Source organism: Podarcis tiliguerta (genome assembly GCF_965153285.1).
Source record: "Podarcis tiliguerta genome assembly, chromosome: 1".
Classification (NCBI taxonomy): Eukaryota; Metazoa; Chordata; class Lepidosauria; order Squamata; family Lacertidae; genus Podarcis; species Podarcis tiliguerta.
This window is the reverse complement of record NC_139534.1, coordinates 77,876,579-77,937,526: the sequence shown is the minus strand read 5'-3', so window position 1 is coordinate 77,937,526 and position 60,948 is coordinate 77,876,579. Positions and strand designations below refer to the sequence as shown.

At 45.0% G+C, this 60,948-nt stretch overlaps 1 protein-coding gene across 1 annotated transcript; it reads left to right on the top strand.

Annotated features, from left to right (window-relative positions):
• The first annotated feature begins 16,842 nt into the window (after nucleotides 1–16,842).
• On the top strand, nucleotides 16,843–30,435 carry FGF3 (fibroblast growth factor 3). The gene is made up of 3 exons (XM_083443963.1): nucleotides 16,843–17,130; nucleotides 26,544–26,647; nucleotides 29,616–30,435. The coding sequence occupies exons 1-3, from the start codon at nucleotides 16,851–16,853 to the stop codon at nucleotides 29,946–29,948; spliced, it is 717 nt and encodes a 238-aa protein (XP_083300089.1). The 5' UTR covers nucleotides 16,843–16,850; the 3' UTR covers nucleotides 29,949–30,435.
• The last annotated feature ends 30,513 nt before the right edge of the window (nucleotides 30,436–60,948 follow it).

Genomic DNA, 60,948 nt, shown 5'->3' with positions numbered 1-60,948 from the left:
GAACACTAGTATCACCACATTCAACTGGACCTGGTAGCAGTGGCAGAGCTTCATGCTCCACCACTGGGGGCAGGGAGCAGGCAGGGGCATGGCTGGCATGCGTCCCAGGGGCAGGACATGCGTCCCAGGTCTGTGGCATGTCCTGGGGCTATGACGTGCTGCCTGCAGGGGTGTGGCGCCCAGCTCGGGGGGCAGCTGCGATGGCACCCCACCAGGATCGTGGTGCCAGGGGTGTGCGCTCCCCCCTGCCCCTCTCTTCCTCTGCCAGTGCCTGGTAGCAGCCAGTGAAGGGCTTCTGAAATGGGAGCGATGTGCTCTTCTCTGGTAGCTACTCTCAACAGCCAAGTTGCCAGGCTCTGCGTCAGCTGCAACTTCCAAACCATTTTAAAGGGCAGTTTCATGCGGAGGCCAATGCAGTAATCTGTACTGGAGGTCATAAGAGCATAGGTCACTGAAGTCAGACTATCTCACTCCAAGGAACGGTCATAGCTGGACAACCCGCCATCCCTAAGCATACCAAACCACCTGTGTGTTAGGTGCCATTTTTGCACCAAGGAGCATCCCCAGGCTATGAAACGGCTCCTTCAATGGGAGTGGCCACTGGTCCCATCACCTCCTGGCAAATAGAAGGGGAAGAAATGGAGGCAGTGAGAGATTTTACTTTCTTGGGCTCCATGATCACTGCAGATGGTGACAGCAGCCACGAAATTAAAAGACGCCTGCTTCTTGGGAGAAAAACAATGACAAACCTAGACAACATCTTAAAAAGCAGAGACATCACCTTGCCAACAAAGGTCCATATGGTTAAAGCTATGGTTTTCCAATAGTGGTGTAGTATGGAAGTGAGAGCTGGACCATAAAGAAGGCTGATCGCTGAAGAATTGATGCTTTTGAATTATGGTGCTGGAGGAGACTCTTGAGAGTCCCATGGACTGCAAGAAGATCAAACCTATCCATTCTTAAGGAAGTCAGCCCTGAGTGCTCACTGGAAGGACAGATCGTGAAGGTGAGGCTCCAATACTTTGGCCACCTCATGAGAAGAGAAGACTCCCTGGAAAAGACCCTGATGTTGGGAAAGATGGAGGGCACAAGGAGAAGGAGACGACAGAGGACGAGATGGTTGGATAGTGTTCTCGAAGCTACCAGCATGAGTTTGACCAAACTGCGGGAGGCAGTGGAAGACAGGAGTGCCTGGCGTGCTCTGGTCCATGGGGTCACGAAGAGTCGGCCACGACTAAACAGCTAAACAACAAACAACAACAAACCCCGTCCACGACAAGTCAAGTGCCAAAGTTCTTTGTATACACATGTCCTGGATATGCAGGATGCGATCAGAAAGGGATGCCATGCATCCTTCTTTCCAGTCTCCCCTTCCCAGATGGACCTTGGTCCTGCGCTCACCTCAGTGCACTGATGATTGCTTTCAACAAGAGATTTGCGCTTAGTTTTTACTTCCCACATACACACCACACTCTGGAGCACAAATCACTAGCAGGGAAGAGGAGGATAGCTGGGTGCATATATATGCAGGAGTACAAATGGGATTTCCATGGATGTGTAGAGCCAGGAACTAGCAGGGAGGAAAACGGGCTGCAATGAAAACTATGTTGAGCATGCCCGTCCTTTTGAAAAGGACATCTGCTAATATTCCTAAAAGAATCCAATGAACATGGTACCAACATAAACCACCTTGTGTGCAGAAGTTATGGATGAGAAATGATGAGCAGCAGAAACATTTTGCAGACATCCACACTCACCAGGTATGATGCCATTAATTACTTGCATTTCCAGAGTACCTTTGATTGATCATTTGAAGGAACCCTTCACATAAGGGTTGGGCCACATTTTCCAGAAAGATCATACCTCCCTATATGAACCTGCCTGGGTGCTAAGATCTTCAGGGAAGCTCCTTCTCTTGGTCCATGATTACATGAAAGAGGGCTTTTTCTGTCATCTGGGTAGATTACAAAAGTGTATAAAAACATAACTAAATTGCATCATGAGCATTTATTTATTTATTTGCAGAAAATTATGTACTGCTAACCTTAAAAAAAAATATATGATGGTGGTGGTGCACAGCATAAATTAATAACATTTCATTCATAAAACAAGTACAAAATGCATCACAAATTAAATAGCTCGTATCAAGCATCAAAATCAAGATAGTGCAAAAATGAAAATGCCAAAATAAAATAAGAAACCAGCATATAAACAGATTAAAACCTGCATTCAAAGCCAGCACAGCAACAGCATAATACCACAAATCTATGTGAAAATTGTGGTGAAAAAGATAAGTGAAAACAGAAGAGAACTTTATTTAAAAAAATAATAATTAGCAGTTCAAAATTGCTGTGCAAATAATGCAAGCTTCCCAGATCCAGAAATTTATGCTGCAATCCTATACCCTTTTACCTAGGAGGAAGCACCACTGAAGTCAATGGGACACCACTGAGCAGACATGTCTAGGGCTGCACTGTTTATTTCAGTTTCTGTTTCAGCTAAAAACAAACCAGCAGCTCAGACATTTTCCTGTCAATCTGGGTTGGATGGACTTCAATTTCATCAGCTGTATTTAGTGAGCACAGTTGACCAAGGAATTGTTTTCTTCGTGATGTTATGAGTTGGGGGGAAGATAATAATAATAATAATAATAATAATAATAACAACAATAATAATAATTATTATTTTTATTTATACCCCGCCCTCCCCAGCCAAGGCCGGGCTCAGAGCGGCTTACAAGCAATAATAAAAACAAGATGAATGATTACAACTTAAAAACAAAAGTAAAATACAACATGAAAATAATGTAACATTAAAATATTAAAATGTAGCCTCATCGCAGGAGGAGAAGGAAAAGAAAAAAGAAAGAGAGGGAGGGAGGGAATCAAATTGGCTCCAAGCCAAAGGCCAGGCGGAACAACTCTGTCTTACAGGCCCTGCGGAAAGAAATCAGATCCTGCAGGGCCCTGGTCTCATGAGGCAGAGCGTTCCACCAGGCCGGAGCCAGAGCTGAAAAGGCCCTGGCTCTGGTTGAAGCCAATCTAACTTCCTTAGGGCCTGGGACCACCAGGGTGTTGTTATTTATGGACCTTGAGGCTCTCCGCGGGGCATACCAGGAGAGGCAGTCCCGTAGGTATGAGGGTCCTAGGCCGTGAAGGGCTTTAAAGGTCAAAAGCAGCACCTTAAATCTGACCCTGTACTCCACCGGGAGCCAGTGCAGCTTGAAAAGCACTGGGTGAATATGCTCCCATGGCAGAGACCCCGTGAGGAGCCTCGCTGCAGCATTCTGTACCCGCTGGAGTTTCTGGGACAGCTTCAAGGGCAGCCCCGTGTAGATCGAATTACAGTAGTCAAGCCTGGAGATGACCGTCGCATGGATCACTGTGGCCAGGTCGGGGAGGGAAAGGTAAGGGACCAACTGCTTGATGCGGCGAAGGTGGAAAAATGTCGCCTTGGCTGTTGCTGTAACTTGCGCCTCCATGGAAAGGGAGGCGTCAAGGATTACACCCAAACTCTTAACGGAAGGCAATGGCACTAACTGGGCCCCCGCAAGAGAAGGGAGTTGGTCCCTCATCCCCATGCCATCCCGACCTAGCCATAGGACCTCTGTCTTCGAAGGATTTAGTTTCAATCGGCTCCCACGAAACCATCTAGCCACAGCTTCCAAGCACCTGGTCAGTGTGTTCGGGGCCGAGTCGGTGTGGCCATCCCCCCTAAATCCTTAAATTTAATAAATGTTATAATTTAGCTAATATTTGCAGTATTAAGGGAAGATGCCAGGAGCTATAGCGATTTCCTGTTCAGGAGATCAACTGATAGAGGTGCCATTAAGAAACAAACAGAGAGCAGAGTAATGGGCCATTGAACTGCATATGTGATCCACTGCAGTGTTATATTGACAAAACAAATTTAGCATAGCAAGTGCTAATGCAATATGCTTGGTTTGGCTTTTCCTAGAGCAGGGATGGGGAACATCAGGTCCAGGGTTCAAATGTGGTGCGCCACACCTCTCTATCAGGCCCTCAGGACTCTTGCCAGGCCACATACCCTTCCAGCCCCACCCCACCCCACCTGCTGTGCATCCTCCTTGAGTGCTTTTGCCTGACTGGAATGTGTCCAAAGGTAATGGTCACATTGATTGTTCTGTCTACTTTTGCCTCAGACCCTGCCCACTTCTTTCCAGGCCCCTGGAAAGTTGCCTGAAAAGAATGTGGCCCTCGAGCTGAATACCACGGCAAGTAGACAGCACCAATAGCAGATACACTATAGCCCTTGTAAAAGTGTGGGCTGACCTGCCAAAATTATAGCACGGGTGATGTGTGAGGGATGTGAAACACAGAGCAGTCAAATACAACATTCCTAGAGAGGGATGTTTGTCCTGTTTCCTGTTTCCTGTTTCCTGTTTCCTCCTGGGCTGGGACAAACTTCCTCTACATGTGACCAGAGGTGGGTGTGACCTTACCTGTGCAGGTAACAAAATAGCACAGAGCAGGCAGCCATCTCTCTCTCTGACTCCATTCCTCGAAGAAGCAACATCTCCTTAGCCTGAGATGCTCTTTTGGCTTCCATCTCTCTTGGCAGCCAAGAGAGGACAAAGGAACTATCTCCTTATGGGATAGATTCCACGTGTATATATTTTGTAACTTAAGTCTGCCTTCTGGGATCCATCTGTGAACAGTATGTGTAGGTAAACTATTTTATACCTTTTATACAAGACTGTGTTGTATCTATTCTTTTTAGGAGGGAATAAAGGGGAATTAGCAGGAAACTTATTTTAGAGGCTTAAGCAAGCCTGGAAACAACTTATCCGCTGTGTAAGTTTAAAAAAGGGAATGTTACTCTGCTAAATTATAAAACTTGCTAACGCAAGTTGAGAAGGATATTATTAAACAATATATCCTCTCCTGCCTCCCTGAACATTCCCACAAAGTGATCTGTGCCATGTGTTCAACAAGGACTTCCATTTGCAAATTAACCACGTGGTACAGTATCTTTTCCTATGTATATGTATAAAATGAATCTTCAGTGGTCATTAAAATGTGTCCCTCCCACCCAAACACACTTTTGGAAGAACTGGGGGGGCGGGGAGAATTAAAGAAAATATTTTAAAGATGTTTTTATACTGGTGAGGGAAGGGAGCACTGTGGCCCTCCAGATGTTAGATTCTTAATTCCAACCACCAGAGCAGATGGTGAGGGATGCTAGGAGTTGTAGTCAAGCAACTTCTGGAGAACCGTATTTGGCAGGTGTGGAGTGTCCTGTTTCGCCACTTGAAGTGAAATGGCAAGGGCTGCCCCACTATGGTGTGTAGCCAGTGCCACATTGCCGGCTCCTCAGCATCCCTTACCTAGGTTGTGTAGTGGCGGCACAAAGCAGCAGCAGCAGGTTCCAGCGAGATTTTGTAAGGTCTCACGAGACTTTGGCAAGATCTCATGAGATCTCACTGGAAATTGACACCAAAGCCGGTGGTGGAGACAGCAGGACAGGCAGGGTGCCCACGGGCATTCCACTTTGGGGGCTTCCGCTGCCTGAGGCAGCGGCCTCATGCATGGGCTGGTCTCATTGCTTAATGCAACCCAGTTCCACACGGGTCTCACTACAAGTCAACAACAGCTTCAAATTCCCTCTCAGTTACAGAAAGACTCAATATAAAGATAGTTATTCCATTTGACACATATGCATCAAAATTTTCTAATGTATTTGAGGTTCGTTTTATTTTGTGGCAACCATATGAAGCAGCTTAATCTAACAGCACAGAATGCCAGGCTAAAGTCCAGCTGCTGAACTTCATGGCTAAGCAGGCTTTTGACTCTGTGTAAACCCAACATTCTAGCGCCATTGCACCACAGTGGACCTCTGTATATTGTGTTATAGAATTGGAGGACATGGAGCTCAACTATTTTGAGGACTGGACTTCATTGTTGGGGTAGTCGCAGAAATCAACAACTAGAATTCTCCAGTTCTGGTGGCCTCACATTTGATTTCAGCACTTAGTGAAGCATTGCGGGCAGCAGAAGTAGGATTGGTTTCACTGGTTGTGTAAAAAGTAGATCTATTAAAGGATTAATGCCCTGATCCTAAACACAGTTACAAAGTTCAGTGAACCTTACTTCCATGTACACATGCTGTGAATCACAGCTTAGAACAGGATACATCCTGTTCTTTGCAAATGAACTTCCATGGGAAAAGAAATTGCAGTCTAACATTGTTTTTCCTGAAACGGTAAATAGAATCCTGAGATTTTCTTTTGTTGCCCACCCTGCTCCAAAAGACAGAGAAACTGGGAAAGCAATATGTCAATGACTAAGGTTGGGTCTTGGAAAAGATTCAGCTGGGACACTAAATACACCAATGATTATTTACAATGGGATTAATTTCATTCACATTGGAGAATACCTATTATGTTTCCATGGTTTATGCCCAAGCAGCCACCTAATTAGAAGGAATTTATTTTCCACAAAGCTTGCAGACACATTGAGAACCATAATATTTTAATATGTTGTTGTTGTTGTTGTTGTTGCCAGTCATCTTCTATTTCCACTTCCTCACTGCTCCACTTTCTTCCTATTTGCCACCATAAGATGCTATTCATATATCAAACTCCTGCACTGCTTCCTGGCACTCTGGGTCAACGAAAGGGTTAAAAATTCTCTATCTCTATCTTGATCTTTGTTGAAATGGTGTGTATGGGAATGAAATGGTTGCCAATTTGTTTGTAATGCATTCTGACTGTACGGGAGTTCTTTTTTCTCCTGACAGGCAGGTGAGATCAAAGTGGCACAGGACAAAAGGGGCTCAGCAGTGATTTGTCAGGGGACGAAAGGCAGTCTTGTCTGGGAAAGTGGCTGTAGCCCAGAACGAGCCTTCAGATCACTAACACACTAAAGAAATCATGGCATGAGAAAAAGTACAGCAGAAAAGGTTCAAAGGTCAGTTTTATTTGGTTTAGATTGTTGGTGCCTCCTTTTAAACCACAGACCAAGTTGGGGGGGCAGGGGGCGGGTGGGTGGAAAGAACAGGCTAATAACCGTTGTTATTGTCCGGGTGGTGGGGGAACCCTCTTTTGTACACACTGAACAGTCTGAGATTGTCTGTAATTAAAATGCTGTTCTTCAAGCCAAGGTCTGCTTCTCTAAGTCTCTGCTCCCTTATAAGTAATTCTTAACCACAAGTATAGCCGACTCTCTAGTGGGATTGCTTATGCAAGTTAGGGTTAATTTTCAGGACTAAGGGTTTGTTGACTTGGACATCAGCCTTGCTTCTGTGTGTGGGTGTGTTTAATGGAAAATCCATTACCACTATTGGTTTGCTGTGGTTTATGAAAAAGTTGCAGGTCTTTCTCAACTCATCTGCAATGCCTTGTTTTGGAGATGACAAAGCACGCCAGATTTGAATCAAATATAAGAAAACCATGGAGGAAACGTATTCTTAGAGGAATTTGGGTGATCAAGCTAATTTTGTCAGGTGCTGACGGAGACTTCCCACAAAATGCAAATAGCAGCTTCAGAGAGGACAGTTTGGTAGGACTGTGGCAGGGACAGAAAGTGTTCAACCCTGCTTTGTCAATCACCACAGTCTCCAAGTTGCAACTGCTATTTGCATACCTAAAAAATCTGGATATTAATTGCATTCACACAACAAGCACCATATCTGGTCTGCTCTTCCAGATACCCCCGATCTCCATCGGTGGGAGAGATCTGCTGTTGGCAAGGAAGACTATGTGCCTACACAAGCTTATTCATTTAGCCCAGCTTTTTTACTCTGGTTTGTCATTCTTCGGGTTACCAATTGCCCCCAAAAGTGGTTGGCTCACCCTTGCTGAAGGTCTCCAAACAGAGGTTGTACACTCATCCATTGGGGTTGCTGTAGCTCTGGATTTCTAGTATCAAGCAGGGGGATAAGGTTCCCTCTTACTCTATGATTCAGTGTCTGCACTGGGCAGCCATGCAGGTGGACAGGGTAGCCATGCCCAACAGGGACATGAGACATGATGCTGGTAACCTATACTAGATGGCTCTGGCCAGTTAGCACTGTAGTGATAAAAACATAAGAGCCTTGCTGGATCAGGCCAATGGCCCATCTAGTCCAACATCCTGTTCTCACAGTGGCCAACCAGATGTTTATGAGATGCTCAAAAGCAGGACCTGTGATTCACAGCAACTGGCATTCAGAGGCATGTTGTCTTAAACAGTGCTGGTAGAGCATAGCCATCACAGCTAGGAGCTGTAGTGGTCGTCACTAGGTTCCTCCTCACCTAGCAGCCCCTATACTTTCATTGTTGACTTGCAATGTGTCACTGTGGGTGCCAGACCTCTCCATACCTGTCACCAATCCACAACCACACTGGGGGAGACTGCTTCTTATTCCCTTATCCCTATATCAGTTTGGTAAGAAAGGGGAAATTCTTGCAGAAGTTGTTCTATGTGGCCCTGTTCTTGGCAAGAATCTGAGGAATATCCAATGCAAGAATTTGCCTTTTCTCTCTCAAAAGAATTCCAGGACTGAATCTTTGCAAACTCTTAACAAACACAATCCCTGAAAGTATTCTCCGATTCCACCCCCTGTGTCCGCTAAAGGACATGATTGTGTTTCGAGGTAGAGATAAGAGAATGACGAAATTCTTACGTCTGGCCTAGAAACATTTAAGATGGTACAAGTATCTCACCATAACCAAGAGGAACTCCGATTCATCTTTCTGTTACTGTGTTATCTTTGGTAAAATATCTCTGGATGGATTCAAATGTCTGGCTTTGCTAGCATGAAGGGAGTTTTTGAAGTCTTATAGCAGAGATCTTTAAAAGACAAAGGTTATAAGAAGAGTCCTATTCATGATGGAACTGTGAACAGACAAAAGCTTGTTTGAATGCAGGGTTCTGACACCAGATTCCTGGAACAAGAGCTTCTACCAATCCTCCATCGTGGAATCATGTTGGATGGAACTCATAAAGTCCAGTCCATTGGGTCCATTTCAGTTTGCAGGATTTCCCCACAGGGATCTCCAGAAACACCTCCCTGCCAACTTCATTTTCTTGAGCCTACCAGTGCAGGAAGCAAGCAGCACCGTGAAGACTGGAGCAGAAAAGTCCCAGGCTTCAGTCCTTTTCTGCAAGCTTCAGTGAGGGCACGTCAAAATATCTGGAAAGGCTGATGGTGATGGGAAAGTTAGTCACCCTGCTTCACAGTATCCTTGAAATGAGAATAGTGGAAGAACATCCTGGATTGTCTTATACAATGGGAAATGTAGTGTTCTAATGGTGATGTTAAAACATGCAAAGCATGTTGATGTATAATTAAAACAAGAGGCCTAAATGATTCAGAACAGGTCCAGTTCACAGGAAGATTTATTTTTGACCACGAGCTCTCAAAGCTGAAGTTGACCAGGGTTAAAATTCCTGCTGAACTCCTGGTTAGCTGAAATACTACAAAATAATGGACAGCGCACATCATCCTTATCCGAAGATCATTCCTGCCTGAGTATTAAGGTCTTCTTTTATTCTCAGCACAAATGCAATGGTGTTTCTGCTCTCTCACCACTCTCTGCACACTCCGCTGCTCCACATCTGCCCTGGAGGGTTGGAGAAAACCCCAGAACAGACCTGGGGGAGGAGAGGACAATAGGTTCCTTTGAGTTCATGGAAGGTGTTCCATGCATGTAGTAACTTAGCTTGATGCCACCCATTGGCTGAGTGTACATCATACATTTAAAGCACACTGAAAGCCACCCCCAAAAACCAAGAACCCCCTCAAAGAGCTACAAATCTCAGCACCCTTAAGAAACTACAGTTTCCAAAATGCTTTATAGGTGAAATGTGCTTTAAATGTATGGAAAGTACACTGCCTCTGTTTCTTCTTTTAAGAAATGATGTTTTAATGTTTTGCTGTATCTGTAGTATATTATTATTTATTGTATTCTCTATCTTTCTATCTTGCTTTTTAAACTTACCTACCTTGAAGTTTTCGAGAGGGCAAGGCATAAATACCTTAAATAGCAAACAAGTTAATAAAGTGACCAGATAAATAAGAGCAGAGCATTACACTACTGCTATATTCCCCAGATGGTCCAGAAGGATTTGATTTTCAATAGTAGCAAAAGCCACTGAAAGGTTAACAAGGGTCATATCCATGCAGCCCCCCACCCCAGTTCTTCTCTAGATGTTGACCAAGACAGCTAAAGCAGTATTGCGACCAAATCCTGACTCAAAACTGATTGCAATGTGTGTTATCCAGAAGAGCCTGGATTTCCAGGTCATATTGCCTCCCCAAAGAAGCAGAAAATTATATTAGTATTCATTTGACGAATCCAGAGAGGACTTCTTGAAGCACTGACCTATCAAGGCATCCTTCAGATCAGACAACATGTAAAGATGCTTTTCTTTAAGCTTTTTGTTTTTTTACCATTAATGTGTTTTAATGATCAAGTCAGCAGAGGTTCACGGTTCCTGTCTGCATTGTCAGGTAAGGGAGTCTGAAACCAATTAGCTAACATTATTTTGTACTTAGTCCTTCAAAGTCCCTTTTTCCTTACAGAACTAAATAAAAAAAGTTCAGTGATTGCAGCAGGTATGACGGGAAACATTTCAAAGATTCCTTTATTTTTCCCCATTTTTAAAAAAGGGGTAAGTTTAAAAATCAGAATCTGACCTTGAAACAAGTGGATTGAACCTATATAATATTTACATTGGTCTGATTTGTGATGGGGCTGTGGATATTTGGGGTTTCCCCCTTTAAGGTTGAGCAATATATTTTCAATATCACACTTACAGTGGGCGATATTATGACATTATCTGGATATGGAAAGGATGTCATTCCAATTAAAGATATTGCTGTTTTTGTTTAGTCGTTTAGTCGTGTCCGACTCTTCGTGACCCCATGGACCAGAGCACGCCAGGCACTCCTGCCTTCCACTGCATCCCGCAGTTTGGTCAAACTCATGCTGGTAGCTTCGAGAACACTATCCAACCATCTCATCCTGTGTCGTCCGCTTCTCCTTGTGCCCTCCATATTTCCCAACATCAGGGTCTTTTCCAGGGAGTCTTCTCTTCTCGTGAGGTGGCCAAAGTATTGGAGCCTCAGCTTCAGGATCTGTCCTTCCAGTGAGCACTCAGGGCTGATTTCCTTAAGAATGGATAGGTTTGATCTTCTTGCTGTCCATGGGACTCTCATGAGTCTCCTCCAGCACCATAATTCAAAAGCATCAATTCTTCAGCGATCAGCCTTCTTTATGGTCCAGCTTTCACTTCCATACATCACTACTGGGAAAACCATAGCTTTTACTATACGGACCTTTGTTGGCAAGGTGATGTCTCTACTTTTTAAGATGCTGTCTAGGTTTGTCACTGCTTTTCTCCCAAGAAGCAGGCGTCTTTTAATTTTGTGGCTGCTGTCACCATCTGCAGCGATCATGGAGCCCAAGAAAGTAAAATCTCTCACTGCCTCCATTTCTTCCCCTTCTATTTGCCAGGAGGTGATGGGACCAGTGGCCATGATCTTGGTTTTTTTGATGTTGAGCTTCAGACCATACAGACCATTAAAGATATAGAGATCACCTAATTAAGGTGGTAGGATTATTGGAAGGTATTGGGGAAAGCGAATCTCTCAAACATAAGTGGTTGTGAATGAAACTGACTGGGACTTCTTTAAGTTAATGGTATCACTTGACAACATTTTGGAATGGGAGATTTTGCACCAAATATATTGTAGCATTATTTTGCTATAAAAGATCTGTCAGTGGTTTAGTATTATTTGAGCAGACTTGAGCAGTGATAGCAAATGATAACAAAAACATGAAACTACATTTTGATTCATCCTATATGATATTTTTATTTTTAGATACTTATACATTAGTTACTAGTTTAAATTGCCCCAACATATGTGTTTGGGAACGGTGATAATAATCTGCGACTTGGTGTGTATTATATAGAGCGCTGGGCGTTTTATTCTGTTCAGCTTCTGTACTCAGAAAAAGGACTCTCCTTCTAAGCAGCCTTGTTAACTCTAGGTATGCATCAAAAGCAGGGCAAAGCGAGGCTGTGTGGTCTTGGGAAGTCATTTCAACCAGATTAGATTGTTCGCAGGGTGCAGAACTGCCCCACTGGGGAAGCGACAAAGGAAGCTGAAAGCGGCTGGGTCCCCGCCCTCCCTTCCAATCCCGCCCTCCCCTTCCCAAGCCAGGTGCAGCCTCACGGGGGCGGGAGGGGGAATATTTCCAGGCAGGGAAATGTAACTTGCTGGGCTGCCCCGTCTCCCCAAGAGCGCATCTCGGACCTGCCTCGGCGCCCCTTCCTCCCTTCCCACGGTCCGTGTTTGAGTTAGTAATGGGTGTTTAATTGGGGGAGGGAGAGCAATTGCCCTCTCCCTGAGGAGGGGGCCCGCCTCTTCGCCTCGGCATTTATTGCCCTACAAATTGTTACTTCCTCCTCGTCTTCGACTTCACAGCGCCGCTTGTAAATCACTCACGTCGAGGCGCTCCAGAGGAGAAGCGCAGCAGCGGGGGCGCGCACGGACCGCTCAGCAGGCGCAGAGGAGCGTCGGATTCAGGCGCAGGCTGCCGGATAGGTTCGGGGGCAAATTCTGAAGTGCTGGCGCTCTTCAGGACAACCTCCGTGGCCACACCCCCTCCTAATAATTTTTGGGCAATGCCTAGACAGCCAGTTTATCTCCCTCTCGCACCCCCAACTCCCGCTTTGTTTCACATCCAGCCTGACTAAGAACTCTGGTGGAGTCGAACGCTTGCTCACTATTTGACGACAGGTTGGTCCTAATAAAGGGCCTTTGGACCTTTCCCAAATAAAACTGGCAGATGGACCCTTAGCCATGCAGACTGATGTAACCCCTCGCTTCCACCACTGATATTATTTTCTGGTTTTCTCTCTGAAAGAGGACAGTAGGGGAGATAAATGGCTTGCCAGTCTCTGCTTCGCGGCAGTCCTGGAGAGAGGATGGAGAGATGAACGAGGTCCTCAGTCCAGGCAGGAGGCAAATATGGAGAGGAGAGCGTAAAAACACACACCCAAAAAACCAAAAAACCACAACCTTCCACGCCACCCATGAGCTCCAAAGGTGGGGTGCGCTTGTCTCTTTTCTTCCCGGTTTACGAACCAATACCTCACCCCTCCCATGCGTTTTCGACTATGCAGATCGCATTTCTTTCAAAGCTCGTATCCGGTTCAAGACTCCTAGATCTGAAACGGAATGATGCCGGGTCCCTTGAAATAACGGGCCTCAATGAAGACTTTAGGCTAGGCGCTAGTGCTGCGTGGTTTCGACGGAAAGTGCGCAGCCTGATCCTAAGGAGGCTGACTCAGAAGCAACTTGAATAAAATATTGTGGGGGTCCAAGTAAGCCCTGCCCCGCATAATCGATTACATGGTAATGCCCCTCAAGTGTGTGTGTGGGGGGGGTCCCCTCAAATATTTTATTGGAGGGCGGGCAAGGCCCCTCGGCCCCTAGGAGTTGACTCCTATGCTCAGAAATAAGTGGGTCGAACTAGGATCTGGGAGGTCAGGGTTTAAACCGGTCTCTCGGCCTAGCCTAGCTCTCAGGGTTGTCGTGAGAAGAAAACGGAGAGAGGCGGGCGAAGAACCCTGTACAGCACCTTGCACCTTGGGGAAAGAAACGCAATAAATAAATGAGCGTTGCTCCTCATCTTCAAGAAGGACAGGCTCAACATGATTTTCTTGGTTAAGGCGCTTTGGGGCTGCAGCGATTTGGGAGCATTCTTCTTCTTTAAAAAAAACAGATTTCCAGAAAGAATCGCTGACCACATCCGACTCTCAGCCCTCGCTTCGAATCCGACCACATCAAAGTGGTGCCCCCGCCCCAAAATGTCCACCGGACAAAACGACCACGTCCCCGAGTGGGACGGCGCGTTGTGGCGCAGGCGGGCTGCCTGGCTTCGGGCAAGGGCTCTGCAGGGAGAGGGGGGGAGGCAGCCCAGGCTCCCGCTGTGGAAATTTCACTGGGGGCCACATTCGTTGTTTGGGAGGAAGAAGGGCCGGTTCAGCCCGTCTGCATCCCTTGCCCTAAAAAGGAAGGTCCCCCCCCCCCCGCCCACGAAAGAGCGCTGGCTGACTGTTGCGGAGGGGGAGCCTGCCGCTGCTCGGCGCCCGGGGCCGAAAGGGGGCGGAGAACGTCTGAGGTGCTCAGCTTGAAAGCGGCCGCGGTAATACGAGCGAGATGGAAGGCAGGAGCTCGCTGCTCTGCCGCCAACGCCGCGCTTTTTATTGCCTATTCTGCTTTTAAGGCAGGCAAGGGCGCATCAGGATGAGGAGAAGGAGGTCAGGGAGGGAGGGGGTCTGCGCACACACGGTCCGGGCGTCCATCCAGACAACTTCTTCCACAACCCTCCCTAATCCCCAAAACCAGCCCTGAAATGTGCTTGGCGAGGGCGAATTCGTGCCCAGCGCCTTGCTCCTGCCTTTCCAAGCCATCGCCCCGCCCCTCCCGCTCTGCTAAGCAGGTATTCCGCTTCACCCGTTATATGCACTGTCTCACTTGGAAGGGGGGAGATTTCAGCCACAATCCCGGATTCTCACCGGCATTTATAATTATGATTTATAACCCAACACCATGGTTAAGCACCGTTGATTTCAGTGCGCTTGACTTTAAGTCTCGTTTTAAATCCATGGGGGAATTGGTTTGTTGTTTAATGCCTTAATTTGTTTGTTTTAAATGCCTTAACAGTGGTATCCCCCCTAAAAAGGTGAACTAAAGCTTCAATACTGTGCTGTTTAAAACGCGCACGCGTTATGGGTGGTATCCAACATTCATACGCAGAGCAGACCCAATGGAAGCAGTGGACTGAAGTCAGGCTGGGCACGACTTATAATTGGAATAATAATAATAATAATAATAATAATAATAATAATAATCCCCTGTCTGATCGATTTCTACTTGTGAGGTAGAAATCGTGGGAAAAGGAGAGATGGTTGAAAAATGTGTGGCTAAGAGTCTTTAATATTATATTTTATTTCACATGAATGATTGGGTGTCTTTTAGGTTTTTAGAGGGGAAGTTCACCAGGCTGCATCCTAAGCACATTCCTGAGTAGGCTCAGGTTACCCAGGTGAAACTGACTAGATTAGTTTACTCACCTACGACCAATCCTTCAGGGAAGTAGGAGTTTCCCGTTACCCCCAGTGCGTCATCTCTTGAAATCTATACAATCTGTAGCATTTAATTTTTTTTGTATTATAAACTGCACTGGGTTGACTAATATCACTGTAGCCCGATGTTATGCATGTTTACTCGGGAGTAACTGCAGTACGTAGGACTGCTGCCTTACCCACATTTTGGACATCGCTCCAGTTGTAGGTTCTTTGAGCAGATCAGGACATTTCACCGGGCTACTTCTGTCCTCAGCATCGTTTTTACCACTCGCCATTGAACAAGCAGGCGACTGTATTTAGCAGGTTACACCACAGCCATTGGGGTTTCATTTTCTTTATTTATAGAAGCTTTTACAAAGCGATTTAAAACAAACGAACGCAAAAGGAACCTCTCTTTACGGTAAGGGCGGACAGACGCAACATACGTAACTTACCACATAGAGACAAGCACATCTGAGTTTTTATTTATTTATGCATACATAAATAAATTTAATCCGGTCAATTGTATGACAGCCATGCGACGTTCCCATACCTAGTGGAAACCAGGAAGCTGGCCGAAATTTGGCTAATTGATTGATGCACCAAAAAGTGTTTCCTTTCATCATTCCAGACAAAAGGAAATTGTTTAAATCACCAAAGGCTGTCTGTGAAATCTTTGAATGCTGCTGGTGGTTGGTGGTTTCTCTCTCCCCCCCCCCCCCCCCGATTCTTCAGCTGCTGTCCAAACCTCTTTTCTCATTCTTCCTTTTCGTTTTAAACGTGTATTTGGACGCCAAGTCGTCCGTCCTTGTCACGCATTGTGAGCCTGTGGGGATCAAGAAAAGCCGGTGCCCGACACCAGGAGCGCGTTTCTGTCAAGGTAGACATTTTCTGAAGCAAAATCACTTTTTCAGTTAGGAGTTGAAGGGTTTTTTTTTGGGGGGGGGGGAGAGAGATAGGAAACCATCAGCCCCATCCCTCGTGTGGGTGGCTGGGTGGGTGTGAGGGGGCGATGTGGTGCTCTGCAAAAGGCCACCCGGGAGCGTGCGTGCGCGTGTAGATGCGCGCGCCCTCGCGGCTGGACGCGGTGCTGCGAGCCTGTGCGCTCTCATCCTGGATGCGGTCTGGAAGCTCACCCGGGACTTGTCTCTTTTCCTCGCTTGCGCTATTATCAGATCAGTCTCCTGTGGCCGGGAGCGCCTTTCCTACGTACGAGCCGTCGATTAATGCGATGTCCCCCTAGCCTCTCTCCTGGCATTTCGGGCCCCCCGTTTCCCTTCCTACCTCCTCTTCCCTCCCCTCCTTTTCCTCCCCCGCCTCCCTCTCTCTCTCCCTCCCTCCCTCTCTCTCTGTCATTCTGGAGCCCTGAAGACTGCCCTGATCGCAGCACCGCCACTTAATCCAAACAGCTGGGCCTCTCCAGTTTGCTTTCCTCGACGACGTCTATTTACTTAAAGAGATCTAAAACCAATTAAGAAGGGGGAGAGGAGGAAGAGGGAGGGAGGGAGGAAGACGAGGAAACCGACCTGGATTGAAACAAACAAGCAAGCAAACAAACAAGCGAGCCAAGGAGCCCCCCTCCCGCCCGACGAGAACCACAACCTAGCGGCCGCCTCGTCCATGCGTCCCGATTGGCCCCGGCGCGCCGGTGGCCACCTAGGAGAGCTGCCTCGGCCGCTGCAGCCCGGCGCTCTTCCCTGATGGGCCCGTCGGGGCTGTGCTGTGCCCGGAGCTGAGCGCCGCTGTGGCCCCCGCCATGCCACAATGGTGACCGCCTGGCTCGTCCTGCTAAGCGCCTTGCAGGCGGCGCGGGGCTCCCCCGGACCGGCGGCGGCCGACGGGGCCCCCGTGGGGCCCCCGTGCGCCCGGGGAGGGCCGTCGTGCGACCCGCGCTGGCGCAGAGACGCGGGCGGGCGCGGCGGCGTCTACGAGCATCTCGGCGGAGCGCCGCGGCGCAGGAAGCTCTACTGCGCCACCAAGTACCACCTCCAGATCCACGCCAACGGCAGGATCAACGGCACCTTGGAGAAGAACAGCGTCTTCAGTGAGTACCGCTTGGCCCCCTGCCCGACACACACCCGCTAGCCGAGCTCCCCGAGACCCGACGTGGAAGCCAGCTCCCCCCCCCCCCGCAAATCTGGCTCCCAAATCGAGGCGCGTTCAGCCCCGACGTCCGGGCCTCGCCGCCGCCTCTCGGCGATTCGACGGCTCCTCCTCGGCCACGGGTCCGGGTGACGGGACACCTGGAGAAACCCGCCCGATGAACCCCATGAGCCGTCGAGAGTTAAAGGCTGCCGCTTAGAGGCATGCAAAAGGGATCAGGCGTGTGCGCTGAGAGGTTACCCACGAGAAATTTCTCACCCAAGGTGAGATTTTAAAAAAAAAAAATCAGATCAAAGCGGGCGGTTTTAAAGCAGAGGTTGGACGGCCATCTGTTAGGGATTCTTTTGCGGCGATTCCTGCGCTGCAAGGGGTTGGATTAGATGACTTTCAGGGTCCCTTCCAACTCCACATTTGTCGAAATCCCCGTGCCCGTCCCGTCCTTTGTGCAATCTTGATATGTTGTAACAATACCTTCGCTTTATTTGAGCCAGGGAATAAAATTTGAGCTAAAGACCCTGCTTGAGGCTTCAAGCCCCCCCTTTTTTTGGGTGGGGGGCACGCTGAAAAAGAATAAATAAACATTCGCACCTACCTCCGGAAACATACCGTAGCATGTGTTGACTTTTGCCAATTCAGCTTGAGCGAAACGTAGGGGAGTAACAGTCCCTATTGTACACAATGGGGGGAAAGCAGGCATTCTCTGGCTTTGCCAGTCGAGCCTTGGAAATTTTAGGCAATGATTGGCAACCTGTACAGAGAGATGCTTGGGATAAAGGGTCTGGCCAGGGCAAGTGAGAACCATGAAGGCAACAAGACCATGCTTCTGACTATGTGCAAAGTATTTTCTGCTGGCCATTGGATAATCACCACCAGCTTCCGTATAAGGTAGTGGCTGAAAAAATGTGCATGATAGATGGTTGGCAGTGCTTGTCTTTTTAGGGATAAATTTTAGAAATGTTATTCTACCCACCCACCCTCAAGCAACCAGCCCAGAAGACATTATAAATATAACCCTCAAAGGAACACAACAAGTAGGTTAAAGATCAATTTCATGGAAGATAAAGGCTGTCGGTGGTTATATACTAGCCTCAGTGATTATACTCTGCCTCTTGGTTTGCCAGTGAGAACAGGATGCTGGGCTGGACAGGCAACTGACTTGATCTGGCAGGGCTCTTCTTAAGCTATGTTCTTGTGCTTGTCAGTCATCTTCCAGTGGCTACTACTGATGCAGTGGACTAATAAATGTACAGTGGTACCTCGGGTTACAGATGCTTCAGGTTACAAATGCTTCAGGTTACAGACTCTGCTAACCCAGAAATAGTACCTCGGGTTAAGAACTATGCTTCAGGACGAGAACAGAAATCGTGCGGTGGCAGCAGGAGGCCCCATTAGCTAAATTGGTACCTCAGGTTAAGAACAGTTTCAGGTTAAGAATGGGCCTCCAGAATGAATTAAGTTCTTAACCAGAGGTACCACTGTATTGGTCTTTAAGGTGCCATGAGACTCATTTGTTGGTTTTGCTGCAAAGAAAGAAAGAAAGGGAGAAGAGAGAGAGAGAGAGAGAGATTACCAACACTACCGCTCTGGAAATAAAATCTGTTTCTGTGGCAAGTCTTAGTCTAAGAATTGTGGCTGTTTTGCTTCCACGTATTTAATTTCTAATGTTTTTCTTTGTTTTCTGCCTTGCACTTTACATATCAAATACTCTCTGCAGCCAAACATAAGACACAATGGGAAACAAACCTCTCTCTCTCTCTCTCTCTCTCTGTGTGTGTGTGTGTGTTCACATCCACACCATCCATTTAAAACACTCTTATGACACCTTAACTTTAACCATCATGGCTTCCCTCAAAGACTTCTGGGAACTGTAGGAAGGGTGCTGGGAACTTTAGCTCTGCGACGGGTCTCCTAAGAACTCTTGCACTCTTAACAGCCTACAGTTTCCAGGATTCTTTGGGTGGAAGCCATGGCTATTATGAGGGCTTTAATGGATGGTGTGGATGGAAGGCTAGTTCCATCATGACTAGGACTAGTGAGGCTGAGATCCTTTTCTCTTTTTTTGCCTCTGGATGATGCGAGTGGGGAATATATTTTTTTGAAAGCAGCTTCTAAAATTACCCCCAGACTATGCTGTTCCTCTGTCTGTCCAGACAGAAAGCAAAGGGCACAAAGGAAGGGGCTGCCAAGAATCCCCAGCAAAGGTCTTTTCAGGTTTGTCTCTCCCCAAAAGGAGAGGAGCGGGTGGGAGCCCAAAGGACTTTCCTCTCCTCTCCCTTTTGTTCCTCCTCTTCCTGGAAATCTTTCCTGGACTTAACTTGTTTCTCTCCGGTCACTCCTCCTCATCTCTCCAAATATACATCCCTGTGGGGAGGAGAATCAGTGCTAGAAGAAGCAGAGAAGCTCTCTGGGATTGACAAAAGTTGAGGATCCACTGGGGACTGCCCCTTAGTTTATCCCTCTCCTAAGGTGTGAGTTCCCAGGACCAGCTTTCAAATCCCTCTTCCCTTTTATGACACCAGGTCAGATTGCAGCACTAATCCTGGAGAGGGAGGTGGCTGGTTTGTAAATAATGTGTCAAGATGACTTTCACACTTCCGTCTGTTCATCTCAGCCTGTTTGTTTGGTTTCCCTTCCCCTCCTATTCACCTTGTTTGATTTGTCTTTGGAGAGTTAGGGCACATTTTCTGAATGGGCTGCGGACATGGTAGGATGGGCACATTTGCTTATCAAAGGCAGGCTGCCTGTGTTAAAGACTATCCTGTGCAAAAGGAGGAACATTGCAGTCAGAAGTCAGGGCGCACTCAGACATGGACACCCATCACTCGGTGGCAAGGATGCAGGGGTGGCATAATAACTGTCATCTCAAGCAGTGCTTTCAGGCAGCACAGTAATTTTCAGTGGAAGCAGTTCAGGCCAAAGCAAAGCACTCTAGCAACTCCTGCACATCGAAGGGACTTAAAAGAGCTTAGCTTTGGCTCGGTTTTGCCACACCTGACTATGTGCATCACATACCTGGATCATGGAATCATAGAAATGTAGAATTGGAAGGGAGCCCAATGGTCAACTCCTCCAACCCACTGCAAGGCAGGAATCTCAACTAAAGCATCCTTGACAAATGGCCATCCAACCTCTGCTTAAATACATCCAAGGAAGGAGAGTCTACCACTTTCCGAGAGAGTCCGTTCCACTGTTGAGCTGCTCTTCCCATCAGAAAGTTCCTCCTGATCTTTAGTCGGAATCTCCTACCTTGAAGCTGTTGGTTCGGGTCCCACCCTCCGAAGCAGGAGAAAACAAGCTTGTTCCCTCTTCCATGTGACAGCCCTTGAGATATTTGAAGATGGCTATCAATATCTCCTATCCTCTGCTATGACCAGCTTATATTCATTGTATACAACTTTCACGAAGGTTCCTCAAGATTCTCTGGAAAGAGGAAATATATTTCAATTAATGTATAGTGGGCAGATATAAGTGAAGCAGATTAAATGAAACAGATTAAGCAAATAAGAATTAAACTCACTGAGATGTTCAAATCTTGGTGAATTGTGTACAGCATAACCCCTCCATTGTACCACAACATCATAGAATTGTACTGTAGAAAGTGAATCAGTCCTAATCTCTTCAAGAGGTTTAATCTCAGGCATCTTCAGGTAGGGCTGGGAGAGGCTCCCACCTGAAATCCTGGAACGCTACTTTCGACCAATGCAGGCAGTACTGAACTAGATGGGCCAATGGTTTAATTTGGTTTAAAGCGGCTTCCCTCTTGACACATGCCTACCCAATCTTTTTTCCTTTGATCTCAAAGAAAAGGAATATCATTTCTTGAATGCTTGCTGTTCACCTGCACAGAGAAAAAGAGAAAATCTACTTATGGGTAAATTTACACATACATCCACTCGGTGGCACTCATTCAAGTGACAGCTTGAATGTGTGAAACAGCCCTCACTGATCAAACACTTCAGACAGAGATTTAATAGCACAATACTTTTCAGTGGTGGCAGATCACACAAGTAACTTAAAACCATCAAGTGATGCCATAGGACAATGGTGAATGTGCCAATTGTGGGATATTTAAAATGCAGCCAAGCCAACGATTTTGCTAGATAGGCACAGGATAGGAGCTGAAGCTCACCAAGTTTTCCTGTAAACTTGCTAGAATGAACCCTGTGAGAGACACTCCCACTGTGCCCTGACAGAAGGAGGGCATAGCTATATATTCTCCTACCTGCCTGGGCACACCCTCTTTCTCTCTTTCCATCTCTTTCTGCTCTGCCAGCAACATGAGAACATCTGCTGGGTCTGAGTTCCAATGCTTGGACTGCATCTTAAGCTGGACTTAAGTATGTCTTTGTAACTGAATTACCATTTTAAGCCTGCCTGAACAAAGCTGTGGTTATCTGTTTCTCTTCAACAAGTATTCTGAGTGAGTAAATGTTATTTCTACCTGTTAAAATATTGCTTGTTTGATTATTGCTTTAAGGGGGAGAAAAGAGGGAAATACAAGGAGAATCCAGTTTGCCTTAAATCATCCTGGATTTCTTAAACTAAAAGGCTAAAACGAGCCTATCTAGCTTGCCTTTTAAGCTGCAAAGGGCTAGCACTCTGCTGAACTCACAAACGTGAGGAAGGATGATAGCTAATAAATATACCCTCTCCTAGCATCTAGTCACATCCCAGTGCCAAGCAATTCTATGGCCCTGCCATTCTGGCAGCCAGTTTAGGCCCGCATATTGTCAGCACATTACCCACAGTCACATGTGACTTGGGTGAAAAGGATATATGCACAGAAGGAGCAGTATTTAAAATATGTCTTACTTCTTCATTACCATAGAAATCCCAAAGCAGGTTACATTCAAATCAAATGCACAATGTATGTTAAAGCAAACCAAGCAGGAAGAAAATTGGTTCATCTATCATCTATCTATCTATCCATCATCTATATCTATCTATCTATATCTATCTATATCATCTATCTATCTAATCTATCTATCTATCTATCTATCTATCTATCTATCATCTATCTATCATCTATCATCTATCTATCTATCTATCTATCATCTATCTATCATCTATCTATCTATCTATCTATCTATCTATCAATCATCTATCTATCTATATCTATCTATCTATCATCTATCATCTATCCTCTATCTATCTATCTATCATCTATCTATCTCTATCTATCTATCTATCTATCTATCTATCTATCTATCTATCTATCATCTATCTATCATCTATCATCTATCTATCTATCTATCATCTATCTATCTATCTATCTATCTATCTATCTATCTATCTATCTATCATCTATCTATCTCTATCTATCTATCTATCTATCTATCTATCTATCATCTATCTATCTATCCTCTATCTATCTATCTAATCTATCTATCATCTATCTATCTATCTATCTATCTATCATCATCATTATCTATCTATCTATCTATCTATCATCTATCTATCTATCTATCTAATCTATCTATCATCCATCTATCTATCTATATCTATCATCTATTTATCTATCAATATAATGACAAATGATTCAGGAGTCCTCACAGAAAAGCCTGGACAAATAAATAGGTCTTTATCTGGAACTAAAAAGAGTTTCCTCTAGCCATAACTGAGAAAGGAGGGAATTCTATAAATGGGGTGTCAGTACCATGAAGGCCCTGTCTCTCCATTAGGCATCTGTGTCCTGAGCTGTATGTAGCTTTATATATATAGCTTGAACTTAGCTCAGCAGCATATATAGGTAGCCATTGGAATTCTTTTAGAACTGGTGTAATATGCTCACAGTAGACAGCCCCACACAACAGCCTAGCTGTAGCATTTTGTGCTGCCTGCAGCTTCTGAACTAACCTTAAAGATGTAGAGCTCATTATAGTAATTCAGAGGTGGGGAGCTGGAGGGAGCTGGTGGGCCAGAATCTTATAACACACCCCAATGAGCAACTTTGTTGGTCACCTGGTAACAGCAACCTCCTTTGAAGGTGCGTCTTTAGTGCCAATCACCTGTTTGGTGCTGGAAGTGCACCCTCAAAGAGGATCCCTGTACTGGGAACCCCTTTGAAGACTTAGTAGAGGAAGAAATACTCCTAAAAATGGAACATTTTTAAAGGGTCCCTGAAGGGGAAAACCATAGTGCAGCTGATTCCAGCTGATTGTCAGGGCTTTAGTTTTGCAGGGCTCTATTCAAGCACCGACCACCAGCTTATTGTTGGCATCCATGCTGTGCTTTGAAACCCCAACAATCTCTTGAATGGGTTTCAACAGAAAGCATGGCTTGAAAGTGCCTTGCAACTGTACAATGATCAGCTGTAAATCCCTGTTTGGTCCAGCCGTGACTTTATTACAGGGCAGGTGACTGGCCTGGCCAGAACAGCCTGGCAGGCCAAATCAAGCCCATAGGCAGGTTTCTCATTTCTGCTGTCATCCCATGATATCCACACGTTGAGTCTGGACTCCTATTCATATTCATATTATTGTTTAAATTTATTAGTATCATTTTCTTGCCACAGGCAGCTCAAAGGAACTTGACAAAAAGCTAACAAAACAAAAACAAGGAACCCATACATTCATAAAGACCAAGGGGAAAAATACATTAAAAATATCCATACAGGATGAAAGCCCAACTAGAAGCTGAAAACCTGCACAAAAGGCTACATACAGAGAGGGCTAGCCTGGTTCAGAAATCCACTTGTAACACGGACATGTCAGGATGGAGCATGGGGAAGCTGCATGATATTGGCAGCATGGAGAGTGGTCCATTCTCCCTGTCCTGTCTAGGCATGGTCCCTCTTCACATTATTAGTACAGTGGTACCTCAGTTTAAGAACTGCCCTGTTTACGAACTATTCGGTATATGAACTCCGCAAAACCAGAAGTAGTGTTCCAGTTAGCAAACTTTACCTCAGTCTACAAATGGAAGCCAAATGGTGGAAGGGCACCTGCGGTGGGAGGCCTCATTAGGGAAAGCCTGCCTTGGTTTAAGAACAGCTTTGGTTTAAGAATGGACTTCTGGAACGGATTAAGTTCATAAACCGAGGTACCACTGTATAGGAATGGGGCTATAGCCAGAATCCTGTTCTATGTAATGACATTGCAGGTGGACTGGGAGAAGGTGTGGACTGAGGTTGTTCCTGGCCTGACATGCCCCCATTGCTACCACTCTCCAGTCCTTCCACTAGCAGAGTTGCGTCAGTGGTGGGGATTTGCCAGCATATCTCTGCTTTGCCAGTCCATCCCCGAAGTTACATCAATGATGTTTTTCTATGCTCTGCCAGTGCAGAGGACTTACACCAAGTCTTGAGGCTTCTCTGCCGGTATAGGATGATGCTCTGAGTGATGTACATACATGCAGGTGAACTGGCCATAAGACAGTTTCAGTGCAAAAGAGAGTACAAAATAGCTCCACTATCCTTCCTGTGAAGGAGAAGGCAGTATTTTTCAAAAACTGTTAAAAGACCTTAACTGAGTTTAAGCAGGAATAATTTCTTAGTACATGAGATAACAAATTCAGTAACGAAAGCAACAAGCTTTTAAACTACTGGTGTCATGATCTGAAATGAAAATAATAAATATGTGTGTGAATGATTTTGATTATTCTGACAGCATTTCCTAAGTGCTTTCTTATCTGTTGGGTCTCCGCACATATAACATTTTTTCAGCGTGCATATAAAATCTGTTTCCCACCCCACTCCGTGGAATGTCTAAAACCATCATGTGACTTGCATGAATGTGATGGACAAGTGTTTGAAAACGTATGTCTAGTTATTTGTTTTTACATGTTGTGTTTTCTCCTGTTTATTGTACAATGCTTTGTGAGTCTTAGGCTTTAAATGCAGAATGCATTTAAAACACACACGGAAGCAAGCAGGCAAATATGTGTCACATGGCTACTCTGCTCAGAGAGCCAGGCTTGCTTGCACACTCTCTTTTGGATGTTAACATAGTGGGAAACACGAGTTGGTTGCTCTTTAATGTGTGAAGCAGTCCGGGATACATGCATACCTTTGGCTTTCTTGTTGTTTCACTTGTCTGGGCGATGAGACCCTTTCCTTTGATGGTCTGAAATAGTTCCACTCTTTGAATGTGGCTTAGACTGCCACATTGTCCTTCCCTGCAAGGGCTGCGCTGACTTTCTAAATGACAGACTCCATTCATGGTTCCATACGTGGCTTCTAAGATGCTTCAGCCTCTCGTCTGAACTCCATTTTGCCCTCTGGAGATCTCAGCCGAAGCATTGTCCCGAAATGGGCAGCTTTGTGGTTTGCTTCAGTAAGTCAAGCACCCTTGTGTCCCCTAAGAAAGGCATTAAAGGGGATTTAAACTTTTTATAGACATATAGGATTAGGTGGCCCTCTAGTTCAATGTCAGATCTTTCTTTTTTCTGAGGCAGTTCAGTCTCAATCAAACAGCTGGGGATTTACTAGCAAGAGTTTGCTTCAAACAATTCCCATGCTTTTATTTTTCTTCCCCTTCCCCTTTTCTTTCCAATACAAAAGGGTTTGCTTATGAACTAAGTCGTGAATGCAGGTATCTTGTGAGATGGTGCTCTTAAACGGGATGTTTCCCAGATGGAAGTAGCATTTGGGCAATTTAATATTAACAGCTGAAGACACAGCCCATTCTCTGGGAGATCCAGGTTTGCAATTCTTGCTCAGTTCTAGATTCAGTCCGTAGCCTTGGTGCCTCTCCGCATCATTTTTTCACTTCTGTGGGAATTGTAATAATCAACTTCATCAACTTATTGGGAGGATGAACGGAACCAGGGCTCCTGACAGCCAGTGTGATGTAGTGGTTAGAGTGTTGGACTGGGACTTGGCAGACCAGGGTTCAAATCCTCTCTCACCTGTGAAGCTCACTGGGTGGCCATGGGCCAGCCATCTGCTCTCAGCCTAACTTACTTCACAAGGTTGTTGTGAGGATAATATGTGGGGGGGGGGGGGACTGTGTATGCCGCCTTGAGCTCCTTGAAGGAAAGATGGGATACAAATGAAATAAATAAATGAAATGAAACAAATCACTTTGCAGAGCAACTTGTCAATTATGAAAACAATTAAGTGGGTGATGCAAAGATCCCTGGGGTGCCTCATTCATCACAGTGTTGGGTTTCATATTTGCAATACGGTGACCCCCAGAGCTTCTGGGTATGTGTGCCTGGCAGCACATATCTGAGACAAGTATGTAGTCCCAGTGACAACAAGTGGTTTTACCTGCAGGTAAACATGGGAGGTTCATGATGTAAAAGTGCTATAAAATTTGTTGATGATAATAATACTAATAATACTACTAATAATAATAATTCATTGTACAACATTGTATATCCTTAAGCTAAAGCCTTCCTTTTCTGTTTTAGGCATCCTTGAGATTACTGCAGTGGACGTTGGAATTGTTGCCATCAAAGGCTGTTTCTCCGGCAGATACCTGGCCATGAACAAAAGAGGCAGACTTTATGCTTCCGTGAGTGCTATTTACAACAGACGCATCTTAACTATGGCAAGGAAACTGAAGCATCCTACACTGGAGTGCCAGTCATTTTCAATGGGGATTTAAATACCATTGTAGTCCAAAGGACGCAAATACTGGTGTCTATGTACAAACGTTTATAGAGAACAGAAATATGTCCTTTGGTTTTAATGTGGGGATTAAGTAGCCAATGCTTGGAGGCCTCTAGATAAACTATTATGGTAAGCGCCAGGCATGCTCATTTTCCTTTCATGTGTGCTGCTGATCAGCCAAGGAAGGAAGGAGAGAGGGAGAGAGAGAAAGAGAGAGAGCTGGAAGGATTTATAACTACATAAATTTACATGTCAAGATATCCTTTTAGAGACTGTAAGTAACTCACTCAGGTGAATAAGTGTAAAGAGGTAAGGAAGTCTACAATTCACATTGTGATTAGGAAGGTTTCTCAAAAGAAAAATCTCCTGGGGATGTCAATGGGAGTCCCATTTGCACAATGCTATGAATGGGCTCCCAGTGTGCGTAAAGTAATTTAAGTTGGGATCTAACACAGCAGAGAGGTGCAGCACCAAAGCTGCTAACAGACGGAAAGAATGTGCAAATGAAATGAAGTTTTCCTCCAACACTTTCCAATTACCCTTCTGTACTTTAATCCGACTTCCTGGTATGTATATGATAGGATACTTTACAATAAGGATTTGAGAGATACTGCACTGCCAGATAAGGAAGGCTGAAGAAGGGTTTTAATACACATTTACCGTGCATATTATTTAATGGAACCCAGTGCAATGTTGGGGGGGGGGGTGAGAGAGAGAACTGGGAGAAAAGTAAGAGAAAAACATTAATCTGTAGTGTTAAGATGAGGAAACTACCCCATCTTCCCTCTCAATAACCCATGTGCAACATGTGGCTGAGAGATGTTAGGTCACTCCTCACAGAACTGCCACTGTCAGCACCCTTAACAAACCATCATTCCCAGGATTCTTTGGGGGAAGCCATGACAGTTAAAGTACTATACCACTTATAAGGAGTGCTTTAAAAGTATGGCATGGATGTGAGTTGGCTGCATTAGTTAATTAATTACTGGATTCCAGAGTTAGCCAACTCCCCCCCCCCCCCAAAAAAAAACCTCAGAATGGAGCATATGAGTTTCCCAATTATTTCCCCAAGCATTAGGGATTCTTGTGCTCTAGATCAAGGGGCTCCTAAACTACTCTTTGGACCCCTGGTGGCCCATCAGTTTTGTTTCAGTGTCTGTAAAAGTACATTTTTAAAGAAATCATACAGCATCTAGCACAGCGCGTTAAAATTGCTACAACAGACCAACAAATCATTGAGTGGTCCCTCAGGAATTTTCAAATGGTCCATGGGAAGAAATGTTCTGGAACCAATACTCTAGATGAGATGTTAGAATCAGTGGGTGAACTAGCTAGAGCAGCAGCTGATTAATTGCTGGAGGCCAAACTGCATCTGTGAGGACAAATTTTAATTAGTCAGGTTGAGAGACGATAACTTTCCTCATAAGAGCAAATGGCAGGCTTTTGTTCTTTTGGTTTTGGTAACTTAGGCATCTTTAAATATCTCCAAATGCATACACACAATATAATTCAATGCAATTCAGTGATTATAAATTTATACAAGCCATTGATTCATGAAACATTGACAAAATAATTATTTAGGTCAACAGTAGCAATTAAAATTCTACCTATTTTTGTTAATTTTTCATCTGCAGTTTCCACCTTCAACTTTCTATCAGCAATAGGTATTTTTCAGCACTTATCCTTCAACTTGGAGGGCCACAAAAATTGTGACCCACCAAGCCAAACACAACCCACTTTTCACAAAGAGATATATAAATATGCCATATTTAGGGGAGGATCTACAGTTCTTTTATATATGAGGAGTTGTCCACAACTCTGCCATATCTCCATAGACCTCTATCCTGTTAGGCAGCTTTCCCTAATAACTATAACTGTGGTCAGCTGAAAACGGAAGCAAAATGTCTGATCTTCCCATGTCCATGTCAACAGGGGAGAAGGCATGGAGCAGTGTGTGAGCCCAGGCCTTACCCAGCCTTGTTGCCATAATGGCAAAGTATGGTTTAGCATTAAGTCTGAATGCCGCCACTCAGGCTTCATTTAGTCTTCTGACACTGTTGCCTTCCTTGCTATGTTGTGTTTTAATGTTGTAACCCATCCTGGGACCTTAGCTTGAAGAACAGATAACAACAACAACAACAAGGCAACTTGTTTGCCTACAGAAAACCATTGTATAAAATAATTGCAATTGCTTCATTAAACTTCTCTTTATTAGTGTTTTTCTTATGCATTATCCTTGTGAGATTTGCAGCCTTGGATTCACAGCTGGGGTCTACCTGGAGGTCCCTGATGTAGTACAATTGAAGAATGGACCTATTGACTCCCTCTGCTGGGCTAACCGATAATTCCCTTCTTGTAGCCTTTTCAATCACATCATGCTAGGAGAGTAGCCAGTGGCCGTGCTCCCAGTTCCAGGGGAATCAGAGCTCTGAGCAACAGAAGTAAAATATGTGGAGAGCTACAAAGCGGATGAAGGAAACTATGGGAAATGGGCATACCCTACAGACAGTTAGTCAGTGGACTATTGAACTGGACATCTCTACAAGTGCTGATTTTGCTGGAATTTAAGCATGTCTAATATTCTCCAGAGCAGAAGTAGAGAAGCTAATTTTCAGCCTCAGGTCCACATTACTTCATGGGCAACTTTTTGGGGTCACATGCCAGAGCCCTTAGTTTTGCTTAAATTGTGTGAATAGTTTTCAAATTGATTCTGCATGCATACAGAGTTTTTGATCCCTGGAGGTCCCGACTTATACCCTCTTTTATGTGCCACTGTTAGCTTGCATGAAGACAGCTACATTTGATCTGAAATAGCCATTAGTTCTTCTTTTGGATTTCTGGAACTGATGGTTCTCCTCATTACATTACAGGAAACCTACAATGCTGAGTGTGAGTTTGTGGAAAGGATTCACGAGCTAGGCTATAATACGTATGCATCCCGCATATACCGGACTGTGCCCAATGGAGCCAGCGGTAGGCGCAAAGCTAGCGCTGAGAGACTCTGGTATGTCTCCATCAATGGGAAAGGACGACCCAGAAGAAGCTTCAAAACCCGTCGGACCCAGAAATCTTCTCTCTTTTTGCCGCGGGTGTTGGATAACAAAGACCATGATATGGTCCGACTGTTCCATACAAATACTAAGTACAGAGAGAGCCTGCTAAAGCCTCCGAGCAAGAACCAGAGGAGACGCAGAGGACACTAAGGGATGCTCTGTGGGGAGGGCAAAGGATGGAGAACCAAGAAGACAAGTCAGTGTTCATAGTGCTACTAAATAACTAACAAATATGACTGCGTGATCAATGTGGACTCGGAAAGTAATGTTACGCTGTATGTATATATTTTACCAGTTGTCTCACCAAACATACTTGCTAATAGGTGTTTTAGACTTATAATCCATTGTTAAGGGCATATGATATAATAAATCACAGCATGTCCACGTGTAAATTAGATGGATGCAACAATTCTCATTGTTTGTCTTTGACTATTCTTTCTCAGTTGCTTTTTCATTAAGTATCACCATTTTGTTAAATTAAGAATATTTAAACACAGCCATCTCCATTCCTCCGTAGGGTTGTCATCTGTTCAGAGAAAACTTACTCTGATGGAAAGCAAATTAGTTTTAATCAATTACATTTGTATACATTTGCTTATGACAAAACAATAGTTGAAGAAACCCTCCCTCCCTCCCTCCCATCACTTGAAACTAGTTCCCACTGAAATTATGGGATGACAGACCTGTCCCATTGATTTCAATGAGACTTCGGGTCAACTAGTGTTGCATCTTTACATCTGAATCCAGCCCAATGTTTTTAGACAGTGTATGTATGTGTCATGGTAAGTACCACCTTAGAGGAGGCATAAAAGTGCAGTTTTATATTTTTAAAAAATTAGCTTTGAAAAAAGAAGTATTGCCCAGTTAATTTGGGATACCTTTTGAGTTTATTAAAAAAGATCATACGGTGCAATTCTGTATGCGCATACCCAGAAGTAAGTCCCATTGAATTAAATGGAGTTTACTCTCAGATATGTGGGTACAGTGGTACCTCGGTTTAAGTACTTAATTCGTTCCGGAGGTCCATTCTTAACCTGAAACTGTTCTTAACCTGAAGCACCACTTTAGCTAATGGGGCCTCCCGCTGCCGCCGCGCCACCGAAGCACAATTTCTGTTCTCATCCTGAAGCAAAGTTCTTAACCCGAGGTAATATTTCTGGTTAGCGGAGTCTGTAACCTGAAGCGTATGTAACCTGAGGTACCATTGTATAGGCAAAAAGTTGCAGCCCTGGCTTTCAGGTGCTTATCATTGTGCAAACATAATATTCCCCTGCTCCAATTTAGAACCAATATTAAGAACTGCAATTTAAGAATGATTTATTTTGTAAAATCTTCTTTTAATTAATTTGCCTTTCATTTGAATCAACAGTAACTACCAGATATTAGTCATTACTCTTTATTAATGAGAAATGCTAAGCAGAGTGTTAAATAACTTCCTGTTGCTTGCTGAAGTGTGATATACATATACATTATCAGGCTTCAGGAGAATATTCAAAACAGGTTGCTAAATGCTATAACAGCTTCTCTGCTTTGACGTGGAACTATGTTAAATCTCTTCATCGAAATAGAATAGCAAAGTTCAAATATCATCTCACACAACATTAAAAAGTACATTGGAGCCTTTCTGAAATGGTGTTTACTTGTTAACATATTCAGTGTGAGATAGAATGTGGGATGAGATCAAATGCAATACTGGCCAGTGGCCGCTACAGAACTTTTCTTTTCTTTATAAACCCAAACTAATTTCAGAGTCTTGTGTGTAATTTTATTTAGGTTCATATCAGCAAGGAGGTCAAAAGAGTTTTGGTACCTTAGATACTCAATTATTGTGGTATGCCTTTTCCTAGGCAAGAGCTTGTTTCATTTGATGTATGAAGCATATATAAATAATATTTTTAAATTTCTTTTGATTATCAGCAATGCTAAGCTAGTTCTTTCTGTTTGTTTGTCTCTCTCTCTACCCTGGATCACATGTCGTGTTAAGCCAAAGTAGAGGGGAAAGGTTTGTAGGGAACACAGCGCTTGGTTGGAGATCTGGATCACCTGATCTGATGCAAGGATAGAGAACAACTTTAGCTCAGTGGGCCAGATCTTTATCTCCTCCCACCCCGCAGGCCAACTTTGACAGGGGAGCAGGGCTACCCACATGTCAAACCTCTGACATCATGATGACTGATAGGCAGTCCCACTCACCTCTCAAAGTTGACTCACGGGGCAGGGGGTCCACTCTGCAGCACATTCCCTGCAGAGAACATGCTGACAAAGGAGCACCGAGCAGAATTGACTTCTCCGCTCATCAGTAGGGATTCAGTCCTGCTCCCTGAAGGTATGTGGATAGGATTCAACTTTAAGGTGAAAGGAGAAGTTTCCTATCTGTCAGGGTCAAGGATGAAGGCTGCATATACACCATACGTACATTCAAAGCATATGACTTCACTCAAAGAATCCTGGGAACTGTAGTTGTTAAGGGCTGGGATTGGTAGCTTTGTGATGGGTAAAACTACAGTTGCCAGGATTCTTTGGGGGAAGTCATGTGCTTTAAATGTGCTCATATGTAAGTGTGCATGTACAAGGGGACAGGGGATTCTGCACCTTAGTGGTGTAGAATTTCAGCAGCTATAACTTCTCTTCTGCATACTGTACTGTAGGCTGCACTCCAGGCACTGAGTTTGTTTGAAAACACCGGCTTCAGCAACTGAGCTTAGGGATCTTTCTCCCTATGTCTGGATTAATGTACGGCAACCCACAGCCCCAGCCTTACCCTGATGCCACATGAGGGAATGTTGGATGCAAAGGCTAAGGTCAGAGCTGTCATGGTGGTTGACAAAACAGACAGGTCTTGCACTATTCAGGCCAAACTGATCATTTCCCAATCATGTCAGAAAGTGGAGAGATCACAGGGCCTAAAAGCTATACTGATTTTCAGAGATAAATTTAAGGATCTCATAGCTACCTGAACTCTCTTGACTGCTGGGCTTGAGAAACAAGCAGCTCTGTAATGTGTCGTTCCAGAGAAATATGACCATAACGAACTGAATTGGCTTTAAGAAGGATGCAATTTTATGCTTTCCATTCTACCTATCCATTTCCTCTTCCTTTCTTCTTTTTTTCTTTTCATTTCCCACTAGTAAAACCCTTTCTATATAGAAATAAGTATTGGATGCTTAAGACATCCTCCCCTCTTTGAAAGAAAGAAAAGCTATTTTAAATAGGCCTTTGAAGATTTCAGCAAAGCTCAAGTTCAAATGTCTCCTGTTTCCTTTTGGAAGATCTGAAGGATTTGGGAAGGTGAACAAGCAAAGCTATAATTAAAGAACAGTTGATGGTAACCATCCCCTCCTGGTTAGCATTCTCAAGCCACCTCCAAATATAGACTGCAAAAGAAAACTTCATCCCGTTTTAGGCTTGCAATAGTTCAGATGCCTCAATGGCAGAGCAGAGAGAAAGGCCTTCTGAAAAGCTGAGGGCATACACAGAAAGTAGTAGTAATAATAATAATATAAATAGCGTGCCCTTCCCCTCACACAGAAAATCTCCCAGTGTTCACATGGGATGATTGAGAAGCACATTTGGATGATGGCCAGTTGCGAGGGCGCCCTCTGCAGGAATTAAGAAAGATACCTACTCCTGACCAATCCTCCGTCCCGCCCTCCGCCGTGCTAAATCTGCCACTTGGGGAGGTTGCTGGTGCTGGCAACCCATGCTATGTCACTGTCTGGGAGTAAGCCACACAGAATTATATCAGACATACTTCTGAGTAGGCCTGGTTAGGATTGCACTGCAAGTTTCTGTGAAAACTGAATTTTTAAAAATTGGTTGGGAGGGTTGACTGGTGAGAAAGATGAGGGAGGTATGGGGGGGTGTGCATGCCATGGATTGAAATGTTTTGATGTGGGCAGTTTATGCACAGATATGTTTATGTCTTCTTCCTTGCCTCTGTGTTTATCTCCACCCTCCTTGCATAAAATGTTTTAGAAAGGTAGGTAATAAATGCTACTATAAAAAAAATAACAGCACAATCCTGTACATTTCTACTCAGAAGTTAACTCCATGTGTATGTAAGCATACACGTACATCAGAATGATTTTCTTTTATTTCTAAAAAAAGGTCTTACAGATAATACTCCAAGAAACATTAGAACATGAACAACCATAAATGTCATTAAAAGTGCTTTTGTTGTTGTGTTGGAGAGCATTTTCCTTTAAACGTGACATCATGTTATTTTAAATTAAATAAGTAAAAATCAAATCAAATAAAGATTTAATGCCATTACAAGAACAGAATACTCAAGCTCACAACTCAGCTAAATCTCTTGTACTCTGCAACACAGAATGCGTAATTATGCACTGTGGGATAAATTCAAAGAAACGCTGAGACTGTTTCAAAGGAGGGGCCATGTGAGAGAATAATGAGTTGCCTTGCTTTTGAAAAGAAACTCTGGGCACATCTATAGGGCATACAAACTGGAACAGACCTCCCTCAAGGCATGGTGGTAGTGGGATTGTATGCTCTGATTGTAAAGGCCCCTATGGATGAGTTTTCTTGGAAAAACAGGCCGTGACCAACCAGGGTCCAGGCCAAGCTTGCATCAATGTTTTGTATTCAACAGCGATTAGCCTCTCCACCCTAGAAGCTGATCTTACAAATAAGTCAGCATTGTGCATGGAATGGAGGCAGTTTAAACAGCGACCCTCTTCCATGGTCCCGCTGTCAAAATTCAGTTGCATTCCAGCTGGAAAAGCAACAGCAGCTATGAACATGGTACAAGTGATTTCTGTTAAGCGGCTATTCAGCATCCCTATTGCAGAAATCATCTTCATGTTTGAATGACCTATTTGGATTCTTTTTCCATGAAAATAATCACCTATTTGGATTCTGTTTCCGTGGAAAAAATATATCATGCTAAAAACCGTGAATTTCTAACTTGATGTGCATCATTTTATTTTTTGTAAGCAGAGTAGTCAAACATGCAGCTTTCACAAGAGTCTGAATAGTTTGCTGAAACTGTATTACATGATTCTGGTGTTTGTGCAGATGAGCTGTAAATCAGGCAATGGGCAGAGGAATGATTTGATGCAAGAAAACCTATGGCCCCTGTTGGACTCCACAACTTCCATCAGCCTCAGCCCCATCTACTGCGGCCAATGTCCCAGGATGGGAATTGTAATCTAGCAAGGGAGGTTCCCCATTTCTGGTTCAATGAACAGGTGAATTGCCATGGATGGTCCAAAATCCCTTAACAGCAAGGAATTTATTTGTGCAGGAGAATTCATTTGTGCTCTGCATTGTTTGCAGGAGCACACTTGCCATCATTGGACATGGGTCTGCTAAGAAATCTTACCTGCAGCTTCCATTGCATCCGCTAGCTCTCGCCCGGCACAACTTTTTAGAATAATTAGGTCAATAACGTCCTTAGGAGGACAACCAAATTTAAGCACAAATTTGACCCACAGCTGTGAGGCATTCACGAGCTTTTTTGCGGAGAAAGTCCTGTTGCTCCTCCGTGACCTCCCTGCCAATTTAGATACAGTGACTGAACTGGAGGCCCCTCGACTGACTTCAGGTCCAGTGTTGGACCATTTCGATCGGATACTCCCTACTGATGTGGATAGATTCCTCCAAGTTAGTAGGCCCACCACCTGCCTCCTTGATCCGTCTTGGCTGATTAGGGAGTGTCCAGATGTTGCGCGGACCCCCCTGGTTGAAATTATCAATTTGTCCCTTGACACGGGGACATTCCCTGGGGAACTGAAGGAAGCAGTGGTGTGTCCACTCTTAAAGAAAACTTCATTAGATCCCTTAGACCTATCCAATTACTGCCCAGTTTCAAATCTTCCATACCTGGGTAAGGTAATTGAGAGAGCGGTTGCTGAACAGCTTGGTAGGTTTCTGGAGGAAACATCAGCATTAGATCCATTTCAGTCCGGTTTCCGTCCTGGTTTTGGGACGGAGACGGCTCTGGTTGCCCTAACAGATGATCTCCGTAGACAACTGGATCGAGGCTGGTCAGGACTGCTGATCCCTTTAGATTTGTCAGCAGCCTTTGACATGGTCGATCATGATCTTCTGGACCACCGCCTCGCAGACGTGGGGATACAGGGTATAGCCCGTAACTGGTTGTGCTCTTTTATCTCTGGTCGGGGACAGAGGGTGGCACTAGGGAGGGAAATGTCGTCGCGCCACTCCTTGGTGTGTGGAGTGCCGCAGGGCGCAATTCTCTCCCCGATGCTTTTTAACATCTTTATGCGCCCCCTTGCCCAGATTATCTGGAGCTTTGGGCTGGGCTGTCACCAATATGCTGATGACACTCAGCTCTATCTGCTGATGGATGGCCACACCGACTCGGCCCCGAACACACTGACCAGATGCTTGGAAGCTGTGGCTGGATGGTTTCGTGGGAGCCGATTGAAACTAAATCCTTCGAAGACAGAGGTCCTATGGCTAGGTCGGGATGGCATGGGGATGAGGGACCAACTCCCTTCTCTTGTGGGGGCCCAATTAGTGCCATTGCCTTCCGTTAAGAGTTTGGGTGTAATCCTTGACGCCTCCCTTTCCATGGAGGCGCAAGTTACAGCAACAGCCAAGGCGACATTTTTCCACCTTCGCCGCATCAAGCAGTTGGTCCCTTACCTTTCCCGCCCCGACCTGGCCACAGTGATCCATGCGACGGTCATCTCCAGGCTTGACTACTGTAATTCGCTCTACACGGGGGTGCCCTTGAAGCTGTCCCAGAAACTCCAGCGGGTACCAGGGCCCTGCAGGATCTGATTTCTTTCCACAGGGCCTGTAAGACAGAGTTGTTCCACCTGGCCTTTGGCTTGGAGCCAATTTGATTCCCTCCCTCCCTCTCTTTCTTTTTTCTTTTCCTTCTCCTGCGATGAGGCTACATTTTAATATTTTAATGTTCCATTATTTTAATGTATTTTATTTTTGTTTTTAAGTTGTAATCATTCATCTTATTTTTATTATTGCTTGTAAGCCGCTCTGAGCCCGGCCTTGGCTGGGGAGGGCGGGGTATAAAAAAATAAAAAAAATATTATTATTATTATTATTATTATTATTATTACAGTGGCCTGACGGGTGTGTTGCTTACATGCAGTTGGAAGGGTGGTAGCTGCATCTGGAATGGCCAATCCAACATAGACATCGCTGAGACTGGAGTGCAAGCATGCTGGGAATGTGAGCTTGGGAGAGCACATCTTTTGTTTGAGGCTCTGTCCCAAAATCTTGTGATGCCCCAAATCTTGCTGATGCAGCACATATGCAAGGCACTGAGGCGTCATACCTGACGGTTGTAAGTTGCCCACGACTCACCTCCATAAAGCAGCGTGCTCAACACACAAGCCTGGTAGACCTTCATCTTGGTATTGGTCATTAGCATCACATTCTTTCATACCCTTTTGGAGAGGTGAGCCATTGCTGTAACTCGCCTTACCAATGGCATCAATGGAAAGGTTGCCAGTTATGGTAGAACCCAGGTAGACAAAATCGTCTACCACCTCAAGTGTGTGGTCACCAGTGCTGATGCATGGAGTGCTGGTGATGTCCTGATGATCCCACAGCAGTAACTTCAGTATGAAATATAAACTCATTGGGTTGCAGCCAATGTTAATCCTACCCAGAATAGACTCAAATTACTATCACATGGGATGCGGGTGGCGCTGTGGGTTAAACCACAGAGCCTAGAGCTTGCCGATCAGAAGGTCGGCGGTTCGAATCCCTCCCATTGCTCGGTCCCTGCTCCTGCCAACCTAGCAGTTCGAAAGCACGTCAAAGTGCAAGTAGATAATTAGGTACCACTCTGGCGGGAAGGTAAACGGTGTTTCCGTGCGCTGCTCTGGTTCGCCAGAAGCGGCTTAGTCATGCTGGCCACATGACCCGGAAGCTGTACGCCGGCTCCCTCAGCCAATAAAGCGAGATGAGCGCCGCAATCCCAGAGTCGGCCACGACTGGACCTAATGGTCAGGGGTCTCTTTACCTTTTACTATCACATTGCTTTTGTGCCTGGAGACAGATTGGTGCGAGCTCCTGGTTATAGCAATGCTTTTAGATTGAGAATGGCTGAGTGGTGCAGAGTGCTGATTATCCAGAGAATGGGAGATTGACAGAAATATTGCACTGAGACTCTTTAAATTCTAATGGATTATGGAAGGATTTGTAGAACAGGAAAGTGTGTGGCTTTGAGATTTGGGGTATTCTATTTTATTTTTCACCTGATAGAGCTAAGCCCTGGTTGCCCCAATAGACCAGCCTTTACTTGTTTTAATCAGGGAATAGGAAAAATGAAGAGTGGAAACAGTGCAACAAACTAACATACAGTGGTACCTCAGGTTAAGAACTTAATTCGTTCTGGAGGCCTGTTCTTAACCTGAAACTGTTCTTAACCCGAGGTACCACTTTAGCTAATGGGGCCTCCTGCTGCTGCCGTGCCACCACCGCACAATTTCTGTTCTCATCCTGAAGCAAAGTTCTTAACCCGAGGTACTATTTCTGGGTTAGCAGAGTCTGTAACCTGAAGCGTCTGTAACTTGAAGTGTCTGTAACCTGAGGTACCACTGTACTAGAATTCAACAACAGTAATTCACTGTAGTCATGTTTCAAAGGTATCCTCTCAGTTAACAATGTATACAGCATCAGATTTAGGGCAGTGCAGGTGGTTCCCCTACACAGGGGAAATCAAAAAGATCCATAATTGAGAAGAGCCAATGGGGGTCCTAAATTTTGGGCTTGCTCAGGGTGCCATTCTACCAAAGATTACCAAAGCCCGCCCCTGAAGAATACTAGTATCTTGGGGAGCCCTAAGATACATGGGGCCCTAATTCTGTGCATACTGTGCATACCCATAAACCCACCAGTGGTTTCAACTATTAGTAAATGCATTCATGTCCATATTGACATGACCTGATATGGACCTTGTTCTGCCCCTTTAATGCTTACCCCCTTAGTTACTATTTTAGCTATGGGGGTGGGGGAGGGCAGTGACTGCCCTAAATTTGGAGGAAGTTGGCAGTTGTGCTCATGGATTTCATTAAGAGGCTCTTCCATTTTCCTCATAATTCAAGGACTGGTTTAGAATAGACTAAGTAGATGCGCTATTGCCATGTATAAGGTTGGTGTCTATTAAGATTGGTAGGAATGTATTGTTTTGCACATAGTCTATTATTGGAATATTTGTACCACATCCAATGCACCATTTATGTCTCAAACTTTATTTCCCAAAGAGCAATACCCAAGCAAAACCTGTACTGAAATCAAGCCTATTTATAAGTATCTTCACCTCTGACACCTAGATCTGAGATCTTGTATCTGATGTTTCACTTTACATGATCTGCCATTTGATCGGCCATAGTAAATGCCAATCTTCTTTCTGCATAGAGTTCCCAAGAAGCAGGAAGTTGCTGTGTTGTTATCAGTGTGATTGTGTCATTAATGATGGCCCTGCCAGGCCATTTGCTCGGCTGATTAAGGCCAAAATAGTTATGTCCACTTCAGTCTCAGTGAAATTGATAATACGTAAGTGCACATAACTGAGCTGTACTGCGATTCATGTCTTTGCTATAAGATCATCTCCTTGAGACTGCTTGACAAAGGAAGTAACTTATATGACTGAAGACTGGAATTTATAGATCTACAAGCCAGATCCAAATATAGTGCGCTATAAATGTGTAAGTATCTCTGCTGGCCACTTTTACCCTTCCACCAACTTTCTCCGTGTATCATGATATCACCAGGAGTAATTACATTAATTTCCTTTAGTGCTTTATTTTCTAGCCATACTCCATTCACATGAACTCCCAGGTCTGTTTTCATATCTCTAGAGTACATTCGACCTCATGCTGGACCTTGTTGACATTTGTGATGTATTTCTCAACGCATCCCTCCCCCTCCGTTGACATCACAACTTTATTTTCAGCTCAGCGGTTTTCTTGGCTTTGAGCAATGAAACACTGCCTGCTCTTCAAGACTAATATATGGCCCCTGAGTGAAGGCGAGGCTGTGATCCAAATCAAGAGTTTCGTTGACACCATAATCCTTAGGAGTGCACAACTGGAGCATTTCATAGGGAGCAAAGGCTCCCTATTGATTTATGGCCCTGGTATTTGATCAGGAGTCCATGTTCTGTGTCACTACTACTACATGCAGACTTCTAATTAAGGAAATTAACTAGTTGTCTGACTTGTAAGAGGAGAATTGTTATATCTGTAAGCATGAGGCTGCTTTTATGGATTCTCCCTATTTTTACAGTGGATAGGCTCCAGGCATCTAAGAGCATTCAGTAGGGTCTGAAGAAACATCCCTAAAGTTCTAAGATCCAAACTTGCTACTGCAGTTGTCACATTATCCATCCTTTGCCCAACCTTGGAGAGGTACAGGAGGATATCTCTTTGTGGGCAGGGACAGAACTGAGGGCAGAGAAGTGCTGCATGACAACATGGGGGTGAAGCTCAACCAGGGTATTTATGTTGGCTCCCTGCTCTCTCCTCTGGTGACACCCAGTCCTCCCTTGCTAAGATATCAGTACAGGATTAGCTGGCATGCTTACATTTTTCTCTCCCCATCTACTCTGCACCTGAGAACTGGGGGTGGGGGTGTGAGCAGGTACTGTAATTGATTTAGCTGGGGGTTGGGTTTGTTAAGTAGGTTGATTGTTCCTTCATAACCTGGCAAGCTTGTGTGGTAAGTGGAACAAGGAAGACCAGTAGGGGAGCATGTTAGAACAGCTTTACAGTACCCAAGAGTTGCCCGTGGGGCTTTGGTAGCTATCGATAGTGTAAGGACCAATGCTGTGGTTAACTTTTGTAACAGGAGTATCTCCACCCACCCTTGTCGTTCAGCCCAGACACTGAGGTCCAGCTCCAAAGGCCTCATGGTGGTTCACTCATTGCAAGAAGTGAGGTTACAGGGAACCAGGCAGAGGGCCTTCTGGGTAGTGGTGCCTACCCTATGGAACACCCTCCTGTCAGATGTCAAGGAAATAAACATCTAGCTTTTAGAAGACCTCTGAAAGCAGCCCTGTATGGGGAAGTTTTTAAGGTTTGATATTTTATTGTGTTTTTATATTTTGATGGAAGCTGACTAGAGTGGCAGGGGCAACCCAGTCAGATGGGCAGCATATAATAAAATTATCATCATCATCACACTCAGAGTTGACATGCAAGGCAATTTTCCCATTTGGATGAAAATTTGCAAATTCTGTGTCCATCTAGAAAGGTAGATCGGTCCTGTGGATTCCCTGATAATTGCTCAGAATCATGAATTCACATCCTCTGTTCACTTTATGGTACTTGGAACATTAAATGCACAGATACATCTGTAGGGTTCAAAGGCAGAAAGAACACTGGTGATATAAAACTCTGCAGTCAGGAGGAGAAGGGGTGGGATCAGCACAATTTTTGTCTATAGCTGTCTGGATATAGCATCCTATAATCCTATAGCAACTTAAGTGGAGGCACTGACTTTATAGAATTCCCTCCTACGTGATGTCCACTGGGCTGCTCTTTGCCTCTCTGTATGACTGGCAAATACTTAGAACAAAAAATCTAATTGACTTTTTCCATATAGTCTGCTGTTTTACACCTTGCATGCTATCCATTGCATTCCCCCCCCCCTTGCTAACATTTTAACTGCAGCTATTTAATAGTTACCGACTTGCTGTTTTTATATTTACATTTTGTCCTCCTGCACTTTTGGATTTATTTAGTTTGCTTGGTTTTCACACGAAGGCAGGTGGTATTGTGAAATCAAACCAATGTCATTTCAGATCATGTGGTGTAGTCTAAGAATTTGCCCCCCCCCCCAAGCCCAAACGAATTCAGGACACACCATAAATGGATCATCTGAATATCAGCCTGCCTGTGACCAGTGATTCAGTTCACCCTTTCACCACATGCTCAACTCATTCTGGGATGGCGGGTAAAAGTCCTTGGTCACAAGGAGAGTAGCTATGTGAGCCGCCCCTTACATAAATGCTTTACTCTCTTGCCATAGGAGCCAACTTCTAGGGACCGTGGGGGCTTCGGCCCCCCACAATAAAATATTTGAGGGGGCTGCCCCCCGCAAAATTGACGGGCATTTGCATTCAAATGGTGTGTGCACACTGTGTCATGTGATTGATTTTATTTTATTCAAGTTAGCATCCTGCTGCATCCATGCTTTGCCGTTTCAGTGTTTACTAAGCACAACTAAGAAGCTCCCTTGTACTCGATTGGGCCATTGGTCCACCTTGCTCAGCATGGCCTCTGCTGATTGGCAGCCATTCTCCAGGGCCACAGGGAGAAAGAGGCATTTCACATCACAGCCTTTTAACTGGAGATGCCAGGAACGGACTCTCGGGCTCCTGCATGTGTGCTCTGCAGTCTCACACTAGCAGCCTTAGCTGCTTAAACAAATCTCTGCAGCACAGTGGCCATGAGACATCCTTCCCTTCCCTTGCCCTCCCTGTCGATGCATACCTGTGAAGAAACTGGTGGCATGCCAGCATTTTCGGCTTGCAAACAAACCCTTTCGCTCCTGCAGTACCAGCCAGCAACCACAGAGTGTCTTCGAGCTGGAGGATGACACCCTTCCCACCCCCCTCCCACCCAGCAATCTGCCATCACTCCCCTCTGACCTGAAGTTCTCTAGATTGTTTCCAATCCTGCATTGCTAACCTCACGGAGCCAATAGTATTCCCAGTATTTTGGGGTGGTGACTCACAAGACAGTTATGAGGGCTCCTTAAGGGGCTCTCGGAAGTCTTGGTGTAAGCAACACTCTCTTTTGACCACAGCTGTAAGCCTGAAACTTTGCACACATTTAAGATCTCTCTCTCTCTCTCTCTCTCTCTCTCTCTCTCTTTGTCTGTCTCTCCCTTTCTCACACTTTGAGGGTGTGCAGTTTTTTTCCTCCTTGGTTTTTCTTTCTTTGTGCCCAACATCTTCAGTCTTGAGGATGTGCATCGAAAACATTCTGAAAGCTGTGGGCAAGGGAAGCATGGAGTGACATTCTTAATTCCCTCCCACTTACTTAATATACTTAATATTTAATATTTATTATACTTATTTTTCCTTACTTATTTTTCCCTTCTACTTTGTACCCTGAGGATCCAAAAGGTCCATTCCTTTGTTCTCACTGCAACTGCTGCTCAGCATAGAGTAACTTCTCTCAGTTCACAACCCCCAACTATTTATAATATGAGTTATAGGGTTAGAATCATAGAACTGTGGGGGTGGAAGGGACCCTGAGGGTCATGTGGCGAAGCCCTTGCAATGCAGGAATCTCAGCTAAAGCATCCAGTGTTTGTCATATTCAGAGTAGACCCACTGAAACGAATGGACATGCCTAACTTAGGTGCATTGATTTCAACGTGTCTCCTCTGAGGATACAACCAAAACCTCCCTGTGTATGGCTCTTATACTCTGTCATGGCAAGGTGGGTGGGGCAATTGTCAATTCTGTGCCCCCTCCCCCTGCTCTTCTCATTGAAGCCAGTGGGAAGGAAATGGATTGCAACCCCCAAAAACATGCTTAAGGGAAATCACAGGCAAAAAACATGCAGATAAATGAATAGTTATTGCAATTTTAAAAACTCTGTAACTCTGTGGTTGATTGCCAAGGGTTTTTGTTGTTGTTGTTGTTAGGGATTATTTCCACCGTTAGTTGTCTAGAAGGAAATGCATTGCGTCAGGTCTGGGGCTGGTGTAAAGTTGCATCCTTGATCGGATGTGGATGTGGTTAGAGGCAGTACTGGATAGAGTGCAAGTGTGCTCCCTGCTTATCCAGACGGGTATGCCAGGGTGTCTTTCACCCTGGCGGCATCTCTCGGGTTTCACAAACTTCGTGGGGTTTCTAAACTATAGCCTCTCAGCTGGCAGAACTCAAGTGCAGGACTGGGCTCTTAGCCATTTAGCTCAGGAGTGTGGAATCCCATTTGGACAGCAGGTCACAGAGAACTGGGGCCACATCTGAAAGGAGGGGAGGTACTGCCCACCAGTCAATCGCCTGACATCACAAGGCATCATGTGGATACAACTCCTGGGCTTGCATTTGGGGTCAAATTTCTATGGTATTGAATGGAAGCCCCACTTGGTAGGGTACAACTGGGAGTGCCCTTGAAAGCTCCTGATGGTTCCTTTGTAGCTGCAGCTTCACCTCTCCCACACCTGACATCATAGGACTTCAGGTGAGTGACAGGTGGGCATGAAATGGCCTTGTGGACCCAATTAGGAGTCCCATGCCTGCAATACAGTGGTACCTCGGATTACAGATGCTTCAGGTTACTGACACTTCAGGTTACAGACTCCGCTATCTCAGAAATAGTACCTCGGGTTAAGAACTTTGCTTCAGGATGAGAACAGAAATCGGGAGGCAGCGGCAGCAGGAAGCCCCATTAGCTAAAGTGGTGTCTCAGGTTAAGAACAGTTTCAGGTTAAGAACGGACCTCCAGAACGAATTAAGTTCTTAACCCGAGGTACCACTGTATAGGCAAACCTATCCAGATACAAAAAGTTGGCATGTATTTTAACATGTACTGTAATTTTCTAACATCTAATTTTAAATGGTTGACTTTAAAGTTATCTTGTTCTTAACTGACTTTAATTGATAATTTTAAAATATATTTTATTTTGTGTAAAACTTAGAGGTTTTTACGATTAAGCAGCAGACAAATTCAATTAAATAAATATACAAATAGGTGACATGACCAACCTGCTACTGAGTTTTCAGTATAAATATATAAAAATAAATTGTCATTATATGTTGTATGAATTGCATTCCTTATAGGACAACATCCATTTCTAAAAGCATTTTTACATTCAATTTTTATTGTAGTTCTTCCTATTTTAGTACTTGGAGGAGGTTATACGTATGACAAATCATTTATAGTTGGAGACGTCTGTGCATAAATATATTTATTCTACTCTATTTTTGTTACGCTTTCTTTTCTTTTTTCTTTCTGTACAAGAGCCAATTTCAGCATATTTTTGCCCCATTAAGATGACGTCAATATAAAATCCTTTGGGGCTGATCCAGTTGATCCTTTATGTACACCTGGCACAGCTAGCCAACAACTGTTGCTCTCTACTTGAAGGAGGGCTGTGGGCTGATGCTATGGGGATGGTTTCAGCACCAAGAATTCCTTCCCATGGAACAACATGCATGGGTGTGGAGTGAGGAGGGTCTGGTGAGCAATGGGATTCTGCCTATTGTTTTAAAATTTTAAAATTATTACAGATCAATTTTATGTCTCACTAGTCAGTGTCCCCGTCCCTCCGAGAAAAGAAACAACTACTCCAGGAAAATATTATGACCACAGATTAGTTATCTTTCATCACCTCACTTTCAACAAAATAGCACATAAGGATCTTGAATAAATATTTTCCCCCTCCTTTTGTGCCAGAAATGGATGTTAAGTATTTGGAATTCCTTCTATCTCCATAATTTAAGTGAGCATCTGCCTTCTTCCATTGCTCCCCCCCCCCTTTGTTCCTTCTGTGCCAGGTCTTATAAAACAAGATACCCTAGGATTTCATTCTAAAAATCTTATATTACTGCCTTGTGGTATACTGGACACGACAGATTCCTGCTTAATAATACTGTCTTACAGAATTCCTGCATGGTAACTGAATCCCAAGGGATTCCTTCCTGGTAATCATATCTCCCTGGGCTTCTGCAGCAATGCTTTCCAACAGGATATCCCTAGCTCACCAGATGACAAGTTATGAAGCTTTCTTACCATTTCAAAGATAGCTGAACAACGTAAAGGACATGGACACAAAAGAATTGCATCATGGTTACATTCCTTCATTTATATGAGCGCATGAATGCTAAGATCTTCCTGTTTAAATTAGATTTAGGAACACAACGAGGACATCGGCACATTTGGAGCTGTGTGGAAATGGAGCAGGTATATTTTTTCCCCTTCATACATTCAATGGATCCAGTGCTCAAAGTATGTGGGATGTCCTCATGGGAATTCAGTCATATTTAGTCTCCAACCCAGCAGAGTTGTCTCTCCATTCCCTCATATTGCCAGGCAGCAGTGAAAAGAGTGGTTGGTCTAAGCTTAGCTGCTTTTACAGAGCAATCCAAGACATGCCTATTCTGAAATAAGCTCCAGTGACTTCACTCCCAGGTAAGTGAGTATAAGTTTGCAGCCTTAAGCAGCTGCAGTGGGACTTCTGTGTAGGTGGTGTAGTGGTTAAGAGCAGTGGACTCGTAATCTGGGGAACCGGGTTCGCGTCTCGGCTCCTCCACATGCAGCTGCTGGATGACCTTGGGCCAGTCATACTTCTTTGAAGTCTCTCAGCCCCACTCACCTCACAGAGTGTTTGTTGTGGGGGAGGAAGGGAAAGGAGAATGTTAGCCGCTTTGAGACTCCTGAAGGGGAGTGAAAGGTGGGATATCAAATCCAAACTGTTCTTCTTCTTCTTCTTCTTCTTCTTCTTCTTCTTCTTCTTCATCCACTCAGGTGACGCTAAAGTGAAATTCCCATACAGGCAAATCTTGAATGTATGCCACCGAGTCCTCCAGAGCTTTGGCCCGTTGTCTTGTTTCTTGTTTTATTGGGCCTCCATACATTGTGGACTCCAACATGAAACTTGGCCAGCCTGGTCAATGGACAGGTAATGATGTGAGTCAAATGAGATCTGGGTTGCCCATCCCCAGTTTAAATGCATCGTGGTCAGAAACCATGCTAAACAAATAATTTCCCCTTAAACTAGAAAGAAGCTGTTTATGTCATTCTCTATAACAGAACAAATACTGATATGCAGCAGAGGTATCATATTTGCACTACTGTAAAAGAAGTACAGTTGGGCATTTTCCATTTGTCAAGCTCCTCCATATAGACTGTTGTCATTGTTGGAATTAATTATGTGTATGATCGGCTGCAGTGGCATGGCCTCTATGCCCCGGTAAACTTAAACCAGGCTCATATACAGTGGTACCTTGGGTTAAGAACTTTTTTCCCCCCCAGAAGTCAGAGAATATTTTTTTATTAACCGACCAATCACATCAAATCAAACCAAATTACATAAATTCCAAATTACACAGCCAAATTTTACATTTTTGTTGGGGGTACCCATATTTCAAGTTCTGAAGGGGATCCAATCAACTTCTTGCTTCTTGCTGCTGTTTTAATGTCCACAAATCTAACCTTATGATGCTCACAGTACTATCCAGTCCTTTCTTATTGTTTTTCCACATCTCTTGTTGTTATTTTCATATATTTTTCCTTTCTCTTTGTGACCTCTGATAGTCTCCACAAGCTGGTTAGAACAGTTTGTAATCCTGCGTGGATATTTTTTTTTTATCCAGTAGCCATATCCAGACGTTTTCCATATAACATCACTTCCATACATCAAAACAGTCTTAGCGTCATTAATCTTCACTAATCTGCCTCCTTTCTCAAAACCTCTGAGGAGATTCACCAGGAATGCAGTCTGACAAGTCCGTTCCTCCTCCCGGCTATAAATCCTTTGGCAAGATGGCGACTCCGAATTAATTGCTGCGCCATTCCAAAAGCTCTTATTGCTTCTCGATCTCCATAAAGCATACTTTTGGTTAAAGTTTATCTCCACACAGACCTTAATCATCCTGCTTGGGTCAGTTCAACCGACGATTCTAATGAGGAGGGGTTCTTGTAAATCACATAGAAGGAAAGTAAAAAAGCCCCCCCCCCATTCAGTCCCGTTGTCAACATACCCAGCCTTTGGTGTATCTTCATTGTAAAATATTCCTGTTTCTCCATCCTGTTGTCTTCTTTCGCAGAGGTCACTTAAATTAGCAGACTTCACTCCCCTTCTTCACTTGAAATATGTGCATTTGCTTCTTTTGTAATTAATTATTCCAAATTGCTGCAGCTAGTGCGCGATCAGAGACAGCGTCCAGGAGAGCCGAGGTCCACATGGGGGCATTCTGCCTAGGGCCCTCACCCCCTTCTTTCAAATTAGGGGATGATTAATGGGCACAGCAGGCAAAGGCAGTGTTCCCCATTTCCTTGGGGCAACAAGGGAGGCTGCCTACTCTCATAACAGCCTCTTAATTACCCCGTGTGGGTCGGAGAGATGGTATTGTCGGCCATCTTCCAATGTGCCCCCTAGTGGCCCCCCCTTGGGTTAAGAACTTAATTCGTTCTGGAGGTCCGTTCTTAACCTGAAGACCACTTCTTAACCTGAAGACCACTTTAGCTAATGGGGCCTCCTGCTGCTGCTGTGCCGCCACTGCACGATTTCTGTTCTCATCCTGAAGCAAAGTTCTTAACCCGAGGTAATATTTCTGGGTTAGCGGAGTCTGTAACCTGAAGCGTCTGTAACCTGAAGCATATGTAACCCAAGGTACCACTGTATGAAGAAGTTTTTAGAAGGCAGTACAGTGAACAACATTCTGCACTAACTGCAGTTTCCAGACCAAGTGTAAGAGAAGTCCCATGTAGAGTTCATTGCAGTCCACTCTTGAAGTCACATCTGCACAAGAGTGGTCAAGTTCTCCTCGTATATGAACAGTAATGACTAGATATGTTCAATCAACTCATGTGATGATCATTCCTCAGTTAATATACAAAATGTGTATTTCTTCTAGGTAATTGTTTATTACCAGTAATTCATACAAGCACATCCACACAGTGTATCACATATATTCCAGGGGTGGACAACTCCCAAGAGACTGCAATCTACTCACAGAGTTAAAAACTGGCAGTCATCTACTCCCTTTTTGGGGGGTTCGGGTCAAAATTGTTGAGTTTTTCAGGGAGGAGGTAAAATGTTGAGCTTTTTTTAGGGGAGCCACAGTTGTTCAGCTTCTTTGCGGAGAGCCAATGATCTACCAGTGATCTACCACAGACGTCCAGTGATCTACCGGTAAATCACAATCCACCTGTTGGACATGCCTGACGTAGTCCATACCTTTTCGAACTGCTAGGTTGGCAGGAGCTGGGACAGAGTAATGGGAGCTCACCACCATCGCATGGACTCAAACTGCCAATGAAAAGGTGGAATATAGATGCCATAAATAATAATCATTAAAAACCTGGAATCCTACTTTCCCAAATTGTTCAGAGCGGGAGACAACATAATAAAAACACAATTTTAAAAACAAAAATGCACTACAACATTTAGCATAACATCAACAGCAGCATCAAAACAGCGGCAGAAAACAATATCAAGAACAATAGTGTCAGCTGAAAGCCCGATGGAGGAGCTCCTTCCAAAAGGCCACCAGAGAGGTCCCTTTCCTCACCTTCTGGCAGGAGACTCCACCATCCAAACCTGCTGCAAAGATGGCACAGGCTGTAACGCAACTGGCAAGTGGAAGAGACAGTCTTTAAGGGATGTGTGTGTTGGACATTGCACAAAATGCCTGTCCCTATTTCAAAACAATCGTTTTGGAAGCAACATGGAGCATACACATACAGTCTAGTAAAGGATAGTGATGTAACTTTTGCAGGACAATAAAGAAATAATGTGTAAGGTAGCATTTATATCTATCCATTTGAAGGGTATAGATGAAAAGTAAACACAATATGCCACAGTATTCTGAAACAGGGGAAAATGCAAGGCAGGTAGGAAAAGGAGCCTTAGCGTATCTCCTCTTTATTCAGCTAGCTTGTTGCCTGAATTGTGTCAGTGTACAATATACCTTTGTTTTCTGCTTCTGAAAGCACTTTTCAAAAAACAAGGCTGAGAGGCATCAAAGGTAGGTGTTGTTGGGCAGCTGCAAAGGTTTGCACCTCTACAGCAGCTCCTTGCTGTCACTATTTGTTCACCTTCCCTCTCTGAGCATGCAAGCAGATCATGGGACCGAACCTCTTCCTTTGCCTGTCTTGCACTCTCCCTCTGAGCAGTTGTGCAAATTTGGCACAAAGGGAGAAGGAAGGTGAATGGGCAGGGCATCAGTGACCAGGCATTGGCTCCCATGCTGGGCTTCTTTAAACATTTCACAGGGTTTGCCACTGAGCATATTCTCAATATAGATGTATAGCAAAGCCTTCCCCCCACCCTACCCCCCCTTTTTTTGCAGACACTGGATTGTTCCTTTCATAGGAACATGAGAAGCTCCTTAATACAGTGTCACACCACTGGGCCATCTAACTCACTATTGTTTACACTGGCTGGCAGCGGCTCTCCAGGGTCCCATTCTTTTTTTTTATAAATAATTTTTATTCAATTTCCAACAAATGTTTTATCCAAATTTAACATTTGTTTTAACATTAGCACCTTTTGGACTTCCATCAGCCTATCTGACAATTCTCCATAATCTCACTACATCTCACATTTCTTACATTTATATTGCACTTTATCTCTCTTAGTCTTAAGCTTTCTTTTAAACAACATTTCTATCAATCTTTTTCACAAAGCTTCTTGAAAGCCAAGGGTCCCATTCAAGGTGCTCTCCCAGTCCTACCTGGAGATGCCAGGCATAGAACTTGGAACCTTCTGTACCCAAGGCAGATGTTCTAACACTGATTATGTTCCCAGATACAGAATTCAAAATTATTGTACTGTATGAAGCGACCTTCAGCTTCCATGGATTTGACAAGAGTTGGAATGCCGTACTATTCCATGAAATTGTATTCCTCCCTGCCACATACAGACTATTATTTTCCCTCTGCATTTTGGCATTGTCTGGGGGAGATACATGAAACAAGCCAAAGTTGCAGGTACTGAACACAGTAAATAAAGAAATACAATTTTGTAGGTGAGATGCAATCCCATAGCAGCAAATTATGATTGTACATTTAAAGTGGATTTGGAGCACTTTCACAATAAACCCTCGATAGGTTTTAAAAATAGAATTAGTGGGGTTATAATGTGTGTGTGTGTTAGGTAATTTGTTTGTGTGTGTGTGTGTTGCAGAGTTGTAAAACCTAGAAACTAGAGCTGCCTGGAGTTACTCAGTACTACCACTGCCCATTCTGACCCATTCATACATCACTAACACTGCTTAAGGGACGCAAGTGGTGCTGTGGGTTAAACCACAGAGCCTAGGACTTGTCGATCAGAAGGTCGGCGATTCGAATCCCCACGACGGGGTGAGCTCCTGTTGCTCGGTCCCAGCTCCTGCCAACCTAGCAGTTCGAAAGCACGTCAAAGTGCAAGTAGATAAATAGGTACCACTTCGGCGGGAAGGTAAACAGCGTTTCTGTGTGCTGCTCTGGTTCACCAGAAGCGGCTTAGTCATGCTGGCCACATGACCCGGAAGCTGTACGCCGGCTCCCTTGGCCAATAAAGCGAGATGAGCACCACAACCCCAGAGTCGGCCACGACTGGACCTAATGGTCAGGGGTCCCTTTACTCTTTACCTAAGACTGCTTAATGGGGAAAGATAAAACATGCAGAAGTTCCAATGGTAAAGGGAAAAGAGTTCATTATTTACAGTTACTTCATATTCACAAGGATGGCTTTGAATTCAAAGTTTACATCACTGGAGGAAGCATCATAGCAATCTTGTGCAAAGAGAGAGAGAGAGAGAGAGAGTGCATAAGAGGGAGGAGCAGAGCTTCAGTATTAGTGGGAAACGACAAAATGTATTTTCCCCTGACTATCTGTTAGTTTCAGCTCTGCTGACTGGAGGCATGCAACGTTACTCATACCAAACTAGAGCCCCCACCTGCACACAAAAAACAAAAACAAAAACAGCCCTGGAATTTTTTGAGATAAATAAAGTGATGAGGAAATGCACAAGAAAATATAGGAATACAATTGCTTGAGATGTCATATAACCTCTTTGTAAAAACAAATCAGAACGAAGGCCCAATAGACAGCCGACCTCTCATAGCCTCCCAACAAACTTTGTGCAAACAAACAGGACAAATGCTCACTAAAGAGGTTGCCTTGAAGCTGCCTCACGCTGTTGTAAAAACCTTGTGCAAATATGGTTGGAAAGAAAAAGGGACAGTGGCATTTCCCTTTTAGGCACAGGACAAGGGAGGGATGGCAGGGCTGAGTGTAAAAGAGGCACAAATCTTCTCAGAGGTGTTTGAGGAAATTCTTGCTCCTAAACAGGAACTCAGGGACACCTGGGTGACAGGCAGTAGGAAAGCCAATGTCACCTAAGTAGAGGGTTTGGACATACTTCATAGGCACCAACATGAACAAAATATTGGGGGCGGCACCTCTTCTCTCTGCAGAGCTCACCTTCCTCCATTGCATGCAACTGGACTCAGGCCTCCCCTGTGCCCCCACCCTGCTCCTGCTCACCTCTCATCCCCCACCCATGTGCAAGAAGTTTCTGCTTGACTGCTCACACCTTGCCTCTCCTACCGGCCAGCTGACTGGCCTGTCCACCTTCCTCTCCCTAGTTGCTCCAGCTCAGACACACTTGGCACTGAAAGCCAAGAGGCAAGCTGGGTAAAGAGCAATGCCAGGGGTCAGGGTGGGGAGATGGCTGCCCAAGGGAGGGAGAGAGGAAGACATCAACTTGCATAAAATAGGGGGAGCATTTTATTGGGGGGCAAAGGGACCAGGACCCCATAAAGTTGGTGCCTGTTATACTGATCATATATTCATTCTTAAAGAAAGAATAAAACTCTTCTGAGAGCACTGGAGACATCTGAACATGTTAAGTGGAACTTTGGTAAATATATCACTTATGGGGTGGGGGGAGGTAAAGGACCCCTGGACGGTTAAGTCCAGTCAAAGGTGACTATGGGGTTGCGGTGCTCAACTTGCTTTCAGGCCAAGGGAGGCCACAGACAGCTTTCCAGGTCATGTGGGCAGGATGACTAAACCACTTCTGGCGCAATGGAACACCGTGATGGAAACTGGAGCGCACAGAAACCACCCCATCACGGGGATTCAAACCACCAACCTTCTGATCAGCAAGCCCAAGAGGCTCAGTGGTTTAGACCACAGCGCCACCTGCATCCCTATCACTTATGTAGAAGAGCAGGCAAGGAGAATGTAGCAGAGAACCTAGAAAGATTACTAAACCAGTGCACATTCTAATTATCAATGCATTTCCACTTGTGGGAAAAACACTGAAATGAAATAAGCCTTTTCCTTTATTCTGTATATATATTTCAGTCAATAACCAGTAGAGAAATTTATTTCCATTAGTATTACAAATAATGGACAACAAAGCATGCAAGAGGACGAGAGGAATAATCTACTACCAGCCTGGTAATGCCTCCCCCCCCCCCCCCAGTATGAATCATTAAGGGAACAAAGAGCATGTCTCTGTGCCAGAGGAAAAATGGGGGGGGGGGCTCCCTCCCTGGTTTGTTAGAAAGACAAAAGGCCAGAGTTGAGAGTTGAGTCATGTGAGCTAGAAGCTGGATGCAAAAGCTGCGGGCTAGAAAGGCAGAGAGAGAACCAGGCCTGATTTATGCTGGAATCCAAAGTTTGCAGCTATGGGAGAAGCAGGACTTTCTTGGGGTGTTAATGCTGTGAACCCCTCCATCTTAGGCTCAGGTTGTATACATGTGTAAATAAACCATATATCATAAGGACACCACAGTCTCCACTGTGCCTCATTCGAAAAGGAAACATGGGTATGCACATAGAACCCTGGAAACCTGCACCAATCAGAGATTGGGGAGGCAGGCAACAATACATATACCAGGGATGGGGAACCCATGGCTGCCTAGATGTTGTTGGTCTCCAACTTCTATAATTCCTGGGCACTGGCTGTGCTTCCTGCCTGAGGCTGATGGGAGCTGGGCTCAAGCAACAACTGAAGGGCTGTAGGATCCCCATCCTGATCTATACCATCAGATTCTGTTGTGGACAGCTCAGCTCACTTTTCCAGTAGACACCTGCCAGAGCTGAACAGCTCTGGGTCCAGATGAGCCAGGAAATCAGAATAGTTTAGCAGGGTTTGGGACAGGGGTCTTTTCCAGACCTTCCTGCTTTAGTGCTTTGCCCTGTAAATAATAAATAGCTGAGGTCTGTGGTGTGGCGCTGTTCTCAAGGGCAAGGGCCATAGCTCAGTGGGAGAGTACATCCATGTTCTACATGCAAAAAGTCCCCCATTCAATCCTTGATCTCTCCAGGTAAGGCTGAGAGACCCCCCCCCCCCCGCATGAAACCCTAGAGAGCTGTTGCCAGTGCATGCAGACAGTGCTGAACTAAATGGACCAATGATTGTAGGCAATGATTATGTCTACCTGCTCAATGAGTTGATGGTGCAATGACAACAACAATAATACAAAGCAGCCCACTACCTGTGTGCATTAACATTTGAGCACCTAGATCTCTCTTGATGGAGTAGAAGTCTGTCACAGTCTGTCCACTGCTGACGGATGTTTGGTTCAGCCGTTTCAGACTCACTCGGTTTATGAATTGCTTTCCTTGTTTTGTTTTTCAGATTCCATGGGTCACAAAAATAAAAAGAGCCCTTCTTTTGCAAATAGCAACAGATAGGGGAGAGGGAGATGATATTTCAATAGCTCGCAAGCCCAACTCCGAAAGTTCCCAGGAATGAGGAGAATGAAGATTGATCTCCACATTGGAATAGGCCTGTGTTGTTTAATGAGCAACATCAAAAGTAACCGGGCAGAACAGAGGGCAGGAGCATTGCTGAGGTTCGGGAGGTTGCACAAGAGGGACAAAAAGCACCACCCCAGTTGCTATTTCACACAGGAAGTTTCTCAGCAACCTTCAGCCTCATTCCAGGATGATTTATGAAGCTGAATTCTGCCCGCAAGTTACACCTGTGCCACCCTGATGCAGGAATGGGGGGATGGATTGAGCTGACAGGCAGAACTGCGGTTTTAAGATGAACTCTTGGCCTACACATTCAAGACAAACTTTACTGCTAACTTCAGTGGAGGCAGAGTTTCATCCTTAATCTTGTAAATATCCAGTACTTCTGGCCTTGGGAAATTTGCATAGTATTCATTTTCTCTGTATTGTAACAGTTAGGATTGTGCCCAGGCACCTCAGCGGCCATGTTACATGTCATGATTGTGAGGCAACGATCTGGGGTTCTGTGGGCAATTTGGAAGAAGAGGAGCCAAGAGGTGGTGAAGGGAAAAGTTGGATTTTGGTAGTGAACAGATGTCAGGGAGAATGGATCCTCAACCATGGGGTAACGCATGAAAGTCTGAACAAAACAAATCCATAACCATGGAACTTTGTATAACATGTTATTTTTCACAAATAATTATCCAACAGGCTTACCTTTCTTGTGCAGTGTATCCAAAAAAATGAAATCAATCTGAAACATGTTTGAATTGATTTTTGATTTCATTTTTTTTAAACCTGCCTTGGGACCTTATGGTAAAGGGGTGGTAAGAAATTAAATAGCAATAAAAATAAAAATAACCAGTCCTTTTTTAAAATAGAAAAAAGGGTGTTGGTTCTCACCATATACCGGTAGTTGTTACAGTAAGTGAACACTGTTAACATTTGCAAAAAAATAATAAAATGTGCTGGTACGGTTCTGAGTACCCTCAGAAAAAGTGTCATGTGCACTGATTAGGTAGCTCTGATGTCACAGGCACCAATTTGATAGTGCTTGTGATGTCATTGTTGACATCAGGTACAATTCTCCCCTTCACCTAATTCTGTTATTTTGTGAGGATTTAGACTTGCAAAAAAGAGAAAACCCCTCCCAAACCCATATCCTTTAGAGGCTGATTGCATCATGGCTGTAATAATAATAATATTTATACCATGCTCATCTGGCTGGGTTTCTCCAGCCACTCTGGGCGGCTTACAGCAGATCTCAAAAGATAATAAAAACATCAAAACCACATAAAAACACCAAGCATTAAAAGCCTCCCGATACAGGACTGCCTTCAGATACCGTATTTTTCGCCCTATAGGACGCACCGTCCCATAAGGCGCACCTAGTTTTTTTGGGGGGAAATAAAGGAAAAAAATTATTTCCCCCCCAGGCGCGGGGTTGGGGAAGCCCGAGCTTCCCCCGACCCCAGCCCCCAAATAGGTAGCTCTCTGCAAGCCGTGGGAGCCCAGTGCTGGCTCCCGCTGCTAGTGGAGAGGTCCGCGAAGCCTGGACGCGCTGAGCTCAGCGCGCGCAGGCTTCAGCATGCAGGCACCCCTCCGCCAGCAGCGGGAGCGCTCCCGCTGCTGGCGGAGAGGTCCGCGAAGCCTGGACGCGCTGAGCTCAGCGCGCGCAGGCTTCAGCATGCAGGCACCCCTCCGCCAGCAGCGGGAGCGCTCCCGCTGCTGGCGGAGAGGTCCGCGAAGCCTGGACGCGCTGAGCTCAGCGCGCGCAGGCTTCAGCATGCAGGCACCCCTCCGCCAGCAGCGGGAGCGCTCCCGCTGCTGGCGGAGAGGTCCGCGAAGCCTGGACGCGCTGAGCTCAGCGCGCGCAGGCTTCAGCATGCAGGCACCTCTCTGCCAGCAGCGGGAGTGCTCCCGCTGCTGGCGGAGAGGTCCGCGAAGCCTGGACGCGCTGAGCTCAGCGCGCGCAGGCTTCAGCATGCAGGCACCCCTCCGCCAGCAGCGGGAGCGCTCCTGCTGTTTGCGGAGAGGTCCGCGATGCCTGCATTCGCCCCATAGGACGCACCCAGATTTCCCCTTCATTTTTGGAGGGGAAAAAGTGCGTCCTATAGGGCGAAAAATACGGTATCTTCTAAAAGTTGTGTAATTCTTTATCTCCTTGACATCTGAAGGGAGGGCGTTCCACAGGGAGGGCGCCACTACCAAGAAGGCCCTCTGTCTGGATCCCTGTAAATTCACTTCTCGCAGTGAGGGAACCAGCAGAAGACCCTTGGAGGAGGATCTCAGTGTCTAGGCTGAGCGATGGGGGAGAAGACTCTCCTTCAGGTATACTGAGCCGAGGCCATTTAGGGCTTTAAAGATTAGCACCAAGACTTTGAATTGTGCTTGGAAACATTTACTGGGATGTATTCAGCATTTATGCATCTCTTTAAATTTAGATTAAAAAGGGGAAACCTTCTTTGGAAGGTTTCTCCCTCTTTCTTTTTACAGTATTTAGGTCTTTGGATTCTGGTTCCTAGCTTCATAATTTATAGCACCAGTGATTATTTATTTATTCATTATTATTATTTAAAAAGCAAACACAGCAGTAAATCTTGACTTCAGTTCATTAAGAAACGTTAGGTACTGAAAAATCAGGATTGAGAGGCCTTGTTGTCAGTGCTGGAATATGTGTAGTCTAATGCAATGTTTCCCAACTGGGAAGCCAGAGCTGCTTGTTGCTGCTGCCAGTGCTGGGCCCGGTAGCAGCCTGGGCCTGACTCTGCCACGTGCAGGGTGAAATCCACTCCAGCGCCTAGCAGATCAGGGCCTTCGGATGTTGCCAAGGGATGTAGGGTCACCTGGTGCTGTGCTGCTGTCTTGCATCTAGTAAATGACTGTTTACTCAGAAGAAAGCCATACTAAGTTCAGTGGGCCTTACTCCCAGGTAAAGGTGTGTGGGACTATAGGCAGCCAGGGCTCCTCTGGATGACAAGATCGGTGCTGGGCTTCCGTGTCCAGGCTGAATGATGGAGGTGGAGACGGTCCTTCAGGTATACTGGGCCAAGGCCATTTAGGACTTTAAAGGTCAGCACCAACACTTTGAATTGTGCTCGGAAATGTACTGGGAGCAAATGTAGATCTCAAATGTTATGTGGTATCAGCGGCCGCTCCCAGTCACCACTCTAGCTGTCGCATTCTGGATTAATTGTAGTTTCCGGGTCACCTTCAAAGGTAGCCCCTCGTAGAGCGTGTTGCAGTAGTCCAAGCGGGAGATAACCAGAGCATGCACCACTCTGGCGAGACAATACGTGGGCAGGTAGGGTCTCAGCCGGTGTACCAGGTGAAGCTGGTAGACAGCTGCCCTAGACACAGAACTGATCAAGTTGATTCCAATTGTTCATAGTTTCAACTCCGTGTTTTCTCAGCAATAGCATGCTCTACTCCAAGTCTTAAAAGGGACGGTATACAAGAATCTGCACCTTGTTCATCCTTGGCTGCTGCCCATCAGTGCCCATACCTTCCTTACAATCCCACAGTGCAATTTTTTATTCTGGACTAAAGAGTCTCAATGGGAGCCTGTTATTTAGGCAGTTGTGTGCATTACTTCGCTCACTTCAAAATGTGATAAGCTTGTCCTGCTGAGTTTGGGGACTGTCCTGCTTAGTGAGGCCCTGTCCCAAGTGCACTACTGCTACAATCCCTTGAAATGATTGTAATTGTGTCTGCACCATTTCCCCCCCCCTGAATGGCAAAGGGAAAGTAGGTAGCTGAAATGGTTTCCTTCCTTCTCCACCCCACCCCAGAATAAGAAGGCCTGCCCGCTTATCCCATGACATTAGGGAGCAGCTCACCCAGTGTTTCCTTTTCTCCTATAGATGGCACCAACATTACTTAAACTTTTGGAAAGATCTGCACCTTCAAGAATGGACTGTTCTTTTCAGAATTATTATCAACAATTTGTGGGAAAATGTGGTCATTGAAATAAGAACAAAGCTGTTGTTTTCATAAGGCTTGCTCAACCCCTCCCCAGCCCAAAGGTCATGGAAACTGTAGAAATGCCCAAATGTTGTAATAATAATTTTGCCCTTTTCTAAGTGCATCCCCCTGTGTAGATGCACTGAATCAAATCACATTCTTAATGTGCTCTACGCAGCTCATCTTTCTTCAGAGGAAATGCATTTCTTTAACAAACCTGAATCAATGGAGCTTGGAATAAGATGCAGATAGCAGGTTCAGGATGGAGCTGCTGGAAAGATCTGCTGTATGGAGTAGCTGTGAAACCAAATTAAATGATTCTGGAAGGCTTACCTGACTGTATGATTCTGGGCTGGAATTGAGGGTAAACTAAACTTTAATTGATACTGTATAGTCAATTACTATGTTTGGGTGTTGCTGTTTTTTAATGATAATGCTAGTTGCAGGGGGGGATTTCCATTGACTTCCACTTGTGTGAAGGGGAGGTTTGACCACTCTTCCCTAGCCACGACAGGGGAGGACTTTGTTATCTTTGGCAATAGAGCACACTGAGCAAGGCCAATTTTTTTTAAAAAAACTGGTATTTATTTCATAGAATTTTAGAGTTGGAAGGGACCACGAGGGTGGTCTAGTCCAACTCCCTGCAATGCAGGAATCTTTTGCCCCACATGGGGCTCGAACCCACAACCTGATGCCCCGAATGGATCTTTTGAATCATGGGTTTTCTCAATTTTGCGCCCCCTCGGCTCAGCGCCCTTTGTGGGGGAGCCACCCACACTGCCCTAAATCTGGCACTGGCCATGACACCCCCCCCAAAGGGGCAGATAGCTTTAGAAAGAAAGCTCCCAATGGTACAGATACTGAAAACTTGGAACTCCCCATCCCTAGTACAGTGGTACCTCGGGTTACATACGCTTCAGGTTACAGACTACGCTAACCCAGAAATAGTGCTTCAGGTTAAGAACTTTGCTTCAGGATGAGAACAGAAATCGTGCTCCAGCGGCACAGTGGCGCGGCAGCAGCAGGAGGCCCCATTAGCTAAAGTGGTGCTTCAGGTTAAGAACAGTTTTAGGTTAAGAACGGACCTCCAGAACGAATTAAGTTCTTAACCCGAGGTACCACTGTATTAGATAAAGAAAATATCCTGATGTGTTTGCCTCTGACCCTGTACCCCATTTGTGGCCACTGAGCTGAGCAAAGCTTCCCCACCCCTCCCTAAACAATAAAGGTTGCAATTTGGAAGCCACCTTTTATATAACAGTCTGTAGTATCATCAAGATCTTAAGTCATCCAACCCTGTATTGCCTGAAGTTCCATGTTTGGTTGCATGTGGTTATACGACCACTCAGCACAATACCCCCCCCCCCCTCCCAAGAATGTCCACCACCTTCCAAAACAAAACTCTGTCCTTTTCTTCAATCTTGATACAGTGGTACCTCGGGCTACAGACACTTCAGGTTACAGACTCCGCTAACCCAGAAATAGTACCTCGGGTTAAGAACTTTGTTTCAGGATGAGAACAGAAATTGCACGGTGGCGGCACAGTGGCAGCGGGAGGCCCCATTAGCTAAAGTGGTATCTCAGGTTAAGAACAGTTTCAGGTTACGAACAGACCTCCAGAACGAATTAAGTAACCCGAGGTACCACAGTATAGCTAAATAAATCCCATGTAATCTGTTCTTTTTCAACAAACCGGGTTACCACTTTGTTTGTTTTCTGGGAGGTAGAGGGAGTGGTACATTTAAGTTATTTAAGACTCTGATGAGACTTTGGGCCTTGAAGTGCTTTTTCTGGCCATGTCTCTGAGTGGAATATTTTGTGCCTGTATATAGCATTCGGGAAATAGCACAGCAGTGACTGCGCAGTCACTGTCTGAATTCCCCAGGCAGGGAAGTTTTGCTTCATTAAAGCATAATTTGTGGCATTAGACAGTGATTTTGTTCCTACCCTTCCATAAAGAATTGTGCGCAGAGATTTGCCCACACTAAGGCTCACATGTTCACAGGTTCACATGTAACACTCACTGGCTCAGGGGCAAATTGCACATTACACTGCAGCCACGTGTAATAAGGCTCTGGCAGCTCCCTCCCTCAGAATTTGCATCAGAGGAGGAACAGCACCATAAAGGCTAAGATGATGCAAACAACAACAACAACAGTAAGAATTTTATTATTTATATGCCACACATCTGACTGGGTTGCCCCAGCCACTCTGGGCAGCTCCCAACAGAATATTAAAAACACAACAAAACATTAAAAACTTCTGAAATAGACTTGGAGTCGAGTGTTGATTTCATGCTCTTTATTTCAGCTCATGGCAAACAGGGAGTGACTCTTCCCAAAAACCTCTGGCTATATATACATTATTTACACAATGGCTCCTGCGTGATTGGCTGATTCACTTCTTCCTGGAGCCTGATTGGACTGCTGCTGTAGGCCAATCAGGTTGTTGCCTTCTAGGATCTTACTTGCCTGTTGTTCTAGGATCCAAGCTCAGTACATAGCACCTTCCCTATACGGGGATGTCTTCAGATCATCTGCTGCTCCAAGACCTGTGTATTAAAATTGTATCAGATGCTCTGAGAATGGGCAGAGCCCTGGGGAGCCAGTCATGATCAACATGAAATCTTGATCAGTGTTCTCCTGCCTTTGCTCCACACACAGTAGCCATGGTTCCCAGGTTTTATTGCAGCGCGAGAGGCCTTGGATCTGCCAACCCTTTGGGCTATTGCCTGATGGGCAAGATCCAGCACTGAATTATGTAGGGTCAGCTTGTGTTGCAGGAAGTCCCTGGCTTTTAATAATAGGCT

Coding starts and splice junctions, on each gene's coding strand:
- FGF3 (XM_083443963.1), top strand. CDS start 16,851: ATGGTGACCGCCTGGCTCGTCCTGCTAAGCGCCTTGCAGGCGGCGCGG. Junction 17,131..26,543: donor GGAGAAGAACAGCGTCTTCA/GTGAGTACCGCT, acceptor TTTCTGTTTTAG/GCATCCTTGAGATTACTGCA. Junction 26,648..29,615: donor GAGGCAGACTTTATGCTTCC/GTGAGTGCTATT, acceptor ATTACATTACAG/GAAACCTACAATGCTGAGTG.